The sequence below is a fragment of the Oreochromis niloticus genome, unplaced genomic scaffold (assembly GCF_001858045.2).
Source record: "Oreochromis niloticus isolate F11D_XX unplaced genomic scaffold, O_niloticus_UMD_NMBU tig00001668_pilon, whole genome shotgun sequence".
In the NCBI taxonomy this organism is placed as follows: domain Eukaryota; kingdom Metazoa; phylum Chordata; class Actinopteri; order Cichliformes; family Cichlidae; genus Oreochromis; species Oreochromis niloticus.
Window position 1 is genome coordinate 106770 of NW_020327444.1, and position 72089 is coordinate 178858.

General features: G+C 41.4%; 2 protein-coding genes and 1 long non-coding RNA gene across 3 annotated transcripts; 2 read left to right on the plus strand and 1 right to left on the minus strand.

The window, feature by feature from the left end:
- Positions 1–3426: 3426 nt before the first annotated feature.
- LOC109199771 (uncharacterized) lies at positions 3427–6183 on the plus strand. The gene is made up of 3 exons (XM_019355102.2): positions 3427–4319; positions 4571–4849; positions 5086–6183. Exons 2-3 carry the CDS (start codon positions 4769–4771, stop codon positions 5797–5799), a joined length of 795 nt encoding a protein of 264 aa, XP_019210647.1. The 5' UTR covers positions 3427–4319; positions 4571–4768; the 3' UTR covers positions 5800–6183.
- Positions 6184–14381: 8198 nt separating this feature from the next.
- LOC102077819 (uncharacterized) lies at positions 14382–28949 on the plus strand. Its single transcript, XM_019355099.2, has 9 exons — positions 14382–14603; positions 18688–19038; positions 20499–20831; positions 20923–21018; positions 21716–22042; positions 23364–23696; positions 26053–26379; positions 26634–26957; positions 27034–28949. The coding sequence occupies exons 1-9, from the start codon at positions 14573–14575 to the stop codon at positions 27123–27125; spliced, it is 2214 nt and encodes a 737-aa protein (XP_019210644.1). The 5' UTR covers positions 14382–14572; the 3' UTR covers positions 27126–28949.
- A 38436-nt stretch (positions 28950–67385) lies between these two features.
- On the minus strand, positions 67386–68061 carry LOC112844846 (uncharacterized). The gene is made up of 3 exons (XR_003217595.1): positions 67885–68061; positions 67667–67789; positions 67386–67576 (listed from the first exon to the last, which is right to left on the minus strand). It is a non-coding gene; the product is annotated as an uncharacterized LOC112844846 (long non-coding RNA).
- Between the last annotated feature and the right edge of the window lie 4028 nt (positions 68062–72089).

Below are 72089 nucleotides of genomic sequence, written 5' to 3' on the forward strand. Positions count from 1 at the left end.
CGCAGGTGAACCAGCAAATCGCTGCCTCCGTTCTCACAAACGTCTGATCTGTGGCCGCCCAGACTTCATTCCACAGATGTGCTTTAACAAAGTGTGAAGCTGAACTCTGTGACAGTGTGAGCAGTGTGAGAGTGTCAGTAGATGATCAGCAGAGGAAAGTGAGAGCTGCTGTGAGCTGATGTCCTGAAGGGCTTTTAAAGAGTCTCTGAGTTTGACAGGAACATGAAGATGTTTGTGGTGTTTGTGATCCTCCTGCACGGTAAGTACACCTTCCTCTCTCTGCTCTCATCATCATCTCTCTCTCTTTAATGTGTTGAAGTGCAGCAGGAGGAGATTTCCATCAAACACTGGATTCTGATTCAGATCAAACTAACAATCCAAAGCAGCAACTTTCAAATCACTGGATTCTTCTTGGTGGCTTTCAGATGAGCTCATGTTACAGTCAGCTGCTGTGTGTGTGTCTATGTGTGTGTTAGTTTTATTTGCTTTAGCTTGTATTTGTACTACGACTGGTGGAAGTTTCACAAACTACATACTTCAGCAACATTTTCATAGTTCATCATGTTTCTGTTTAGCTCTTTGTTCATTAATTTTAGTTCTTTCACATGTTTGGTTACAGTGTTGTACTGTGCAGTTCAACAGGATCTGTTCTCTTTAATAGGGCTGCTTCAGCTTTTTTGCTTCAATACCTCTGTATCTATTTCCACTTTAGCTTTAACCAGCTTTGTCAGTCATTTTTAATGCGCCTACATCAGTGTAGAAAACTTTGAACATATGCCAGACAAACTGTATGTATTATAAACAATAAGAATCAGAATCGGAATCAGAATAAGGCACTGATAAGAAGCATCACTCCATCTAAACACTGAAGTACATTTTACTCAGTGACATTTACAGAACTGTTTGAAGAAACTTAATGTGCAGAGTGAAAACCTTTTTTATCGTCCATGTGGATACGGGCAGCTGGAGACCTGATGGTCTGACAGTCTCTGCTGTTATACTATTTTATAATCCATGTGAAGTCCTCCTGGGTGAATGTGTAGTTGGTGTGTTGTAATGTAAATACATAAGGTGAAGCAGCTCATCAATAGAAGGAGAGATTTAACCTGAGAAGCCGGTACCAGAGGCAGGATTAGAGGCTTAGTGAGGTTCTGTCAGGTTTAACTTTGAGTCTTAAATGATATGAAGTGATCCACTTCTTTCCAGGGTCAGGACTAGAGATCAATGTTCTCTGGAAAACATGAAGCTCCATCAACCTGCAAACAGCCAGAGCCTCTATGGTTTTAGACACAATCTACAGTCAGGCCCCAGCATTCATGGGTGTTAAGTGACCACAACTGCTTGCGAGTAGCTGAAATCCACAACATGGCCCCAACAGTGCTCACTGGAACTGTCAGTAGTTTAGAAATTCGTCTGTAACCAAATCCATCAGTATGTTTTGCAGCAATAACGTTGTGAAGGTCTTGAGTGAGCTCATTGGTTTTACCCATCATGAGATATTTCTTGTGGGACACCTTGTTCTTCTTTTGTTTTTAACAGCAGCTTGCATCCAACACTGTTGCACTACTGCCATCTCTTGAGTCATACTGCTGCATTGCTTTCATTTCCTTAATTCCTCTTGATAAGTACAGTATTTCTCATCATGACTAACTTGACTAACCACGTTTGGTTTTTTTCTTGTTTGTTGCCTGTCCCATTTGGTACTTTAGCCATCAGAATTATTGTCTGAAGGCTAAGAAAGATGCCTACTTTACCAAGTGGTTCATCACAGCCTTGCCACATTGGTCCATTTGATTGACCTTTGGGGGGCTGAGATTTTCCCAGGGAGTCTAAGACTCGACCGGACATATAGAGACAGACAAACAGGCACACATAGACACAAGCGTGCATTCCCACCCTCATGCACACATATACAAATACTCTGCACTCACCCAACGTGGAGACAGACACAAATGGACACTGTACACACACTCACACTCCCCAAATGTCAACAGCACCATTAGAATATATTTACTTTACTAAACTGGTGACATTTTCAATACTTAAATTGCTCGTTGTTGCGAGTTTATACTGTCTTCCACCAATCACACTAACAGTAAAGCATTTTCCCTAACATATTTTTTTTTCCAATTTTTTACAAAATGAAGCTACAGCTTAAAATAAAATGACTTTTAGTTCACCTGAAAACACTTTTATACTTGACCCGCACAGTCTAATCACTATACCACATGGCTCACTCAGTCCTTCACTTTTTGTCCTATCTGACTCAGCATTAGTATCTTGCCCAATAATATTTGGCATGCACTCTGGAGCAGACAGGGAACAATCAACCAGTAGATGATCTGCTCTACCTCCTGATGTCTAAGGAGCTTGGAAAGAAAAGCGGTTCCTGGGTCAGTGACCCAGTGTTTTTAGTTTGTTCAGGTTCACCTTATTATGTCACTCGTTCTCATTTCCTGTTGTTCTGTTCCTGTCACTTCTATGTATAATTAGTTCTATTATGTTCAGCTGTTCACTCACCTGTTTCCAATCAGTTATTATTCAGCTGGTGTATTTAAGTCCTCAGTTTCATCCTGGTCATTGTCGTGTCAACTGTATTCAGTTCAGCCAGCCATCTTGTCTTCTGTCGTCCCCGTTTTCAATAAAACCTCCTCATTCTGCACCAAGAGTCCTGCGTGTGGGTCATCTCTTCCTCGCCTCCGCACAAGAGCCCTGACAGTCTGGACCTCCCTAAGCTGCTTGAAGACGTTTCACCTCTCATCCGAGAAGCTTCTTCAGTTCTAAGGTCAAATGGTGGACAGTCCCAGATTTAAACTCTGTGGGAGTAACCCACCGAGAGGGATAATGGACCCCCTGATGATCCTCTACCTAATCACACAAGCCAAGGTTTGAAAACGGGTGTAGGTCAAAATCAGCCAGGGTTTCGGGTGAGCTCATTGGGAAACCTGGCCCCACCCTATCATGTGATTTCCTGAGGTCAGATGGCCCAGGGTGTGAGTGGGCGTTAAGGCCTCAGCGGGGGAGCTGGCCCCAGGGAGGGGCATCTTGCTCCTCCCTTCTTTTCCTCCCCATCCCCAGCTACCTCCCTCTTCCCGCTCCAACACACCCACCCACACAAGTAGGGCCTTGGCGTGCGGGTGTGTCACCAGGGTGCAGGGGAGGCATCCCCCCCCCCTCTGTCCCCTTCTGGCCACCTGTGCCTCAATTTTATTCCACAACTTAGACATCCACATTACTCACACTCTCATAACACATATATATAGGGCCTTGAGGGTGGGCACGTTAACGGCGTCCAGTGGACGGTCTGTGTATTCAACCCCACCTCTGGCGCCGGTGCCCACCTCTCAATTTTAAATCCATGTAGACATTGAGGGTTCTCGGGAGGGGCCGTGCTAACACTTGCTGCTCTCTGACAGCAGCACCATGCCCTCCCCTGTTTTACAGTTTTTCTCGATTGGTTTGGCTCATTTCCTGAAACCGAGATGACATTCTCAAAATAACATGGACAAATCTCCAAACCACCTTGCAATTGTTCACAACAGAATGTCATTTTCATTGGTTTAATCAAATTGCAAATGCTTTAGTACATGTCTCAAGTGACTCTGTGCTTCTTTTCAAATGATTATGTACAAGTAGCTACAGTTAGCACAATGAGCCCACATTTAGCACATTTTCCAAATAAATAGATCTTGCCGATCTAAACTGATTAGTTGATTTTTCAGTGAAATGGTCACTCACTCCAAAACATATCAGCATGGTTTCATTGTGTAAGTCATCATATGCACAATTGTCTGTTCAACTGTCAAAATTAGTCAAAGATATAATACCATGAAAGAATATCTTGGAACATTTGATAAAGTTATGACAGTACTTGACAATCAATCAGGTGAAATTAGAACTAACGAAGGAGCAGTTTCCCACATCTCAGATGACCAATCAAACAGGTTGTTCAGATACCTGACAGGTGTTGTCTATGATTATGACTGCTGCCAAAAGTATATAGACAGAGCTTGGCCCGGGGCCAGTTTCATTTGCAGTGTGAACATGGAAGCACCTCGCCAAGTACAACAGCAACTTCCTGCTCGAGGAAGAGGAGGAAGAAGAAGAGGAAGAGGAGGAGTGAGAATGCGTGGAGGAATAGGGGGAAGAGGCCGAGGAGCACGGAGGCACCATGATGTCCCAGATGAAATCCGGGCCACCCTTATTGACCACGTTATAAACCATCGCCTCACAATGGCAGAGGCAGGTCGCCGAGTGCAGCCTAATGTGCCTCGGTCTACAGTCTCCTCCATCATCCAAACCTTTCGCAGGGAAAACAGGTACAGAACTATGCTATTGAACTATTCAGTGTTGGTGTGTGTGTAGGCCTAGAGTACTGTAATATCGTCATGTGATGTTATATGATACTATAAAAATGACAAAGACAAAAAAATGGAGAAAATACTGTGAATAGTATTCCAGTCACTGTGCAGTGCATCACACTTCTAGTACCATAAGACAGCAGTACAATTACATTGGTAACTCATTTTGTAACAAATTTACAGTGTTGACCTTTGACTTGTATGTCTAGGATTGGACGACAGCCTCAAGTGGGTGGCAGAAGAAAACTTCTAAATGAACAACAAGAACGAGAAATATGCAACATGGTCATTGCAAATAATGCCATCACACTGAGACAGATTTGTAATGCAATCCTGCTAGACAATGTAATGTTCTAAAATATAAACTCTATCTCTCCACAATAGACCGGGTATTGAAGAAACATCAGATGACCATGAAACAGATTTACAGGGTACCATTTGAGAGAAACTCTGACAGAGTGAAAGGGCTGCGGTACCAGTATGTGCATGTAAATTCAACTACTGGTTGTCTATCATTGTAACACTATTACAGTAAGACATGGTTACCACTGTTTTTTTGTTTTGCGTAATCCTTTTCACCTTCAGAATCCAGCTTTGTGTGACTAGAGCATTTTGCCTAGAAATTGTCTTCAGTTTTCCACTCCCTGTTTGTACAGTACTTTAGATCCTCCCTGCAGTATCTGTCTCTACTTGACTGATTAGATTTATTTCTATTCTATTGTAGAGAATAATGGCATTAGAAGGCAACGAAACCCCTCACATCCTAGTGTTCGTTGATGAAGCTGGCTTCAACCTGGTCAAAGGTCGAAGGCGTGGCCGTAACATCATTGGCCACCGAGCCACCGTGGATGTCCCAGGCCAGCGAGGAGCAAATATAACAATGCGTGCCGCTATATCAGAAAGAGGTGTGGCCACAAACATTCCCAGTTTAGGGCCCTACAATACACAAAAGCTCCTCAATTTTTTGGACCACCTTTATACTGATCTGATCCCAGAAAATGAGAGAGGTGTAGAAGGACCTCAGCTACCACATTATGTCATTGTGTGGGATAATGTGAACTTCCACCGCGGCCCACGCATCAGAACCTGGTTCACCACCCATCCCCGGATGCTAATGGAGTTTCTTCCACCTTACTCTCCTTTCCTAAATCCAATTGAGGAGTTTTTTTCAGCTTGGAGGTGGAGGGTGTATGAGCATCAGGCTCAAGACCAGAGAGCCCTGCTGCATGCAATGGATGCTGCATGTGAGGACATCACAGGGGATCAATGTAGGGGATGGTTGAGACATTCACGCCGTTTCTTCCCTCGCTGCATCGCACGAGAAAATATCCATTGCGATGTGGATGAGAATTTATGGCCTGACAGAGAGCAGCGCGTCGATGGCCAGGAGGATGAGAATGGTGGCCAGGAAAGAGAGGGTGACAATGGCGACCACTGAAAATATTACTGTACTATAGTTCTGAAACTTTATTTACAGTATGGTAGGCTAGAGTTTTTTTGGGGGTTTTTTTGTTTTTTGTTTGTGTTCATAACTGTTCACATTTACAGAATCCTGTATATGTTTTCTTTTCACAGTATGTTCTCTAATGTTAACATTTCTTTGTACGAATAAAAATGTTTACAGTTTCCTTGAGTATGAGTGGTTTATTGGAGGCTGATTTTACTGTAAAATCTTTTGGTTTTATTCATAGTGGTATTCTGTTGCTAGACCTGTGCCTCAGTGACAAAACGTCTAAGCATTTTGACTTGCAGTGCTTAAACAATGCCAAAGGTATAATGCATTTTGGGGGCATTGACTATTTATATGGGAAGGATATTTAGTTTTGACACATGGAAAAACTCTTTTGGGAGAGATATGAGCTTTTGCAGGGGATCCATGGTGTTGTGCTAAACCATCCAGGTTATTCTGACAAAAGCACTAAATGAATGCACATGTGCCAAGGCAATTGAGAAGGATCTGTGCTATTTTGACTGTACTGACCTTTTATATGGGAAAGGAATCTGCTTTTGAAGCATGGACGAAGAGTTTGGGGAAAGATATTTGATTTTGCTAGTGAGCTATAATGTTGGGCAGCACTGTAAGACTGTTTGGCCAAATGACCTTATGGTTTTGAGAATGTCATCTCGGTTTCAAGACATGAGCCAAACCAATCGAGAAAAACTGTAAATGCACCTTAGAACAACATGCAGCTACACTACACATGAGCGAGAGGAGGGAGGTTTGGGGTCTTCACACACCCCTGTTCTCTGTTGGCCATCGGGGTGGGGGGGCTGGGAGGAGGTGTTGGCTGTCCAATTGGGATCTGGGATGCGGGGCCTCGCTGCTGCTGCGGAGCCTGGGGCGGTCTGCTTGCCTCCACCCCGGGGGAAAGGGTAACATCTCTTGGGTCTGGGTGCCGTTTCCCCCTCGAGGGGCGAGGGTACCTGGACCTGGGGTATAGAGTTTGTTTGGGGAGTGTGATTGTGTGTACATGTCCATGTATGTCTGTCCCTACGTTGGGTGAGTGCTGAGTGTTTGTATATGTGTGCATGAGGGTGGGAAAGCATGTTTGTGTCTGTGTGTGCCTGTTTGTCTGTGTCTATATGTCAGGTCGGGTCTTAGACTCCACCTCCCTGGGAACTCCCAGGCCCTCCAAAGTGTGGAGGCCTATCTCCCCTCACCACACTCCCTGCCGGTAACTGATGCCCTCAGGGGTTTGTGCATTGGTGGTTCTTGGTGTCCGGGGCTGGGCGCTCAGGTATGCACCAGCTCACTCACTCCCGGTGACTACTTGGTGGGGCCTGGTGCCTGTTGCCCGGTTAGGCCTCTTCCGGGGCAAAGGGGGCCCTCGGGCCTCCGGCCTCGGGGCCTGCGGCTCGGTTCACTCTGGCACAGCTGGCTGCTGGCAGAGCCGGCGGGCACGCCAGTGCAGCCCCCTCTGGCTTCTGCTCCGTGGCTACTGGGTGACCCCTCATCTGGGGCTCTCCTCAGCTCTTCCCAGGAGGGTGGCACGGATGCCCCTCCGGTGGTCCTCCTTGGGCTCTCGCACTCTGGGGTCCCTGGATGTCTGGAGCCTGGATCTCCTCCATGCCTGCTTCATGCCCTGGGGGACGGGGCTATGGCCCTCTACACCCTCTAGCAGACCGTTACATGGGGAAACCTTTTGAATACAAGTGTGCTGATCCACACAGGTGTGCACACGGGTGTTCACTGCTCGTAGACATAAACTACACCTCTATTGGCTGCTATTTCCAAGCACATTGTGCGCTGTCTGTCCTGCGTGCTACACAACAACATTCAATATTTAGTATTTACTGCTGTTCACACTTAGCTAGATTAACGTGATGGTGTTGTGTTTAGTATGTTGCTCTGTTTTTTTTTGCTTGTTTTCTCTTCTTTTTCTCTCAACAGGTGATCCAGGAGATTTTTTTTTCTCTTCTTCCTCTTTTTAAGTGCCCTGTCTCACTGTCCCTTTTCCCTTCTGTTTTTCTTTTCCTTCATCTTTCTTTCTCCCTTTCCTATCCCTCAGTCATGTCTGTCCCGTCTGTAACAACTGAAAATAAAATAAAATAAATAATAACAACAAAGGTAGATCAAATGGACCAATACAGCAATGCCATGAGGATCCATTTGGCAAAGTAAATCCATTTGGTATCCTTGTTGGGCTTCAGACAACAATTCTGACGGCTAAAGAACCAAATGGGACAGACAAAAAAAAGAAAAAAAAGAAAAAAGAAACAGACACGAAAAACAACAACAAAAAAAACAAAAAAAACAAAAACCTGGATTATAGATGGCAGACAGTTGGTGTCGTAAACCACCCCCTCTGTTCAAAAATGGTCGCTCATAGTGGACATAAATGGCTTCTTTCACTCCTCTTTCAAACCATCTGTCCTCTCTGTAAACTTCAATGTTGAAGTTTCCATTCTCTTCAATGTGCACAGCACAGTCCAGGAATAGCAAAAGGTTATCCTTTGTGTCTTCCGTGGTAAACTTTGTGTTTTAGATATTAATGTGAGCAGTGAAGGATTCCACTTGTTGGGTTTTGATTTTGACCCAGGTGCCATCCACATATCTGTACTGGTGGCTAGGTACTCTAGCTTTAACCTCCTAAGACCCGAACTCTTCCATTGCATGCATTTTTAATTTCTCTTCGATATTTGGGCATATTAGGACCTGGTGAATGTAAAAACAAAGAATCACCAGATTTTTTTGTTTACCTGATTTTTATTTCTAAGAAAAATGAGAGCCACATGAGGATATTCATTTTAAATTTCAATAGAACAGAGGCAGTATAATGTCCTCGTAAGTGGATATCAGGCCCTTGTAGAGCAAAATGTAGTATTTTGGTCTAGACAACCCAAAATGTGATGTCCACATATGTGCACGCCTGGTCCTACCCACATAGCAGACAGGTCTGGTCCGGATCTGGTGTCAAGCCGGCACTGTTGACTGACTTCTGGCATGGCAGGATGTATGTCAACCAGATGTGGGCCAGGTCTGGCAAAGATGGCACTGTTTATGTGATGCCATTCCATATCTGGCCCAAACATACTTGTCTTCTTCACACTCTCTGTAAACTTTGTAGTCTCTTTGTAGCAGCATGACATGGTCTGTGAGGTTTGTTATTTGAATTGGAGAATCAATCAAATGGAAATCTGAAGCTGTTTTATGTTCTTGATACCTTGAGAGGTCTGTTGGAGTGCAGCTGTTTAACTCTTTAAAAGATTAAAAGGTTCTTTTTTTTTTTTACTTCAGTGTTAAACTGTGTTTAACTTGACTGTTTGTTGTTTGTAAAACTGGTTCCTGAAGGTACTGTTTGTTATTTAATAGTGCATCATTTCAACATCCATTTGATGTGTGTTCGTGTTTCTGTCCTTCCAGTTTCCCAGCATGCTCTGGCTGGGGTGGTGGAGGTGAATGAGGGGGAAAAGTCTGTCCTACTATCATGTCTGAACTCAGGTTCTATACCAGAGGACAATCCCACAGTTATGTGGACTCGCAGTGACCTCAATCCAAAATCTGTACATTGGCGAAGAAGAGGAGACGACCTCAAAGGACAAAACCAGCGTTACAGAGAACGTACATCAATGAGGCCTGATGCTCTGGACTCTTCAGACTTCAGCCTCACTCTGAAAAAACCAACAAAAACTGACAGCGGCAACTACAGCTGCTCCATCAGTGATGGACGAGAGGAACGGAGAGTCACAGACATCCAGCTGAAGGTCAAAGGTTAGCAGAAAAACTCCAACAAATGTTGTAATTACTGTTCATAAGTCAGATCTGTAGACAATTGTCAGAGGTCAAATTGAAGAAAAGCATTTCCTAAAGTATTCTTAAAGTCTTCATGAAACCATCAGCAACTTTTGTAGACTTGACTTTGCTGAAAAAAACAAAACGTGAGAAACAAAGCAAAAGGAAATAGGATCTTGCGGCTACAACTGCTGGAGTTTATAAGGTTTATTTACTTCAGCTTCTGGGCAGAGGTGAGTTCATGTCAGGGAGGCCCAGCAGACACATGTCTGTGTTTATAACTGGCAACTGTCTTTTCACACATCACTCAAAAAGAAACAAAAAGACCCAGAGAATATTATTATTCATGTTTGCTGGATAAAATCAGAGATCAGGAATGTGGATAATGAGCTGTGCTCCAGTTACCAATAGTATTAGTAGTAGTAGTGCTATATATAATATTGTGTCTTTTTGTCCTCTCAGACCAGCAGGTGGAGGTGAAGGTGGAGGAAGGCTCAGAGTCTGTCATCCTGCCCTGCAAAACAACACCCAACCTGCCTGAGGACACCACAGTGGAGTGGACTCGCTCTGACCTCGGACTCATGATGGTCCATGAGTATTCTAACAGAAATGATAACTCTATGACTCAGGATGAAGTTTACAGAGAGCGAACGAAGATGAATGACGACCTGCTGAGAACTGGAGACCTCAGTCTGACCCTGAAATACCCCACAGAGAGAGACAGTGGAGGATACATCTGCACCATCTACAGGGACAAAGATATCCTGAGACAGAAAGTTGTAATGCAGGTCAAAGGTCAGTGCTGTAAAAACAAGTCAGAGGTCAATATTGTGCATAGAGGTCAGAGGTCTTTTTTTATTTTATTTTTTCTCCACAGAACCATTTCCATCCTGGGCCAAAGCTGTCCTGGTTCTCCTGGTTCTTCTTGTGGTTTCTGGAGGTCTTTTATTTCATTTCCGGCACTATTTCATGTCAGGTGAGTGTCTCCTACTACACTACCCATAATGCCGATGGTTAGCAGGTGTCCTCTGGTGGCTCCTTGACTGCGGCTCACACAAACTTGTTCCAGAAGCTGAAAGAGTTGAGAGTTACAAACAGCTGATACAGAGAGCTGAAGAGAAACTTCCAGGTTTGTTCCTGTCAGTCAGAAAACCTCCTTCAGACTCAGTCATTGATCAGTGAAACAGCTCCACAACATGACTTTACTAAACAGTGTGTGTGCTTCACTGCATTGATCTGACACAGAGGCTGCATGTGTACAAGCTGTTCTTCTTCTGTGGTGGTAAACAGCAGGCTGACATGGAAACATGTGCTGACAGTAAATGTTGCAGCAGCTTCAGTAAATGTTCCTCCTTGAGTTGTGCTCAGTCATGTGGTGGAGAGCTTCAGATGTTCAGAGCAGACACATGAGATCGTCATGGTTTCTGTGCTGATGTGTGTGAGACATGGCCGACTGTGGAGGCTCAGTCTGTCTGTTCTTCTGCTCTTCATCCAACATGTCTGCAGCACTTTACAGGACGCTGCAGACTAGTTACCAAAGAACGAGTCAGGAACACATCAGGAACAAACTGAGACACAATCTGACTGAGACTAGAAGACAAGGAGGGGACAGGGAGGTCATGTGACCATCACAGCTGCTGCTGATGTCATCATGTTGACCTTTGTTTTCCTCTCAGGTTACAAGGTGAAGGTGGATGCAGGGAAGGAGTCTGTAAAGCTGCCCTGCAAAGCTATAGTCAGATTCCTCAAAGACACTCAAGTGGAGTGGACGGACAAAAACAACAGGAAGGTCCATGTGTATGAGAACGACTCCGACCAGCCTGAAAAACAGCACAAGTTCTACAAACAGCGAACGAAGATGGAGAGAAACTTACTGAAATCTGGAGACTTCAGTCTGACTCTGACATATCCCATAGATGACGACAACTCCACCTACACCTGCACCATCAGCAGGAAGGGAAAAATCCTGAAGATGAAACAAGTGGAGCTCCATGTCAGAGGTCTGACTATAGTTTCATACAATAAACAGATTTTACATTTGACACTATTTTCTCTCCATACTTCAGACTCTTGGCCAGTTCAGGTTCTCAGTGGTTTAGAAAGGTAGAGCTTATTAATCAGCAGTAGACTGGATCAGATAAATCATCATAAAACTGAAGGATCGTTTCTAAGCTCAGTTATTAAATGGCTCATAGAGGGACTAGACCTGAAATGAAGTCATTAGAAATGATGATACGAAAACAAATACTGTGCTGATTCCTACAGTAATCTTTATACGTCTAAGTGCTGCCATCAAACTGCCTCTCTTTGCTTTGACTCTTAAATAAAACAGCAGAGTACTTTAAGAGAGAGCTCTGCTGCTGATTGGACAGACACCAAATAAAACACTGTTTGTGTCCAGTGGAGCAATGAGACATGTTTCAGACTGGAACCAGTCAAACATTTTGACAAGATTTCATTGCAAAGATATAATTTTATCTAATCAAAACAAGCTTAGTGCTTCTGTCTGCACAGCTCATGTTGTGTTTTTTTTCCTCTCAGTCCCCCAGGTGGATGTGGATTCAGGGGAGGCGTCTATCCTCCTGCCCTGCAAAACTACACAAAACCTGCTTAAAAATGCTAAAATGGAGTGGTGGGACAGATTCAACAGGAAGGTCCACATGTATGAGAACGGATCTGACCAGGTTGAAGATCAGGACAACCGCTACAGAGGCCGAACACAGATGAATAAAGACCTGCTGGAAACTAGAGACCTCAGTCTGACCCTGAAATACCCCACAGACTGGGACACAGACTTTTACACCTGCACCGTCTACAACAGGGAGGGAAAGAAAATCCTGATGAAACAAGTGGAGCTGAAAGTCAGAGGTCAGTGCTGCTGTGTGTGTCAGCTGAAGGGAAAAGCTGTGAAGCAGTAGAAAAGCTGCTTTTACTTTCTGCTCTGATCTGCTTCTGTCATTCAGCTTTCTCTTTCATTTCTGAAACCTACTCCTGTCTGTACAACTCATGTTGTGTTTGCTGTTCTTTCAGTCTGCGAGGTGGAGGAGCAGGCAGGGGCAGAGTCTGTCCAGCTGCCTTGCAAAACTACAGAAAACCTGCCTGCAGATGCTAAAGTGGTGTGGTGGGACATTGATGACAGGAAGGTCCACGTGTTTAACAACGGCTCTGAGAATCCTGGAGAGCAGGACGAGGTTTACAGAGGCCGAACAGCAATGAAGCAAAACCCACTGAAAACCGGAGACCTCAGTCTGACCCTGAAACACCCCACAGAGAGAGACAGTGGAGGATACAGGTGTAAAGTCTACGGGGAGATCAAGAGATACAAAATAGTGCTGCTCAGAGTCAAAGGTTTGTGTGTGTGTGTGTTGCACGTGTGTGTGTGTGTGTGTGTGTGTGTGTGTGTGTGTGTGTGTGTGTGTGTGTGTGTGTGTGTGTGTGTCTGACTGTCTTGTGTCTCCTCTGCAGGGAGAGTTCAGGTCCAGGATCAAACAGGGGACATCAGGAACAGAAGCAGCTCCATTGATCCGACTCCTCTGATGGCTGATCAATCAGTTTGATCTGTGTGTTCTTTGATTATTGATCAGTGATGTCAGAGTGGAGTCAGTGTGATGTTGTTGTTGTGTGTTTGAGACTTTTAGTGTCCATGAAGGTCTCTGCTGCCGTAGATCCTCTGAACTGTGACAGAGGTCTCACTCTGGAGGAAACTCTCAGCACTTTCCAGCAGCTCCTCCATCATGGAGGACGTTCCCTCACTGTAACAGGTGGAGGAGAGAGGAGAGGAAGCACAGGTGGATCCTCTGAGGAAGAGGAGCGTTCCTACAAACCACATGATCACATGACCACAGTCGTTAATGATAAAGTCACATTGATGTGTTTTCAGAATCAGAAAGTTGCTGACTGAAAACATCCATTTCTTTTGCTTATTATTATTTATATTTTTCTTTATTTTCAAACATGTAAATAATTATGATCCAGAGAAGTCTGAAGTGAACTAAACACAATCATGTGTGTTGCCACAGAAAAACAAAGAGAAACGTTTGTCTCTTATTTATTATTTATTTTGGTCAAACTTGCTTTGAAGCAGCAGCTACTTTTCTCTCGTAGTCGTGGCTTTTGTGCTGGTGCTGTTGTTTATTTCATGCAGTTTGGTCCATCCAAATCATGGGATGGTTGCTAAATAAACATGGTTGTGGATAAAAGAATGAATGTCTTTCATCAGTTTCATGGTGTTATAGTGTGATGATATCTGTGCTTCTTTATGTGCTATGGAGATTTTTTCTCCTCATACTGACTCCCTTTTGGGGGATCATTATGAGCGGAAATTCAAGATTTGTCAGGATCATGAAAGTCTCTGTCTCCAGGTCCTACAAATGCATACACGCATCAATATTATCTTCAGACACAATGAAATTATTTTCATTGAAACTCCTGTTTTGTGGATTTATTTGCAGTGTTTTGTTTTTGTGTAAATTAAAATTAAAAGTTATATTAAAATGTTAAACAGAAATAAGAATGCCTGCATTTGTAACAGAACAAATACACATTAGGCAATTATAAGGCTTCTCATAAAGACACTAAATGCAAAAGCGTTTATCAACACACAAAGCACTCATATTTGCCAAGTAAGACTAAATATGAGGCCACGGATGATAATAAATAAAGAGCCGGTGTTCCAGATTGGGTCTTCTTTGGGAGCCGTGCGACAGCTCTCAGAAAACAGGCGAACTTCTCATCACTAATACATCTGCCTGTAAACGTAATAACCAGTTGATCTGGGGAACAGGACACCGGGAGTTTCCGTGAAACCGAAAGTAAACAGTTGGTATGTTAATAACGGGCGTTACGCCCTCCATTGTCTTTTATCGACGGTTCCCAATATTTGTATGAGACACAAATCACAAATATTAAGAGTAACAGTGAGAAGTGTTTGGATTTAACTAACTTTGTGCAGGTTGCTGTTTCTTGCAGGAGGTTGAAGATGCTGCTGTTTCTCCTGCTCCTTATTAGCGGTAAGAAACTCTGTAAACAATGTTTATCTTGCACTCAGACCGAAGTTTGATCATTATCGCACAGGTAGATACACGCAGTGCGTGAGATCACCGATTTAATGATGTGTGGCTTTATTTGTAAGGGAGTAAGGGATGGTGTGAGAAAGTCTGGACCGACAGACTCAGTGCTTTGTGTTGAAAGTTTGAGTCTGGGGGAGGCTAACTAAGCTAGCCCGGCGACACGGGTCATGGCTGCAGGTCTGAAATAAAAGGCTTTGATCAGATAATCCTCTACATAACAAAACCACCATCATTCTTAGACAGGTGAAAGGAACAGGCACTGGAGTGGTCACCTATATCTGTTATTGTTCACAAAGTGTCACTCAGTGGGATATCACCAGTTAAACTTGAAAGCTTTTTGTTGTTGTTGTTGTTTTGTGCGGATGGCGGATTGTTTATTTCCTGGTTAATCTCGCATACTACCTCTGATCCGGTCACCGGAACTTTTCCCTTCTAAAAGCTGGTTTTGATTTCACCCTCTCGTTTCAAGAAAAATAGCACCAAGTCTATTTATTTCTTATCTTTTTTTAATTCCTGTGTTACATACCAGTACTTTACAGTAAATGTTACTTTCTATTCCAAATGACACAAAGTAAAAGTAATGCTTATCATAAAGACTGCTACATAAGAACAGACATAAATAATGAAATCGGGATAAACTTTAAAATCCCTTTTAAAGCAGCAGTGTGACGTTCAGGGTTCAGCTGCAGGTTTAACAACTGTTCAAACATATCAGGTTTTGGCAGGAACTGGAAAACACACAGTTTATGATGGCAATGAGTTGTATCACTCTGAGTCAGGTTTGTTCTCATGAATGGGAATTGTAGTACAACATTGTCTTCTATTTTATCGTCTCCTTTTACAAAGGATGCACCAGTGTCTGCTCTACTAAATTAGGTAATAAAAGAAACAGTTTAGTATTTAAAGGACTTTGATCATGACTGCACATACCTCAGGGCAGGGGTCTCAAACCTAAATGAGCTGTGGGCCATTGCTGGCACTTTATTTTCATGTGAGTGCCACTTTAGTGTTCAAGTAGTACAAAACAAACAAACAAATAAGAAAAAAAAACACTAAAATTTTCAAAAATTGTAGTGTTTGTTTTTTAAAATGTAAAATACTGTATAACAAGACAAAACTGCAAATGTAAATGCATTTTTTTCCCACTCTTAACGCACTGAAGCATTTTAATTGAACTACCAAATAAACAAATATGTACTCTCTTTCTGGCCAGACATGTGGCAGAAAGAAATTTATTTATTATAAAATACATTTATTCATAGATTTTTTAAAATAAAATAAAGATATATTCATAACTATTTCTTTATTTATAAATATATCTATGCATAAATGTATTTATAAAATACATTTATTTATATATTCATATATATAATTGTCAGGGACCAAGCAGTAAAGCATAAAGGACACAGGTGTTTAATTTAAAAAAGGGGTTTTATTGACCCAAAAGTATGAAAAGATTTTTAACAAAGCCAAAACGTAAACAGGCAGACCAATAAAAGAGGTCAACTCAATACACTAAACTCAAGATAACAATTAACAAAACTTCAAACCAAACATAAGACAAACTGACCTCCTGAAATGACACACGGGGAAAAACAAAATGGCTGCCATATAACCAACTAATACAAAACAATTAAACAAACATGAAACACCCCCCAGGCAATGAAGCATGTGGTTCTATCCAATTAGGCTGTCAGTGGTACTTCAGCTCTCCCAGCCCTTTGCTACACCTTTTGCCAGACAGGAGGAGAAGCCAAACCCCAGGTAACTCAAAGAAAGATGTATTAATATAACAAAACAGAACTTTGACCTTGCAGTGTTAATATGTGTGCACGCCATATAAACATTGGAAGGTGTGACGGAAAAATAAATACATTTAATAAAGAAACAATATTGAACAATAAGTAGAATATATTAAAGTAGTGACTGTAAATTAAACTAAAGTGAATCAACTGGTGGTGAGGTGTGGAGCTTACCATGTGTGGCATTCATCACAATAATGCAGATTTATTTTTTTAATATATCCTAATTCTAGAAAGCACTTTAAAACAACCACAGCTTACGCAAAGTGTTTAACATTGGAAGTAAATAATAAAATTACATAATATATAAATAATAGCCAAATGAAAGTAAAATAATTAATTAGTTAATTAGTGTCTCTTGTTATTAAATTAGCTATTATGTCTCACTGAGGTCAAAAGCAAAAGAATAAAGTTGGGTTTTCAGACGTGTTTTAAAAGTGGACAGTGAAGGGGCTGCTCTAACGTGCAAGGGCAAGTTATTCTATCATTTAGGAGCAACGATAGAAAAGGCCCTGTCCCCTCTGAGCTTCCAAGAGCAGGTGGTCAGCTGACCTAAGAGACTGATTCACAGATCAAATTTCCTTTGAAAATGTCATTTCTTGGTGAAGATATCACAACAGGATATCTGAAAACACAATGACATAGGAAGTTTTAAATGAATTATGAAAACTATGTAGTGGTGTGGAGTGAGCTCAGGTTAACAATCCATTAAAATTGGCTCTACAATTGGTTCTTTAAGGTCAACTTAATCATTCATTGCTCCAAAATTGATTCTACTTAAAAACTATGATTTCTACAATAACATGTCAAAGTTTACCTTTGACTTCTCTTCTAAAGGTCAATATATTGATCTGAAGGCAAAAGTGATAATAATGTTGTATAGAGCTCTTTACAATTGCAGTGTTTGGTTATATGCACATGGGAAATTATATATTGGAATTCTAAATATCACATTACTTTGAACTTCAGACCTCTTCTTCAAGGTCAGATTTTCATCCATCCATTCGCTTCCACTTATCCTGGAGCCTATCCCAGCTGTCATAGGGCGAGAGGCGGGGTACACCCTGGACAGGTCGCCAGTCTGTCGCAGGGCCAACACACAAGGACAGACAACCATTCACTCGCACATTCACACCTAGTGACAATTTGGATTATCCAATTAACCTATCCCCACAAGCTGCATGTCTTTGGACTGTGGGAGGAAGCCGGAGTACCCGGAGGGAACCCACGCAAACACGGGAAGAACATGCAAACTCCACACACAAAGACCCCGGCCTCATGGTGGAATTGAACTCAGGACCTTCTTGCTGTGTGGCAACAGTGCTAACCACTGTGCTGTCAGATTTTCATAAAATGTATTTTTTTTCGTTAAATCTCTGCTTAAAATTCTGCTGCCTTTGTTTTTTTATTGGCAACATTAAGGAAATGAGACTGGCATATGGGGATTAGAAATATTAGAGATGGACCGATCCGATATTACGTATCGGTCTGATACTGACCTAAATTACTGCATCGGATATCAGAGAGAAATAAAAAATGTAATCCGATCCGAAGTATCACAAAATCACCTCACAAAACGCGCTACTTTGCATAACCCAGCACGGCGATCAGCTGATTGCTTTTCTGCCACAAGTCCCGTCTCTCTTGTTTGTTTATCGCCCACTTTGCACTAGAAAGAGGAGACCAGTGGATAAACTACAGCAGCACGGTCCACGTTAGCTGCTCATGATTCAAGGCGTGGTATATTTCTGATTTTAAAGTGTCTGGCAGAACTGTAAAAAAAAAAAGTAAAACATAGGCGTGCATTCAAATGTACAGATTAAATTAATAACCACTGTCTTTTGCCTCACTAAACTTACTTTTAAGATGTTTGAGTTCAAATAACAAAATCATCTTAGCAATTTCAGTTTATACAAACAAATCACACAAAAGTCAGTGTAACCGACCATTTACCTTTTACTAGATCTTACAATAAATAAATATGTTCAGCCATTATTTATTCACTGATTACATTACATTACCTTTACCAAGCACAGGTACCCATTTCACTCTGTTAAACAAGCTTATTAAAGATTTTTTCAGTCTTACTGAGTAAATTTAGGTTTCATAGACAGATTAACTGTAAATAGTTCTCTCTCTGGTCCCTGAAATTTACCATTTGGACACAGACACAAACCCAAAGCATGCAGTTAACCTTGGTTTCTGTTTGTGTGTCCTCACAGGTTCCCAGCATTCCCTGGCTGAGGTGGTGGAAGTGTATAAGGAGGCTACGTCCGTCTTGGTGCCCTGCCAGTACTCGGGTATTATTCCTGAGAACAATCCCACAGTGATGTGGGCTCGTAACGATCTTGATCCCAAATGTGTTCACCTGCGACTAGAAGAAGGAGATGATCTCAAAATGCAAAACCAGCGTTACAGGGGGCGCACATCAATGACGTCTGACGCTCTGGAAACTGCAGACTTCAGCCTCACCCTCAGAAAACCAGAACTGAGCGACAGCGGCATCTACACCTGCTCCATCAGTGATGGAAGAGAAAAACTGGGACAGAGAAACATAGAGCTAAAGGTCAAAGGTCAGAAAGTAACTGCAACTGATTAGTAAAAAGCCCTATACTGGGTAAATTATACAATCTGATTTAGTTCATTTTTATTTATTTCTATTTTCTTAAAAAGGGTATCAAGTGTTCTTGGCTGGTCTGGCCTGACACTCAGAATGCCGTGTTCTCTGTGTTGTGTTATGTGTAGGATGAGATGAGTCAACTCTTGCTTTCCCAGCTGTTCACATAAAAACAAATTCAGCAGAGCAACTTCATATGACTGGGCATCTGCATGCACACCTTTAAGAAAGGGAGAAGAATAGCGGACAACATGAAAAACCACCTGCATGCTCCTATGACCAAACCTTAATTTGGCAAATTAGCATGTTACAATAAAGTGCTGTACTCAACAGGGAAACAAAAACACACACTAAGAACATCCAACAACACTGTGAGACAAAATGCATAAGCAGAACAATGTCTAAGGAGCTTGGAAAGAAAAGCGTCTGGACTTCTTTAAGTTGCTCGAAGATGTTTCACCTCTCATCCGAGAAGCTTCTTCAGTTCCATATATGTCCCAATATGTATATATATATATATATACATAACTTCTCTTAGTATATCTCAGCCCCTGGTTTGGGGGCCTATCTCCCGGCATCACACTCCCTGCCAGTGCCCTCAGCTGTTGGTGCACTGGTGGTTCTCGGCGTACATGCTGGGCTCTCAGGTATGTACTAGCTCACTGGCTTGGCGGGGCCTGGTTGGTGCCCTTGGCTCAGTCAGGCCTCTTCCGGGGGATGGGGAGCCCTTGGACCTCAGGCCTATGGGCCCGAAGCTCGATCCGGTCTGGCACAGCTGGCTGCTGGCAGAGCCTATGGGCTTCTGCACTGTGACTGCTCGGTGACGCCCCATCTGGAGCTCTCCTCATCTCCTTCCAGTAGGGTGACATAGCTGCCCCTCTGATGGTCCTCCTTGGGCTCTTGCGCTCTGGGGGACCACTACATGTCTGGGACCTTGATCTCCTCCATGCCTGCTTCATGCCCTGGGGGCCAGGGCTATGGCTCCTGACACCTACCATTAGACACTGACATGGAGTGAAATGATCTCTAAGGCCAAGAACATCAACTGAGCAGTGATGTTCACACCATCTTGGTTGGCTGCTGCCTCTAAACAAATGCTTTGTCATTCTTGTGTGCTGCTCAATAAGATTCAGTATTTATTATTTACTGTTATCTATGCTTAAGATGGCTTTTGTTGTAGTTTCCCTATACTGTACTTTTTCTTTTTCTTTCTTTTTTTTCTCTCTCAGCGGGTGGTAAAGCAGATTTTTATTGTCATTTTCTCTGTTCATCTTCTCCTCTAATGTTTTCGTCTCCTTTTGTTAACTCTCTTCTCAACTTCTCTTTTCTTCTTATTACTATTTCGTGGCCCAGAGTCATGTCCAGTCTAATTGTAATAACTTCTACAGCTACTATTTTGCTGTATTGTCCTCTCAGACCATCAGGTGAAGATAAAAGTGGAGAAAGGGTCACACTCCGTCATCCTGCCCTGCAAAACAACACCTGAACTGCCTGATGACACGAGAGTGGAGTGGACTCATTTGGATGTAGAAATCATGATGGTCCATGTGTATTCAAACAAAAGTGAGAACCTTAAGAAACAGGACGACCTTTACTGTGGTCGCACAAAGATGAATAAAGACCTGCTGAGAACTGGAGACCTCAGTCTGACCCTGAAATACCCCACAGAGAGAGACAGTGGAGGATACATCTGCACCATCTACAGGGACAAAGACATCCTGAGACAGAAAGTAGTGCTGCAGGTCAAAGGTCAGTGCTGTCAGTGATACAAAAACATGCCAAAGGTCAGAGTATAGATGCAGATGAGAAAGTAGAGGTGATTTTCTTTTCCTCTCTACAGAACCATTTCCATCCTGGGCCATAGCTCTCATAATTCTTCTGGTTCTTCTTGTTTCTGGAGGTCTTCTATTTTATTTCCGGCACTATTTCATGTCAGGTGAGTGTCTCCTACTACACTACCCATAATGCCGATGGTTAGCAGGTGTCCTCTGGTGGCTCCTTGACTGCGGCTCACACAAACTTGTTCCAGAAGCTGAAAGAGTTGAGAGTTACAAACAGCTGATACAGAGAGCTGAAGAGAAACTTCCAGGTTTGTTCCTGTCAGTCAGAAAACCTCCTTCAGACTCAGTCATTGATCAGTGAAACAGCTCCACAACATGACTTTACTAAACAGTGTGTGTGCTTCACTGCATTGATCTGACACAGAGGCTGCATGTGGACAAGCTGTTCTTCTTCTGTGGTGGTAAACAGCAGGCTGACATGGAAACATGTGCTGACAGTAAATGTTGCAGCAGCTTCAGTAAATGTTCCTCCTTGAGTTGTGCTCAGTCATGTGGTGGAGAGCTTCAGATGTTCAGAGCAGACACTTGAGATCTTCATGGTTTCTGTGCTGATGTGTGTGAGACATGGCCGACTGTGGAGGCTCAGTCTGTCTGTTCTTCTGCTCTTCATCCAACATGTCTGCAGCACTTTACAGGACGCTGCAGACTAGTTACCAAAGAACGAGTCAGGAACACATCAGGAACAAACTGAGACACAATCTGACTGAGACTAGAAGACAAGGAGGGGACAGGGAGGTCATGTGACCATCACAGCTGCTGCTCATGTCATCATGTTGTCCTTTGTCCTCTCAGGTTACAAGGTGGTGGTGGATTCAGGGGTGGAGTCTGTCCAGCTGCCCTGCAAAATCATTCTTCCCCCAGCTAACAATGCTAAAGTGGAGTGGCAGAACAGAAACAACAGGATCGTCCACGTGTATGAGAACGGCTCTGATCAGCCTGGAGAACAGGACGAGGTTTATAGAGACCGAACAAAAATGAAGAGAAACTTACTGGAACCTGGAGACTTCAGTCTGACCCTGAAATACCCCACAGACAAAGACACAAACACCTACACCTGCACCGTCTACAACAGGGCACTGAAAAGCCCATTGAGGAAAAACGTCGAGCTGATAGTCAGAGGTCAGTGATGTAGATACAGATCAAAGGTCAGAGCACTACTTTGTTTTTATTTGCATTTCATTTGATACCCAGTTGTGAACTTTTTCAGACAAATTTCTATCCGTAATTCATGGCGACTGCTGGGGAACTTCCCATGATGCACTGAGCATATCTTTCTCTCTCTCTTCACTCCATGTTTTCCAACACCACCTGTATTAATGATTAATAATTACTCAACTCTATCTTACTTTCACACAGTGGGTCTTCAGTGCTGTCTTCCTCCACTGAACCCCAACCTGTCATAACTGCACCTCTGTGAGACTGTGGAACTTCCTGTTAAAAGAAAGGTTTTCCTGGCCACTGTCACCAAATAGTTGCTCATAGGGAACCTGATTTGGTGGTCCCTCTCCAGGGCATCTGGACTCTATTGATGATCAATGAAAATTAATACTAAGTTAAGTCAGTTATTGAACTGACATCAGTTTTAGTTATTACTGGAACTCTGTTATATATCTTGGAGTCCAAATAACTAAAGAGACTTTCTTTACATGCTGATAATTAATTTGCAATCATGGGATGCTGAATCATTTCTGATGGAAATAGAAGATATTTAAGCATATGTGGTTCTAAATGGCTATGACAGTGATGGGTTGATTTTCATAGATTTCAGCTCTCCTAACTACACCTATTTGTAATTTCATCCCGTCACATTTCTTTTCCACATATTTGGCCTGAAGGGAGAAGAAAAAGGCCTGACAGAGCAAAATGGTTAAATAACAAAGTTTAATTTAAAAGGTCTCCACACAAGGAGCGGGCAACACACAGCCCTGCACTACTGATTACTAGCAGCAAACTCCAAACTGCTCCCAGTATGAGAAACTGTCAAAACACAACACTGAGGTGCTCCATTCTTCGGGCTGGGTCTCCAACAACCCTTGAAAGTAGATCTCAGCTAGCTTTTAAAATGTCTGAAGACTAATTGTTGAGAGAGCCCACTTACAGTGAAAGGAGTGTCAGATGGGGGAAAAAATGCAAGAGAGAAAGTGGGAGCACCACACAGATACACCCACCCAGCCCCATAGCATGTAACAGAGCCAATCAGGAACTTTCAGACTAATCAGGAGATAAAGATTTGGATCTTAAACATGGCTATCGTTACAGCTGAATATATTTATTAGTGAGACTGGTGCATTGTTGTGTTTGATTACTTTGAAGTGTTTCAAGAAGATTCAGTGAGTTAAAATGGAAATGCTAATCAGCGTTACCATATTAGCCATCTAGCTGTTATGCCATGTTGTTACTGCTTCTGACGTCATCATGTTGTGCTTTGCTGTCCTCTCAGTCCCCGAGGTTGTCAAAGTGGATTCAGGGAAGGCTGTTGTCGAGCTGCCCTGCAAAGCCACTGTTCCCCTGCCTGAAGATGCAAAAGTGGAGTGGATAGACGGTGATAATGACAAGGTTCACGTGTATCAGAACGGCTCTGACCAGCCTGATGAGCAGGATCAGATTTATAGAGACCGAACTAAGATGAATAAAGACCTGCTGAAAACGTCTGGGGACGTCAGCCTGACCCTGAAGTACCCCACAGACAATGACATCACAACCTACACCTGCACCGTCTATAACAGTAAAGGAAATGTCCTAATGAAGAAACAAGTGATGCTCAAGGTCAAAGGTCAGTGCACACTTAATAACAGAGGCATGGTAAAAGTACATTTATTGGACCTACAGCTAGAAGCTACATTTACCTTGAAGGGTGTTGATCACGTACTTTGATTTGAAACAAACTAACAGAAAATAAACAGGAGATCTTATTAGCGTTGGAGGCCTAGAATTTACCACCCACACCCATTGCAGCAGCTCCACTCTTGTTCAGTGGTTTTGGAATTATGACTGGGTTTGTTTTAGAGGCCTGGAGAGTAGTTTGTTAGTTTTAAAAGGCTAAAATAATCTGTAACAGCTGTTTATTACAGAAGAGGATTAGGGACAGTGAAAAAAACAAATTGGCGCATTTTTGTTCCCTTTTCCAGAGTTCTGGAAAAGGGAACAAAAAAAAAGACGTGCCCACTTTTTTTCTCCCAGTAGCCCTAATCTCTTTCGAAATTTATATTAATGTGGACTGATACTCAAGTTTTTACCTTTACTGTTTCACAAAGTGTTAAAAAGGGAATGTCCATGTTTTAGACTCTTTGAATGAAGGATTTCATTAAAGAAGTTTAGCAGGAGCAAATCAAAAGCAGAATCAAATAACAATAATTCCAAAACCAAGTCACTTAATCACACTTATCTATTTAACCTTCTCTGAGCTAATGTTGATTTGGTTATAATCTTTATTCTGTGCTAATTTCTGTGTGGGGATAATCTAGTAGGAAAGGAGCCAAGTTCTTTAAAGTTATATTCCAGTAGGAAACAATCAAAATGCAAATCCTCTTGAATTTATAATCCAACACGGTAAAAATGAGTAGAGAAAAAGTAAAACATGGCTGTGGTTAATCCCTTTTGCTGTACTTGGTACATTTTATCACTGTGAACTCCTAGAGTCCAATTACATGATTTCTTCTGCTCATTGCAAGAACTAGAGGAAGAAACAGCTCTAAATTTTCCTCATGTGCTCATTTGCATCACTCCTCTCTCTCTCATCCTGTTTTTCTCTGAAAATCTAATCATTGTTGACATATCATCACCTGATGTCCAGCCATACCTTATCATTCATAATAACTTATAAACCAAAAACTAGGCATTTTGTGCAGTGTGACCTTTAAACAGTTGGGGAAACAGGACATATGGAAGTTAAGGGACATGGCAGGTCTACAAAAATGAACACTATCTGGAAGTAAAATCCTGAAGAACAGAAAATCCAGCAGGAATCTGGCACAACACCTGAGAGATCCATGTGGACTTTCAGTTGTTCCATCTACTGTTTGCCTGTAATTCTGAAATGGCCCCACTGAACAGTTGGTGGAGGCTCTGTTAAGGTTTTGGGCTGAACTAGGCTGTATTACCTAACAATACACAAAGAGGCAACTACTTAAAGAGGTCTTGAAGCGCCTGTTATTGTAGGCAATATAAATGAAACTGAAGTGAATTTAATATTTGGTATGACCACTTTTAAAATTGAAAATAAGCTCAATTCACTTCATTGTAGTTTCAATTGACATTATAACTGTGTCAGAATTTGTAAAACTCAGACAAAATCCTGGCAATCCTCCTGGCACTTAACAGCCTACACTATGTTACTCTGTTTGTGTCGGGGGACCCGATCCTTGGGGTGGACCAATTTTGGGCGCAGCCTGTTTTGGGGTTTAAAAGCCACAGAGATGCAGTGTTTAGAAAAAATGTGTCTCAACTGCTCCGATACTCCTGACACGGGATCACGATAGGTTTTCGCTTGAGCAGCCGTTCTGCCGGAGGTTTCTTCCTGTTAAAAGGGAGTTTTTCCTTCCCACTGTTGCCAAAGTGTTTGCTCATAAGGGGTCATATGATTGTTGGGTTTTTCTCTGTATGTATTCTCATAGGGTCTACCTTATAATATAAAGCATCTTGAGGCGACGGTTGTTGTTAAAATTCAATTGAATTCTTGAGCGCAGAGTTAAGGAGGCTATTTATGTGAAAAGGGAAAGATCATCTCTGAATCGAGGAGGGAGCCTAACGGTACATCTGTCACCATCTTACAATGCTGTGATTGTAGCCATTCCCCAGCTCTCTGTGAATGATAGTCATAGTCTTTGTCAATCGTCATGATTATGTATACCAGTGATCATAAACTGACCTCCAGCCCATTGTTCCTTCAGTGGGCTGGTTTCAGTCGTTATGCAAATGCACTGTTTATAAGATTGGGGAAACCTGCAGTCAGCTGATACTGAAGAAGTCACTTGGATTTGTTACAAAACATTTCTCCCACTGAAAATTCTACATCCAGATGAACAGAATCAACTTTTTGGGATATCCATAATATTTCCCTTCATCCAGGAAAAACTGTTCAGTGCTGCTGCTGTCTAACCAGCTCATGTTTTTCTTTGATATCCCCTCAGTTCACCAGCAGGAGGAGACTTCAGGAAAGGAGTTTGTCAAGCTTCCCTTTAATATCAAACCTGATCTGCTTGAAGGAGCTAAAGTGGAGTGGACAGACAAGGACAACAGGAAGGTCCAGGTGTATCACAACACCTCTGACCTTAATGAATTACAGCATCGTTTTTACAGACACCGAACAGAGATGAATGAAGGTCTCATCAAAGCTGGAGATCTTAATTTAACACTAAAACACCCCACAGACTGGGACAGTGGCATCTACACCTGTACTGTCTACAACAGGTATAGAAAGATCCGGATGAAGAAACAAGTGGAGCTGAAAGTCAGAGGTCAGTGTCGTACATACAAATCAAAAAAGTCAAACATTACTTATGTCCTGTCCTCCTCCACTCACCCAAACTGGTCACGGCAGATGCACCTCGCCCCCACCCAATCACTCAATCACCTCTAAAGCTGCTTTATCTTTTACATTTCTGACCTCTGTTATGTCCTGCTGTGCTTCTGTACTCCAGCTTTCTCTACAGCTGTGAAATCCCGCTGCTGCTGTGTCTGTCAGCTCATAATGTGTTTGTTGTCTTTTCAGTCTGTCAGGTAGAGGTGGAGGAGGGGGCAGAGTCTGTCCAGCTGCCATTCAAAACCACAGAAAACCTGCCTGAAGATGCTAAAGTGGAGTGGAGACACTATGACCCATTTAGGACCATTTATGTGTATCAAAACGGCTCTGACCAGCCTGACAAACAGGACCAAGCTTATGTGGACCGAATACAGATGAATGAAGACCTGCTGAAAACTGGAGACCTCAGTCTGACCCTGAAGCAGCCCACAGTGACAGACAGTGGAGAATACAGATGTGAAGTGGACAGCACACAGATCTACAGATACAAAACTGTGCTGCTCAAAGTCAAAGGTTTGTGTCTGTGTGCCTGTGTGTGCACGCAGCTGTGTGTGTGTGTGTGTCTGACTGTGTTGTGTCTCCTCTGCAGGGAGAGTTCAGGTCCAGGATCAAACAGGGGACATCAGGAACAGAAGCAGCTCCATTGATCCGACTCCTCTGATGGCTGATCAATCAGTTTGATCTGTGTGTTCTTTGATTATTGATCAGTGTCGTATGTGATACTGAATATATCTGAAAGCGACTGCTGTTTGAATGGTCATGTGGCATTAAATCCTTCTTTTACGTCACTGACACAAGACAGACGCCAATTATTACCGCTAAGGAAGCGCCTGAGAACGCTTCCTGGCCATCCAGTGAAGCTGTTGGGAAGACAACGCTGGAGAAACGTGAACATTTTATTTGTGAGGAATGGGACAAAATAATTTCTAGGTTCATATGGCAGGGGAAAAAACCACGGATTAAGTACCAAACTATCCAGTTAGCTAAAGATAAAGGGGGGTTGGGGTTCCCATGTTTGAAAGATTATTATATTTCAGTTCAATTTAGGATATTAGTGTGTTGGTGTAATGCAGACTACCAAGCGAGATGGAAAGAAATAGAAACAGAAACAGAGGCCTTAAAAGATTTTCCAATTCAGGCAAGTTTAGGAGATGTGAGACTTATTAAAAAACAAATTAATCAAGGAAACCAATGGATTAACTTGCCTTTAAAACTTTGGTCACAATTTCTTAATAGGAACGATTGGAATGAAGAGGCCAGGATTTTAAGATGGTGCGCTTATGATTTTGACTTTTTACCCAATAAGTTAGATGTAAGATATAAAAAATGGGCAGGACAAGGCTTAATGGCATATTGTATGTTTTATGATATGGGAATTCTTAGGGACTTCCAATCACTAAAAGATCAATACCAGTTAAGCAAAATGGATTTTTTTAGATTTCTCCAAATTAGGCATCACATACATAACTTTATACCTAAAAGAACAGATCTTTTCTCTCTTCCTGTTTTGAATATATTTGTCAAGGCTTACCAGGCAGATCCTGGCCTCAAGGTGATTTCTAGATTGTATAAGGGTATACAAGAGGTTAAGAAGTGGAATACTGCCTACATTAAAAAAATGGGAAAGGGAAACAAATACAGCAATTTTAAATGATATTTGGTATCAGCAGTGTGTTTTTCAGTGGAGAATTTCTAGTTCTAATATATGGAGATGTTTTGGTTGGAAGAGTCTCTGTAGGTTTTTTATTACCCCTGCACAAAGTAAACATTATTCTATTCACTCCAGCTGTTGGAGAAAATGTGGGGCCCAAGGAATAAAACATTTCCACTTGTTTTGGTCATGCCCATTGATCAACACTTTTTGGGTATCGATTCATTCTGAGTTACAGATCATTTTTAGTATGCAACTTCCCTTTAATTGGGATGAACTTTTGTTTGGATATTTATACTCTGTGAATGTAGATAAAACGTCCAAGCTGTTGTATGGTATTCTGAGTCTGGCTGCCCGTAAGACTATTACCAAGAAATGGCTTAGTGTGAAAATTCCATCACTTAATGACTGGTATGAGATTGTTTATGGGATGTTTAAAATGGAAAGAATTACTTTCATTAATAGACTCCAATATGACATATTTAATGATATTTGGGATAAATGGAAACATTACATTTTGTCAAGGAGATCCGATTTTGTTTGAATCTCTGTAATTATTTATGCCATATTTCTGAATGGTTATGTGTATAAATGTATTTGTCATTATGTATGAGTGTATAGGCGAATACATATGTATGTAGGTATGTGTATGTATGACTAAGTATAGTGTGTGTATACACACTAGATGGTACACCCGTTTGTTTATTTTTGATTATTTGATTATTTTGGGTTATCTGTGCTCTTATAGGTTGTTTATCAAAAAATACAATATAAAAAAAGAACATTTTATTTGTACTGTATCATCTGCAGATTCTGACAGAAATCTGCAACTATCCTTTGAAGCACCGCTCCTCTAAAACAGCAATAAGGATAATTATTAGGTTATCTACATTATTATGTAACAAAATAAGTTAAGGCAAAAATTGGGAAACATAAAGTCCGAACTCTTTATATTAAGGGCCATCAGTCAAACAATACTGTTTGCTCTGGGTCTAAACAGAGCGCGTTGTGTGTGAAGTCTTGTTTTGCGCATGCGGGCCGCTTTGAGCGTTCACACTAGAGCACGTTTGCTGTCGCATTTTATTTGTAGTGTGAACAAGCAGACAAAAAAATTGGATTTGATCAAAAAATCGGAATTCTGCATTAAGACCTGCAGTGTGAACGTAGCCTAATTGATCAGCAGCAGTTGCTGATGTGTTTCAGGGATCCTGCAGCTTCAGAAAAATTGGACTTTTTAATGTGACTCAAAATAAAATTTATGACCAATTTAACAAACTCACAGGAACCTGTAAATAAATAAAACCTCTTTCTTTGTTTTGTTTTTGGTATTACGTATTACGTCTATTTATGTAATAATATATTTTCAGACAATTGCTGTGTAAGTTTATTTATCATGTGTGGTATTCAATATATGCAGTACAAATGCATTTAACATTTGAGTTTTTATTCATTGAAATCATAAAGAATGAAATCTACAATAAACTGTTCACTGTGTGATTAAAAAAAATATGATTTCTAAAAAGGTTCTGAAGTAAAAATCTTACAAGTTGTTTACAGTCGATGATTAAAAACTTTAATCTCTGTACTAATGCTCATAATGTAATGCTCACTGCCATCTGCTGCTGCACCATTTTAATTTTCAGTTTTATTGTCATTTATTATTCAGGGTCAGTGAGCTGAAGACAAACACGTGTCACTGCAGAAAAACTATTATTATTACTTATTTTCGTCAAACAGCAACTTTTTCTCTGTTGTAGTGGCTTTTGTGGTGGTGCAGTGTTTATTTCATGCAGTGGGGTAAACCCAAATCATGAGATGTTAGCTCAGTAAAATGGTTATAAGTAAAAGAACGCATGCATTGCTAATTAATATCAAACGTAATATAATGACTTACAGATTTTATTATTTTGTGTGAATTTCAGCGCCCCCTGCAGCCCAGGTAAAGCACTAGTGAGCCTTAAAAGTTTGTACCTGGGTTAGAGAGATCCCACACAGCTCTTTTTCCTGAACAACCAGGACAAAGTGACAGTCAAGCTTTAAATAAAGTGACAAAACACTTCAATTAAACTGACAGGACCTTAATTGACTTCATTGACTCATAAGATAAAAAAGTGGAACGAATGAATCAAATTCAGATTAAAAACGATGCGTTTCAGAGTTACTGTTTAAGTTCATGTAAATGTGTATGGGTGCAATAAGCAAAACAAAAACAGAAACTCATTACAGCAAGTGACAAAAGTGTCTGGAGAAGCCTCCATCACAGCCAGTGTTACTGTGTCATACAGTAACAAATGGCTCTGTGCCTAATAAAGTGGCTTCTCACAAAGGTAGTGACAAAACCTCTGTGGCTGAGACTTTGTTATCGAACTTAAACTTTACGTGAGGCCCTTTAATATCATGCATGAACGTGATCACATGTCAGTATTCATCCTGACATGGGAGAGCTTCAGACTCTTTATAGCAGCTCATGATGACAGCAGTGAGATGCATTTATGTTCACACTCTGGGCTCTCATGCTGGGCTTTCTCATGAAAAAGCCATCAGAGTCAGTATTAACCGTGACTACAGGCCAATCTGCGTTCTGCTGCTCTTTATTCCAACTGTTTTCTTTCCACTTTCCACATCTGTCTGCACACTAATGGGACTTCCTCTTTAGTTAATTTATGCTTTGTCTTTCGTTTTGCATTATTTTATTTTTAGAGCACGTTACCTGACTGTTTTTGTCCCTGCACTGTTCTGTGTAGTATCTTCAAATGTCCACTAGATGTCAGAAAGACACATTGAACGTGAAACATGCATGAATCTGTCATGTGGATTATGGCATGCTCTGAATCCACAGACAGGATAACCAACTTGACCTTTAATAACTATTCTCGAGCTACAACGTCCTGTAAAAATTTGAACCTGAAACTTCCCCATAAACTCATATTTCCAAGTCCTAAAGTCCTAAAGTAGTGATTCTACGTGCTGATAAGCAAAACAAATCCTGTTTTTCGTGTTTTTCCTGGAACATCCGAAATCCGATTTTGAACACAGCAGCTGTCAGTAACTACAGGAACAACAGTGAGGCGTGTGTGGGAGCTCTGCTTCATCCAGGGTTACCGGACTTTGTGGCTGCTGTGGTTTCAAGGAGGATGGAGATGTTGCTGTTTCTCCTCCTGAGCGGTAAGAAACTCTCTGAGCTCCGTTTACCTGTTTAACCGGCGCTCAGTCAGCACAGCGCCATAAATTCACTCATTCCCTGAAAACAGCGACCTAATGACGTTTGAATTACCTGTGAGAGTGTGAATGATGTCTGAGAGGCTCAGGACCAACAGAGTGCGGGCTTTCAGGTGAAAGTTTCTAGCAAGAGACACGAACGATACCAGCTATGTGCTACAGTAGCTCAGTGTGCGTGGGCGACGCTGATATGAGACATGCGCGCAGGGCTGATAAGCGTTAAGTCACATGTGATTATTAACAATGTTTGGAGACAACGACATGAGGTCAGTGTGTTGCTGTCGGTCATCAGAAAGCAAACATCTCTTCTCTTCCCTGCTCTGCTGTGTGGGTTTCCTGCGATCTAAAGCTATTTTACAAACCTAAAGAAATACTGATTACGCAATATATTAAAAACCTGAATGCATGTGAGGACGCTATGAGCTACCTGGATGTCCTAAAAACTCACTGAAAAGTGTTCAGCTAATCCAAAATGCTGCAGCAAGAGTACTGACAGGGACTAGAAAGAGAGAGCATATTTCTCCTGTTTTGGCTTCCCTTCATTGGCTTCCTGTTAAATCCAGAATTGAATTCAAAATCCTGCTCCTCACATACAAGGTCTTAAATAATCAGGCCCCATCTTATCTTAATGACCTTGTAGTGCCATATCACCCTATTAGAGCACTTCACTCTCGCTCTGCAGGCCTACTTGTTGTTCCTAGAGTATTTAAAAGTAGAATGGGAGGGAGAGCCTTCAGTTTTCAGGCCCCTCTTCTGTGGAACCAGCTTCCAGTTTGGATTCGGGAGACAGACACTATCTCTACTTTCAAGATTAGGCTTAAAACTTTCCTTTTTGCTAAAGCATATAGTTAGGGTTGGACCAGGTGACCCTGAATCCTCCCTTAGTTATGCTGCAATAGACGTAGGCTGCCGGGGATTCCCATGATGCATTGAGTTTTTCCTTTCCAGTCACCTTTCTCACTCACTATGTGTTAATAGACCTCTCTGCATCGAATCATATCTGTAATATGATTGTTGGGTTTTTCTCTGTATCTACTGTACAATATGAGACGCCATGAGGCGACTTTTGTGATTTGGTGCTATATAAATACAATTGAATTGAATGTGCACCAATGGCCTGATACTCACAGATCACATCAATTTCTAATTAAGTTTGAATCAACAGATTTCTAGTTATTTACAAATTGAAACAATAAAGGGCCGTTAAGTTCTAGATTTCATTTTTGTTTGGTCATTTGTGTGTTTGTACATCTGGTTTCTGCCTATAATGTCACTTTTCATTCATCATTTAAACTCTGGGTCAAACCCACAACATGTATTTGATTCTTTGTGTATCCTCAGTTTCCCAGCATGCTCTGGCTGTGGTGGTGGAGGTGAATGAGGGGGAAAGGTCTGTCCTGCTGCCCTGTCTGTTCTCAGGTATTACACCTGAGGACACCACAGTGATGTGGACTCGCAGTGACCTTGATCCCAAATTTGTGCACCTACAAGGAGAAAAAGGAGGAGACGATGTTAGAGGACAAAACCAGCGTTACAGCAGGCGCACATCAATGAATCGTTACGCTTTCATCATTAAAGATTTCAGCCTCACTCTGAGGAAACCCACAAAGACTGACAGCGGCAACTACACCTGCTCCATCAGTGCTGGAGGAAAAGAACGGAGACTCAGAGACATCCAGCTGCAGGTCAAAGGTCAGCAACAAGCCCAACACCTGCTGTAATTACAGGTCAATACTCTAGTCGAAGGTCAGAGGTCAAACTGACACAAATTAATTCCCAAAGTCTTGTAAAAATACAGATGAAACCAGCAGCATCATTTAGCACAGATGTAACCTCAGTGTAAACAACAAAGCAGGAGATGACTGCAGAGAACTGCTGCAGCCTCTGGAAAATGTGACGTTAGACTCATGTAGGTCCTTCAGCTTGTGTGCAGAGTGCTGTGTGTTCACCACACAAATTTCTGTACATATGTAAATAAATGACATTTTATGCATCACCCAGCACAAAACACTTAGAGCAATTTTGCTGCTGCTTCTACAGTTGATGTTGTGGTTTCTTGTCCTCTCAGACCAGCAGGTGGAGGTGAATGTGAGGGAAGGCTCAGAGTCTGTCACCCTGCCCTGCAAAACAACACCTGACCTGCCCGAGGACACCACAGTGGAGTGGACTCGCTCTGACCTCGGACTCATCACAGTCCATGAGTGTTCTAACAGAAATGATGACCTCATGACTCAGGATGAAGTTTACACAAATAGAACAAAGATGAACAAAGACCTACTGAGAACTGGAGACCTCAGTCTGACCCTGAAATACCCCACAGTGAGAGACAGTGGGAGATACATCTGCACGATCTACAGGGACAAAGACATCCTGACACAGAAAGTAGTGCTGCAGGTCAAAGGTCAGTGCTGTAAGTTGAGGTCAGAGGTCAATTTTTTAGATACAGGTCACAGGTCAGAAATCTTTTTTTATGCTTCTCCACAGAACCTTTTCCTTCCTGGTCCAAAGTTTTAGTGGTTCTCCTGGTTGTTCTAGGTGTTTCTGGAGGTCTTTATTTTCATTTGCGGCAGTATTTCATGTCAGGTGAGTGTCTCCTACTACACTACCCATAATGCCGATGGTTAGCAGGTGTCTGCTCATGTTTCAAACCTCTTTTCCCCACTCTGCGACACACCCGCCGGGGATAAAACCCTGGTTTGTGGCTCTATAAAAGGAACTCCGTAAACCTTTGACATCTTAGTATTCATCATTGACTGTAGAAAATTAAAAAATACTCTAAGTTTCTCTTCAGAACTGTAGCCAGGCTGACAAAAAGTCAGAGCACTCTTGAGACAACCATTCATTTAGTGTTAATGGTGATAACTTCATCAATTTATTCACAAATACAATAGAGAAAGAATTACCCACAAGATCAAGGTAGCACAGAGGTTAGCCAAGTAATGAAGGTGCAGAAAGGTGCTACAAGAAGGTGCCTAAGAAGTCCAGCAAGCTGTCGATGTGTGAGGCCTTGCAAACTGTCAACCAAATACTCACAGACTTGGCCAACTGCCAAAAAATATAGTCACATGGTAACAAAGAGAGGGAAGGTAGTCAGAACTGAGGGAACTGAACAACCAGAAGGCAACATTGCAGACATAGAGGACAGGTACAAGTACTTGGGGATCCCACAGGCAAATGGGAACCATGAAGAGGCTGCTAGGAAAGCTGCAACCACCAAGTACCTGCAGAGAGTCAGGCAAGTCCTGAGGAGTCAGCTAAACGGTAAGAACAAGATCGTCTATGAACACCTACGCCCTGCATAGGTACCCTGCTGGGATAATAAGCTAGCCAAAGGAGGAGATAGAAAGCTGGACTGAAAGACAGCACAGAGGCACTAATCATGGCAGCACAAGAACAAGCTGTGAGTACAAGATCCATAGAGGCTGGGGTCTATCACACCAGGCAAGACCCCAGGTGCAGGCTGTGTAAAGATGCCCCAGAGACAATCCAGCACATAACAGCAGGGTGCAAGATGCTAGCAGGCAAGGCATACATGGAACACCATAACCAAGTGGCCGGCATAGTGTACAGAAACATCTGTGTGAGTATAACCTGGAAGTCCCGAGGTCAGAAACAGAAGAAGACGGCTGTAGTGATAGATTAGCGGTACCGAGCAAGCTCAGGGTATGCAGTGTTATTGCATATGCATGTTTCTGCTTTAATCTGCTGATACTGCTTTGGGCTTGGTGGAATTTAAACACAACAACATTGCTGGCAGAGGTAAAGTGTAAATTGCATAAACCAGCTCATCAAACAGGAAGTCTAGATTGATTCTCTCTTTAACAAAACCTAAACTGTGATCCAATTCAAAGCTTAGAAAGAGCTGATAGTTGAGTGGATTCGACATGTTCTCATTGCCTTGAAGCCTTCTAAATGTCTTCCTTTCTTCTTCTGATGAAAACCCAGACGTCCTGAGTAGTCTTTCAGGCATGGCATTCATCAGCCCCAGGCTGAGGCTCAGTCTGTCTGTGCTTCTGCTCTTCATCCAACATGTCTGCAGCACTTTACAGGACGCTGCAGACTAGTTACCAAAGAACGAGTCAGGAACACATCAGGAACAAACTGAGACACGATCTGAAGGAGACTAGAAGACAAGGAGGGGACAGGAAGGTCATGTGACCATCACAGCTGATGCTGATGTCATCATGTTGTGCTTTGTTGTCCCCTCAGGTTACAAGGTGGTGGTGGAATCAGGGGAGGAGTCTGTCCGGCTGCCCTGCAAAGCTATAGTCCAATTACCCAACGCTGCTAAAGTGGAGTGGACAGACAATTCCATTTCCAACAGGAAGGTCCATGTGTCTGACCAGGTTGGAGAACAGGACGAGGTTTACAAAAACCGAACAGAGATGAAGAAGAACCTGCTGAAACCTGGAGACTTCAGTCTGAACCTGAAATACCCCACAGACAAAGACTCAAACACCTACACCTGCTCCGTCTACAGCCACGAAAGAAATCGACTAATCATGAGCAAGAAAGTGGAGCTCATTGTCAAAGGTCAGTTGTATGTGTATATTCAGATCTCACATGTATTTCATATAATCCACATTTGTGACCTTTTACACACTAATTTCACTCCATGCCTTATCCCCCAAACCAATGAAGGTTCTCGGTGAAGAGAAAAAGGTAGAACTTATTGATCAGTAGCTGGTTGGATGAAATACGCTAGCTTAAAGCCGAAGGTTGTTGGTTTGGTCTTTTCCAGTCTGCATGGGGCAAGATACTGAGGTTGTTTTATTCATGTGTGAATCCAGGTTAGTAGAGCAAACCAATAAATGACAGGACCCAGAACCATCCACAAGACTATAATACCCACTGAAATCTGGGTTTCATTGTTAATATGTTGGTGAGATCTGACTCTGAAGCAAGAGTTAAAGATAGATAGATTTATTTTATAAACTTTTCTTCTGACGATGCTGTCTGTGTTGAGAGCTCAGTGGATCTGCGTTTGACTACTCACCTAGGCTACACTTTCGAGCGCAGATCCACTGAGCGCAGCGCAAGCTAGCGAGACAGAAGCTAAGCTCGTTGCAACATGGTAACTGCCTCAACCCTAGCCGAAACTGAACTTCCCCCACCCTCATTCAGATCCGGCGTTTGGAACTATCTTTGTTTTCATGTGAAGTATGACCCTGACGGTAAGCGCGTCATGGACAAAAATAAAACAGCCCCACGCAGTAGGGCTGGGCCATATTGTACCGTTCACAGTAATACCGGTACAATGCTAAAACAATGATAAGAAAATGAAATATCACAATAGAATATAGGTAAAACGCGCATGCGCAGTGCCGAAAAAGCACTGCGGTAACGGAAAATGAGTAGGGGGAAAGCAGATTGGTTGAACTTTGGTTAAACTTTCAGCAAGGAATTTGCATTTTCACTGTTACATGTTTCTATAGCTTTAATGCACATAAAAAACAGCTGCTTGTTTAAGTAAAATAATTGGATTGGGGGGGGGTGGGGGTTGCGCTAGTAAAGTTGTGGAGTTGTATTTTGTCTTGCAGAAATGATATCGTCAGTTATATCGTCATCGCAAATTTTCAAATACATATCGTGATATATATTTTTTGCCATATCGCCCTGCCCTACCACACAGTGGGCGATCCGCGGTAGCTTGTTCAGGGAGATTTGCCGCGTCATGGCGTTAACGTCATTTCAATGAGATTAACGCTGACAGCACTAGTGGGAACACAACGATTATGACTGCACATTTACGCCGACATCATCCTAGTGCAAAGACAAGTGGAAGCAGACAAAAACAACAAGCACGGATGCTACAAACTTTACTCGAGTCATTTAGACAGCCGTTAGCACATGATTCTCCTTATGGGGTCCTGATATGTTTAATATGCTGCTGAGAGTATAGCCCAGAAGAGGTATATAGTATAGCTTTTATTTTGGAAAGAGCCATTTCTGTGTAATACACTCTCTTTTCCAAAGATGAGTCAGTCAGTGAGGGAGATCACCATGGTAACTGATGCTGAACACATCAGCTCGTCTGCAGCAGGTTATGTTCTGAGTTTGATGGTGAAATTGGCTCAAAGTGTCCGTTTCTGACTAACAGCACCAAATGAAGCCCTGCAGTTATAAAGAAACTGTCGCACTGTTGCTGCAATTTACTTGCAACTGCTGATGAAGAAAAACAGGTTTAAGATTTTGTTGATCCAGCTAACACAAAGAAAGTCTGGATATGTTGATTTTGTTTCATAGTAAGTGCAGTAGCATTCTCTTTCAAAGACTGCAAATAAAGCTTTTATTCTTAAATAACACTGATTTCTTTAGGAACCAGCTCTGCTGCTGATTGGACATCAAAGGCAATGCTGTCAGAGAGGAATCAGTCAAACATCTTTTTAACTCCAAATATTTAACTTATTCTTTGCAATGCTTTTTGTGCTCAGTGCTCTGTTGTCTTTTCAGTCCCCCAGGTGGAGGTGGTGGATTCAGGTGTAGAGTCTGTCCAGCTGCCCTGCAAAGCCACAGTAAATCTGCCCAAAGACGCTAAAGTGGAGTGGACGGACAGTTCACACAGGAAGGTTCACATATGGCAGAATAGACCTGACAACCTTGAAGAACAGTTTGTGTTTTACAAAGATCGAACACAGATGAAAAACAACCCGCTGACAACTGGAGACCTCAGTCTGACCCTGACATACCCCACTGACTGGGATGGAAAGACCTACACCTGCACCGTCTACAACGGACAGGGAAACACCCTGATGAAGAAACAGGTGGAGCTTAAAGTTAGAGGTCAGAGAATACTTTGTTTTTCACAAATTTGCTGTAAATAATATGGACATTTCACCTTTTTAACACTAATTTATCACCATACTTTATCCTCCTAACTGCTAGATTTCCTCAGTGAGTTAGGAAAGGTAGAGCTCACTGATCAGCAACAGTTTGGAAATCAATCAGCATGAAGCTGAAGGAGAAACTGTCAGAGCACAATCTTAAAGTGAACTCTGAAGCTGATCTGCAGACATCCCAGGGAGGTTGTACAACAATAATCGAGACAAGGTCGTACAACACAAAGAAACTCTACTTGGAAACTTTTCTTAAGTGATAAAAGCAAGAGCGAACCAGATTTACCCAAACTAAAAGCATCAAAAGTCAACAAAAGGTTCCTGATTGAAAACTTATTAAATTTGGAAAAGGGAGTTACGATATGATTTCCATTACCTTAGTTTGAACTCCGTTTGTGCTTTGTCTTTATTAAATTGGAGAAGATTCTCAGCAATCCTGCTTTGATAGTCTAAGCATCAATTCCACATCTTTAAGTTAGAAACATTTTGGGGCTTCTAAAAAAGAGACGTACAACTGATTGTCATCTGCATTGTGGTAACAAGTAATGTCAAAGTGCCTGAACTCTGGTGAAGAGGAAACCGATATAACAGAAATAGTAAGGGTCTCCAAAACTGCTTGTTTAGCCTATGGTGTGTCACAAGGTTCAGAAGAGGACCTGTGCATCCACGTAACCATCAGCTGTGAACAACAGAACAAAACACTGAGACATGGACAGGCAGTAAAGTCCAAGCTTCATTAATCTCATATGAGAGGGAAGAAAAAAACTGTTTCAATTCCAAGAGAAATTTTGCCTCACACCTCATGTTTGTTTGTTGTCCTCTCAGTCTGTCAGGTGCAGGTGGAGGAGGGGGCGGAGTCTGTCCAGCTGCCCTTTCAAACCACAGAAGAACTGCCTGCAGATGCTAAGGTGGTGTGGTGGGACATTCATGACAGGAAGGTCCACGTGTTTTCAGACCAGGCTGGAGAGCAGGACGAGGTTTACAGGGACCGAACAGAGATGAATAACAACCCGCTGACAACTGGAGACCTCAGTCTGACCCTGAAACGTCCCACAGAGAGAGACAGTGGGACTTACAGATGTAAAGTCTACGGGAAAACCAGCAGATACAAAAAAGTGCAGCTCAGAGTCAAAGGTTTGTTTATTTGTTTCTTAGTTCCTGTCTGACTGTGTTGTCAGTTGTCACAGATGATATTTGTGTGTTTGTGTGTGTCTGACTGTGTTGTGTCTCCTCTGCAGGGAGAGTTCAGGTCCAGGATCAAACAGGGGACATCAGGAACAGAAGCAGCTCCATTGATCCGACTCCTCTGATGGCTGATCAATCAGTTTGATCTGTGTGTTCTTTGATTATTGATCTCTGATGTCAGAGTGGAGTCAGTGTGATGTTGTTGTTGTGTGTTTGAGACTTTTAGTGTCCATGAAGGTCTCTGCTGCCGTAGATCCTCTGAACTGTGACAGAGGTCTCACTCTGGAGGAAACTCTCAGCACTTTCCAGCAGCTCCAGTCTGCATCCTGTTATTGTTTGTGGGCTTTTGATTGACCAACCCTTCCTCACGGTTATGGTTACGTTGCTACCTGGTGCTTCTGCATGCTCCTGGCAGCAGTTGAGTTTATTTATTATTGAGATTTAAAAAAAATACTGCGCAGCACGGTGGCACGGAGTATAGCACTGTTGCTGCACAGCAAGAAGGTCCTGAGTTCAATTCCACCATCAGGCCGTGGTCTTTCTGTATGGCGTTTGCATGTTCTCCCCGTGTTTGCGTGGGTTCCCTCCGGGTACTCCGACTTCCTCTCACCGTCCAAAGACATGCAGTTTGTGGGGATAGATTACTTGGAAATCCAAATTGCCACTAGGTGTGAATGTGCGAGTGAACGTGAGTGTGAATGGTTGTCTGTCCCTGTGTGTTAGCTCTGCGACAGACCTCCAGCCTGTCCAGGGTGTACCCCGCCTCTCGCCCTATGACAGCTGGGATAGGCTCCAGCACCACCCGCGACCCTGAAAAAGGATAAGCAGAAGCAAATGGATGGATGGAAAAAAATTATTGGAAAAATGTGTTTGAAAAGGTATCATGTAATATATTAATTTTACTACATGAAAGAAAAACACAAGCGTGTCCTCACTTCAGTCATAAACCCGATCATAGTGTAAAAGTATTAAAGTTGTTTGTCTCAAACTGACCTGTGACCAGCTCCACTCAGTATGAGCTGTTCACTGTTTCTCTTTGTTTATTGGTTGGATCTGCACAGGGACTACAGATGAGGTCAAATCTGATATTTTTACATTTTATGTTTTTCTAATGATAAACTGTGAAATAAAAACTTTGTCAGGTTTCATCTGATCAGTGTTGTTCTTCTTCTGTGGTGTTTCTGATGCTCCTGATGTGTTTGAGGCTGAATGTGGGCTTCAGGAAAGTTCAATTTAAGACTTTTTTAAAACTTCATAACATCACAGAGAATTAAAATTTGGGCATTTTTAAAACGTTAGATGGAAACTTTGGTATCTATGTCATCGTGTTGATTCTGTCCTGAGGGCATTAAACACCTCAGTGCCTGCAGAAACAAACTGTCTCACACATTAGAATGTGAAGTTATTTGCAAACAGACAAAAACATCTTTCTCCTCTAGACTGATTTAACAGGAGAAATTGGATCAGATTAAAACAGTTTGTGCTGCCTATAAAAATAAATAACTCTCATTACATTTATCAGTTACTCTTATAATAAAGAGAAACTAACTGCTTATTCTTAATAATTCAGAGTTATTTTTGCCTTTAATCAAGGGTGAAATGTACTGTACTGCTCCTTTTCACACTCCACAGGTTATCAGGTATGTTGGAGTTTCTCAGTATCAGACTCAGAGCTGCTGAATCCCAAACTCTGCTCCTGTCATAAAGGCCACCAGGTGAAAAATTCCTAATATCCTGTGTTACGGGTTCGAAATTGAGGATGAGAGTAAAACAATGATAGTCCAGAGGAGGTCGTTCAAACAATTGATTTTAATGCACGCAGCGTGGAGAGGTGCAAACTGCAAAACAGTTGTACATCTCTACCCAAAATACACTCTAGATTGCTTTTATAACATCAGGGTATTGTAACCCCCCTTCTTGCGTTTACAAGCACATAATTTGCATGTACAGAACATTCATGTATTTTAAGAATTAAATGCAAACACAGAAGTTCCTCCTTGTGGCATACTCTTAAGAATATGGTGATGATCTAAGGCCTTTGAGGTCACCATGGACTGGACATCCTTCCGTCACCTGTAACTAAGCAAACTCAAATACCACAAGAAGCTGAATACATTCAGGCCTTTGTTCAGCTACTATTTTACTGTAACAATATACTCAGCATATGAGTTATGATACATATATATTTAACTCAATCATTTTAAAGTAGTTATAACTGCACCTGTAATAAAAATGTTAATATTTGATTATGATAACCCCTATAATATAAATTATAACATAATGCCAGCAGCTTCAATAAACACTTTGATGAAATGATAATTAATGCAATGATAAGATGATGGTTATGTAAAATAATCCCTGTAATTCCACAATTCCCTCTTTTGACATTCCAATCAGGAATGTCACCACACTTCGTGTTGCATCACTCCCTGCTCGGCTCTATGGGTTCTAAGTTCATCCTATAGATGCCCTCAACCCAGCCAGGGTTCACAACCCATTACCTTTACCAACAGTCCTCTTACACAAGGAATGATACAACAACCAGCGATGACCAACATTCCCAAAAATACAGCCAATGAACATATCACTGACATAGCCACACCTTTCCATTATCCAAACACAGATGTCATCCAGGACGCCAGCGGATTTTCGATACCTGAGTGCTCATGCATTGTTTTAGACAAAATCTTCAGACCCACCAGAGCTCAGGTTACTGAGCCATCTGGGGCAGTATTAATAGGGATAAAAGTGCAGCACATGTCTCCGAACATGGCGCATACGCCTCCCCTCTCACGTCAAGGGTCATTTGATTTTACACTCCCATCAGCAAACTCGGACCCAATTGTTCTTCCAACCCCATCATGGCGTCCCTGGTGAGGTTAGAGAGTCTCAGCAGGTTTTAGTGAACCTAATGCGGTCAAAATTTTGGTTAGGCGTTACCCAAAGAAATATACTCTCAAATCCTGCAGCTATCAGATTTACCAGCTTGTACTCGTCTGGAACTCCCCTAGGCACTCCTATGGAGTCTACCCAGGTCGGTGAGTTTAGGCGAGGATCATAAACATGTGTACCCTAGGTCCCTCTTTTGGCCAAAATCTGTCTCTTATGTCTGGCAGCTAAAGTTCGCGAGTTGTGTTATGGAATAGTCTTTACCTGGTTTCTAATCAGCATGAGTGGAGCTCCCAGTCGCTCTGTAGACAAACGTGGCCTGGCTAAAGCACAGGCAACATAATCAGATACATGTTGTTCTCTAGCATTTTGAGCCACCCAATCAAGCCAGAGGTTACTGTCCTTGAAACCAGTGACACGCTCGATTAAATCCTTAAGCTCCAGTCTAGAGTAATCTGTGGTCAGAAGTACTCTCCCTTTTAGTTCCTGTTGCTTTTGAGCTACTGCTCTCAAAGTTAGCATCTGATCAGTCAGAATGGTGATAGAACTTTCTGCGAGCGGCTTAGACTTTGGATCAACTAAATTTACCTAAGCATATCATGGGGTGATTGCAGACCTGTACATCATACGCTCTCCAACTACTATTAGCTCCTGTACACTTAATGACGTTACACAAATCAAACGTGAATGAGCTGGTAGACCCTTTAACATAATTCAACTCTATGCCATTATTGCTGCTGAGACACTCATCACCTTTACCTGACACCTCGTGCTTTTGTCTTTTTACCGATCCCGTTTTAGCAACTACAGTCTCAGGAAGTGCTGGACTGGACTGGCCTCCGTGTTCAGACAAGGGGTCTGGAGTACCCTGCAAAATATAAACAGTGAACAACACAGCCATGGTTAATATCATTGCATACAATAAACATGTAGTTGTAAGGAACATTTTAATAAGTTTCTTCTCATTACGTGTCTCTGATTCACGTGTTTGCATCATGTTATATAAACTTTGTATCCTGGAAAGAAACTCCCGTGCTTTTGTGGAGTCCTCAATTTGTCACCTCTCCTTTCTGTTGGCGACCTTCTCAACTGCTGCTCTTCTCTCTTCGGCCCCCTGACTCAGCAAATCAGACAATAACCTCCTGTCCTCTAGGTGGTCTAGTAATAAACACCAGCCCCCACTTGAAAACACTTCATGCTTAAATGATCTCCGCTCCTCTTCTGGGTCCCTCTCTAGTGGAAATCTTCTCCTGTAAGGGATAAAAACAAACAGCCTCTCTCTGCTACACCTTACTAACCTACTGTGTTCGTCTAAGGTTCCTGTCATTATTCAAAGTTGGTTCACAATATCATATCAGGCAAAATGATAAACCCTACTGCCACGTCTGCTTTGTTAAGCTCTTCAGTTAGACTCTGTACCGGTTTGCCAATCTGTGTGTACATGCCTCTACACTTTTAATGTCTAAATGCACATCTGGATGTATGTGCACTTGTATGTCTATCTGCATCTATGAGTCAGTGGTTTTTCAGAAAAAAGGCGTTAAAGTGAAAAATGTTTCCTGACTATTAACTCCTGATACTGGAGGGACTTTCCTGTTTGCCCAACCTCTTAGGTTTGGCCTTTTACACTTTTACTAAAGAAATTTTAACAGAGCCCAAAGAGATTTTTATTTTGCTCCTGTGCTTGACAGGATAAGGGAAGTTGTTTTTTTTTTTTGTTTTGTTTTGAAATTTTTCCCTTCTGTGTGTGTGTGTGTACATAAGTAAGGATATGATAATCAACATAAGATCCCTGGTTTGCAAATTATTTTCTGCCCCCGCTACAGGGCAACATCCTGCATCATGTGGTGGTGAGTCTATGTTGGCTAGTTTAATGCAGATATGTAACAGTTGCTTGACTGCATGGCCCACGGAGAGTTGCGCAGTTTCAATGTATGTGGAGAGTTCAATACACATTTCTTGGCTAATTATTAAACTATTGAGGTGCCATTTAGAATAACTATGAAAACCCCCATATATACATATATATATCAATATCAAGCGCATATCTACACTTAAACACACACTCAACCATTTCTCCTTCACTTGTTTAAAATACTCGTCCAGTCTCAGCACACCCCAACAGCAGATCTCTTCATGAGACCATCTTCAGGTGCATTTTCTAAGTTGGTCCTCCTGACATGAGTTCTTGTTTTTTCTACAGTTTTTCTATGGAAATGAACCCAGGTGTTTTCACAGTTTAAACATAGGTTACTCACATTTCTAGCCTGATTGTTTCCCAATAAAAGTGAAATCAAACGTTACATTTGATTTTACTTATGTATTATCATATTCTGGGCTCTATCCAGTATATTAACTTTCTTCAATCTCAATACTCTTTATGTGTGTGAGCAACGCTTGTAGTTTTATTAAACACAGAGTAAAATACGCACCCTCCCCCTATCAGCCTAAATCTCCGCTAAAAAGCACACTTCAAAGTTTTCTATCAGGATTTACGCCTCTTTTGGCTTCAAGCATATACATAACATGCAAAAGTTACTGTTAATGCCAGTTAGACAAGTTTCCATTATCTACAGCATTTTGTTTCACCCGGCTCACCTTCACACATTTCCTGTTCACTTATTGCATATTTATCTTTAAGACCTTTTACCTCAGTAGTTGCTAAGCAGAAACAAAGCAACCTGTGGTCCACCTTTACCCTGTAAAATAAACCCCTGTCATGTTTGTGTCTGTAAGCATGTTTTGCATTCATTCGTTACACTCCACGCCATTCCTGCAAATTAGGAGCTGTAAAGTTGAAAGCTGCATCAAGTCCAGGCCTCTGGCCTGGCCTATATTTAAATCATGTGTGTTTGTAAGCGTGCATGCAATTAACCTGCTATGTTCTCATCTTCCCTCAACATGTATCACCTGGACACTCTCACCAGTGAAGCTTAAAACCCTTTTGGACGGAACATCAACTCTAAACAAGCACAGTTATGCATTGTGTATAAAATGAACTCAACCTGTAAATAGAGACATCACTGTTATGACCAACATCGACCTCTGCACAGCTCAGACGCCAGTTGCAAGAGCTCTCTAACATTAGAATCATCAACTGTGACTTATATAGTGTTATTTCGGTACTTTATACTTCACACATTTTGAACGTTGTTTATATGGGGAGTTCCTCTTTTTGTGTCTATATTTACTAATATGCCTTGTGCACTAAAGCTTCCTGTTTTTCAGTCTGGCTGAGCACTTGTTTGTGAGTAGAAACTGGCCTCTACAAGCCTTCCTTATTAAAATACATAAACAAGATACTGAACAGATACACATTACAAATGCTTAGCTGACATAGTCTCTATAAATGAACTTCTTTTGGTGGAGTAGCATCAGGAGAGAAGCTCCAGAGAGGCATCTTCCATGTTAAACACTAAAATATAACAAAAGAGATCTTCTCAACGTGTTGTATATTTTAATATTTCCTTATTATTTTGTCATAAAATAAATCAACCAAATAACTTAAGCTGTGTGACAGCACCTTGCGTTTACGCCAGGCTGTGAGCTGCCCTGAAGCTACACCCCCTTTTACCCCATTTAATTTCTCAATCTTAGTTTAAACTATTCCTGACCTTCTCCTTCTCTCGTCTGATCATCTCAAGTACGTCCTGTACCAAATTTGCTTCCTCTTTTCAAGCCCCACATTTAATTACAAGCTCAAACACATTTGCCCTATATGGCTGTCTCGACATGTTTCCTGTCAACTTAACAGAGTTATTCTCAAAACTCAGAGCTGAGGTTCCCCTTTTCTAAGTCTGTATGTTCTACAAGAGAGCAAGTCGGTAAACAAGTTTATCATCACAAAGGTTATTAGGTAAAGGTCACGTAGACATTTGCTTAGTAACCCTAAAACAGCACATTTCATGTAGCTAATCGCATATATTAACACCCCCCTTTTTGTGACACATCTCATGTGTTACAAACTCAAAATCCTTCACTCAGGTTAGGCAATTAAAAGAAAAGTTTAGTCCTATCACATTATGTATAAATGCTCCAGAACTTCAAACCTGTGTTTAAGGAATGAAATCAACTTAATCATCATGTCAAAATCTTTTCTTGGCTCCATCCACAGCCTGCATCCTTGAAACGTCCGACAAACAAAAGCCTGTGTGTTAACCAGAACATCACCTTTTATACTCAGTTTCTCCACTTATGATCCAACCTGTGTTATAAAACAAAAGTTAAAACAGAACAATTATCAGTCATGTGTCCAGTCGGTCCAACCTATGGTCTGCCTGGTCCGTCCATTCAGCTGTCCATTCCCACACATTCACTCACACGCATTAACATCTGGTAGTGGTAAACGTCCGCACAAATAATCAGATTTCCACTTTCAGTAAACTCAGTTAATTTATATAATCATTTATTTTCTTTTTAGTTGTTTCTAGGAAAATATGTCTTTATACTTTTGGACTGGATTGGCTCGCTGCAATCCTTTTAGACAGGGACCCACAATCTGTCCCATTGTCATTCGGACAAGGTCACCTTACTTTTTGTTCTCCTGAGACTATTGTCAGCGCCGTTATCCATTGTTTTCTTTTGCAGGCCTGCTTACAACAAAAATGAGAAAAAAAAGAGAGCTGAGTATTAGCTCATCAAAGTACAAAACAAAATCACCTGACAGGTTTTTCTTTATAAGTGCACTGTTACAAAACCCCTTAAACATGTCCATGTTTATTAAAACTCCCTCTTTAAAAATAAAACAACAACCTCAAAAATCTTCAACAATCTTAAATTTCACCCATACAACACACCCAAAACGTAAAAAGCTTCACCGTTTTGTACACGACATCCCCCTTTAAGCACTTTACCAAACTCACATTCAACCTAACATATAAGCACGTTCTCACAATATGTCAACACTAATTTATAAACCTCTTAACCAAATTTGCACCTCTGAACAATCTACCCCTTTAAGGCCTCAATCACACACACAACAAGCTCCTCTGTCCTCACTCACATAACCTTCCCGAACTAATTCTCATACTGAATCACATCTCAACAATTTAACTTGGCAAAAGAAATACATGATTACCCTTCATCACATTATTTAATTATTGTCAATTTCTTCCTATACTAATCCCTTGTTTTGATCAATCAGTGCAAGAACACTCCTAAGTCACCTTTTTAAACTAGTTTAATCAGTTTATCCAACATTCACACCATTCTATCACTCATACAAGTAGCAAGCCGATCTTCATTGCGTATGTTTGTGTGTGCTATTTTGCATATATGGCTTCACAGTCTCACAGACACTTTCCCATTCTCCAGTTAAAGAGTCAGTTTTCTCCGTCCCCCAATCACTAACCCAAACTTTACTTCCCCACCTTAAATCACAGCCCTGCTGGTCTTCCACCACCAGTTAGGGCTTGCTGTCAGGTTCCTGGACACTGTAAACAATTCAACCAGAAACTTGCCTTAACATATCCATTCATGTTAACCTGTACTTTCGTCCGACTCCTGCATCTGGAGAATTGGTCTGGGTCTGCTTTACTCCTGAAAATAACAAACTAAAACATTTTCATTATTATCACGGACGCCTAAACGACCCATTTCTCTTTTTCTAGTCAAAAATACCAATTATGTCATGTATGTAAGCGTGTTCTTCCTTGCGTTATGTGGTCATGTAAATGCAGTGTAAGCTGTTTTCTTCATTGCATGCCAGGTGATCATCTTAATTAAGTGTAAGCAGTTTCTTCATTGCATCCTTATGTATTCATATTTAATTAATGCATCTTTTCACTGAGCTCTACATTCAAACTATCTCACTTCTGATTCGTTTCAAAAATAATCTCACATGTAACAATTTGTATATGTGTGTTTTCTATTCATTAATATAATTGTCAGTTATTTTGATTATCTTTACCTTTTGTATTGTTTACCTCTTTGTTGTGATGTGGTGGACATCCCTAAACTATCACAAGTTCAGGGTTCAATTTCAATCCAATCATCTCCTATCTTCTCGCAGTCAAACTCGTCCAACTTCATCTCTCACTGGTCCTTTTCCATTCACAGTGTCCTGTTCGGGCTTGAGAGCCCCAGCAAACACAGTCTGTTTCTCCTCTGTTTTGATCTTTCAGTATTTCCTCTTCCTTCAGTCTTATTTTCATTTGCTCTGTTTTCTTCTCCATTCATCTTTTCTGTCTTTTCTTCCAAGATTGCTCCAAGCTTGGCAAATATGACAGTCAGTGCCTTCAAGCAGACATATCACGCTGTTCTTCACCAGCATGCATGTTGCATCACGTGCTTTCTTCCATGCTGCTGGACTCATCAGTCGTTGTCAGTGTTGCTGCTTTCGCCTGCACTGTCTTTTAGCTTCCGTTACTTCTTCACGTCCACGATGTTCTATCGGTCTTCATCAGGAAATTGACTGTCCTTTGCGTTTCTTCTCGGGGTCAAGGACAAAGTGAGAGCTCAAGCTGCACAATTTCAAGCCAAAGACTGGCTTATTTTCTCCCAATCCTTTTAATCTACTTTTCTGCTGCTGAACTCAAGGTTCCAAAGTTGAGAGAGTCCACCTGTATTGGCACACTAAAGCATATAATTAGTATCATATTCATTTTATCTTAAAACCTCCCTTTTGCTTCATCTGCCCAGAGTTAAATCTCTCTCTCTACTCTGGGTGCACACTTGTCACCGTGAGCTTCCCTTTTATGGGCCTGCATTTCCTGTCCCAGACACACACACGGTTTCCTGTTTCTACAGCTTCTGCAGAGACTTCCTTTTAATTTCACAGTCTACAAATAATCAGTAATTCTACTAAATCTTTATCTAAAAACAATATGCCTTCATTTCACTCACACACATTTTAATAGCGCTCTTTCACACATCAGGACAACTAACACTTCTCCACACACATCACCATTCTTTAGGTCAGTTTTGTAGCATCAGTCACACAATCATTTCTTGAGTGGGTGTACTAAGTGCATATACTTATGTGTTTTTAAACAGAAAAATAAACTCAACCTCTCATAACATCACTCAAAGTCAAATATCTTCATAGACCCTAAAGTAAGCATATTATTTCCCTAGTCAAAAGTCAAACCGTTACTCACAGTAATTTTAATCTCACAGGCTTTGTGTTTTTAAAACTAAAAAGAGGAAGGAACAGCGCCCAATTTAAACTGCGCATGTTGTCACTCAACAACACACACACAGAAAATGTAACTGTATATATTATCTCAAACTGAAACAAAACCCATCTAAAAATCCTAAAACATCTTACTTCGACACCCCAAAACACACATCGCTTACAGACATCTTTATTAATTAAATTATCTCACATTCAATTTCAGTTCTCAGAACCCAGGTAACGGTCTTAAGTATCAACAGTTTATGTATCCTATCTCAAAACCCCGCAAAAGTCATACAGTCATGGCAAGAAATAAAACTTTACTTACAATATTGTAATAAACAAATCCAGCGTCTTAAATACAGCCCTCAGCAATGTCTAGCAGTCTCTATAAACTTCCTCATACTCTATTGACCCCTCAGCTGCCTTATTTGCATTTTCACACACACACCCAATCTAAAAATAATACCAGCCTGACTCACAGACTCAGACAAGTCTCTTAATATATTTACACAGACGTCCTATGATTACAACTGCACAGATTTTAGGCCTCTCATTTCAAAACCTACACAATTTAGACAATTTTAAGTTAACCCTCCAAGGGACAAACTCCCTGAGTTTTTTGTCATCAATTTAACCAGTCTCGGCCCCGGGCCGTGGTCAAATATCTAAGACCCTACACAATTTAAAAGCGTCAACCAACTCAACCCCTGCCGAAAAGCTCTGTTTTGGGGACATTTCACATCCCAGGCTTCCCCGAAGTTTTAAGTTAAAAGTTACACGCCCGAAACCCGGTTTCTACTGACCCAGTCAGTAGCTATTTTGGAGCGTCGTTGTTCTCCACACTTGCCAAGTGAACTATCCCTCCCAGAGGAAGATGTCGATCGTCACCGACAAATTGGAAGCGTCACCTTCCGACAAATGCACTTCTTAGAACTTTCCACAGTTACGTTCTATATAATTTAATTACTTTTTGAAGACACCTCGAAAATCACAAACCCACCATGTCGGTGTCCAAGCCCGGCTTTATATTCAATTGAGACTTTAATGTCACAAACTTCACCAATTACCTATTATTCTAAATCCTCTTTATTCTAAATCCTCTTTATTCTTATTCCTTTGGGACTTTAACCCGATACCTTTAGTGAGACTCTAACTCACTTTTACTCTTTTTCTTATTCCTTTGGGACTTTAACCCGGTACCTTTAGTGAGACTCTAACTCACTTTTACTCTTTTTCTTATCATTACTTCAACTTCAGCTTCTCATGAGATTTTCACCAAAATCAAAACAGACCTTTACCAGTAATTTTCAGTGAGTAGACTTTCAATTTTGTCAGAACCAATTCAGCACTGTTTGGAAATAATTCAACAGGTAGTGCCTTACCTTTGAATAAGCCGGCTTATGTCCACTCACTTCGACCACTGACTCGTGTCTGCCTGTTTGAGCACCTTGGACCCTCTCAGTCTCATTCTCCAACCTCTCTCCCTCAACCTCGGCCAATGCACCAAATGTTACGGGTTCGAAATTGAGGATGAGAGTAAAACAATGATAGTCCAGAGGAGGTCGTTCAAACAATTGATTTTAATGCACGCAGCGTGGAGAGGTGCAAACTGCAAAACAGTTGTACATCTCTACCCAAAATACACTCTAGATTGCTTTTATAACATCAGGGTATTGTAACGCCCCTTCTTGCGTTTACAAGCACATAATTTGCATGTACAGAACATTCATGTATTTTAAGAATTAAATGCAAACACAGAAGTTCCTCCTTGTGGCATACTCTTAAGAATATGGTGATGATCTAAGGCCTTTGAGGTCACCATGGACTGGACATCCTTCCGTCACCTGTAACTAAGCAAACTCAAATACCACAAGAAGCTGAATACATTCAGGCCTTTGCTCAGCTACTATTTTACTATACCAATATACTCAGCATATGAGTTATGATACATATATATTTAACTCAATCATTTTAAAGTAGTTATAACTGCACCTGTAATAAAAATGTTAATATTTGATTATGATAACCCCTATAATATAAATTATAACATAATGCCAGCAGCTTCAATAAACACTTTGATGAAATGATAATTAATGCAATGATAAGATGATGGTTATGTAAAATAATCCCTGTAATTCCACACCTGTATCTGATGGGTCTGTGGGAATGTGTTGATTTTAAAGTTTAAAGATCAGCAAATATCTGACCTCACTGTTTCCTCCCTTTCTTTTCAGACATGCAGTGTTTCAGATATTTATAAATACATTCTTCTGAATATTAGCTTCTGCTAATTAGGCTAAAGATAAAGTGTGACGAAACTAAGTCTCTTTCATTTTAGTAGAAGAACATCAACAAACTTATCTGATAAGAGGAGGAGTTCAGTTTCCTCATAGTTTCAAACCTGTTGATCCACTTTTCTGTTAGCCACGCCCCCAAAGGTAAACCAGCAAATCACAGCCTCCGTTTTCACAAACGTCTGATCGGACTTCATTCCACAGATGTGCTTTAACAAAGCGTGGAGCTGAACTGTGAGCTGTGACAGTGTGAGCAGTGTGAGAGTGTCAGGAGATGATCAGCAGAGGAAAGTGAGAGCTGCTGTGAGCTGATGTCCTGAAGGGCTTTTAAAGAGTCTCTGAGTTTGACAGGAACATGAAGATGTTTGTGGTGTTTGTGATCCTCCTGCACGGTAAGTACACCTTCCTCTCTCTGCTCTCATCATCAGCTTATCTTTCTCTTTAATGTGTTGTGTATGTGTGTTTTGCATTCATCTGTGAATGAATCTTGGAAACGTGCCAGTTGTTAGTTTCCTTTGCTTAAGTATGTATTTGTACTACGACTGGTGGGTATTTAATTAACTGTCAAGTATTTCAAACTGAAGTTCATCTTTTTTGTTTAGTCCTTTGTTCATTATTTCGGTTCTTTCAGATTTTTAATTACTGACTTGAACTTCAAGAGGACATTAGTTATTTGAGTGGGACTGATTCAGCTGTTTATATTTCAGTATCTCTTTAACTCTTCATAAATTAGTATTAACAAGCTTTGTGAGTCACTTGCAATCTTTCTGCTTCCTTGTAGAAGTTTAAACATATACAGTGCATTTTTCATTGGAGAATCTAAACCTTCATTATATCCATTGTGGACACCAACAGTGGGAGATCTAATGGTCTGACAGTCATTTTCATTATATTTCTGTAATGGGTGGGGTACAAACAGGTAGAGTATCCAAATGAAGAAGCTCTGAGACTGGAAGTTTAAGAAAAAGTGAGAACTTTTTTTGGCCAATAGTGGCATGAAAAGAAACTGAAAATTTAAAGTACAAAACTAGGCCAAACTATGACATGCCAGGAGGAAAGCAAGCTGACATTTTGACAAGGGACAAAGGCTGACTGGGACAATGGCCGTTTATCAATGCCCAAGTACGCGAGTACGTACTCGCGTGCTCGGTGAGTACGTACCCGCCGAGAACGCACGGGAGTACGTACCTGCCGAGAACGCGAGCACGGACTCGTCGGCCGTTTCTCAATTCTCAAGTACGCGAGCACGGACTCGTGATTTGTACCAGCGTACGTGATGATGTCACAGGTCCGGAGTTTTTACTGCCGTCCCCTCTTAATTTAACTGTGAGTAACATGTTATGAAGCTTAACTTTAATCACAGCCAAACCGGTTTAGTCAGGAACAAATAAAACACTGAAATAAACCAAACATTAACATTTAGAAGTGATCTAAGTGACTTATATATCATTGTTAACCTCAGTAGTGAAACCTCTATTAATAAAAATAGTGTACATGTACATACGTGTACATACCTTAATAAAAACAAGCAGGTGAGATGTTAGAACACTTTTATTTCTATTCTAGTGGACACTCAATACTATAGACAACTGCTGGGGTTTCTTTAACCTGAGTAGTGAGAGGACCGCGAGCGGGCGGGGAGGGGAGGGGGGGGGGCGATGTGACGGGAGTCCGCTGTTGAGTTTTGGACGAAATGCATTCTGGGATATATAGCTGTCCCAAGTCTACACCGATGCATGCTCGATAAAATGGGCGGATCGAGAACACATCCGGGACTTTTTCGCGTTCTCGGTGTGATGCGTACTTCGAATTGGAACAGTACTTGGTCTCCGACTGATGACGTATCACGAGTACACGAGAACGCAAGTACGCACAAGTACGCATATTGATAAACGCCCAATATGTAGACACAGGTGTTTAAGGAAGTGGAGACAGGTGGGAAGATGGCAGGAACAAATCAGGAGTAATAGGTCAGGGAAGCAAAACTGAACTTCACCCACAAGAGACACAGGTGACCAAAATAAAACAGCAAGCATAACCACTGCGACAGAATCACATGAATTTAACTAGCAGTGGTGCTTTAATGTGGGTTGTATTCAGTGGTTGAGAGGACATGGCAGAAACACACAGCAGGGCAGTCAAAAAAATTACGACCGTATGGGTATTGGGAATTCCATAGTGCTTGTCTTTTAATAAACACAACAACCTTCAGCAGTGTCCAAAAAGGTAAACTAACAGAGACAGAACTGATTTCACAAGGAAACACAAAAGGATGAATAATTTAAGGAATCAGGACGGGATAACATGCGAAATGAATCAAATAAATACAAGGTACACAAAACAAGGCACTGGCAACATAAGACAGGAATTGCAGAATACAGACAGAAAGGGAAACAAACATGGAGACAAGACTGACTAAACAAGAAGTCATGGGGAACACAGAGAAATGAGCGAACACAAGTAATCTAAAACTAGATAATGAAACATAAATACTAAGCATAGAAGAATTATAATAAGAAACAAAATGTGGAATATGGTTAATTTATTTCAATTTATTTCTATTGCAGCATAACTAAGGGAGGATTCAGGGTCACCTGGTCCAGCCCTAACTATATGCTTTAGCAAAAAGGAAAGTTTAAAGCCTAATCTTGAAAGTAGAGATAGTGTCTGTCTCCCAAATCCAAACTGGAAGCTGGTTCCACAGAAGAGGGGCCTGAAAACCTCCCATTCTATTTTTAAATACTCTAGGAACAACAAGTATGGTTATAAACTAATATTAAATAAACCAGAATCAAAGGTTCAAATGCATAAACGTCCCATCTCCCTTGTTTGCGTCAGAAAAGCCGATCAGCTGATCATTGATCAATTTCATGATTGAAGTAGCAACAGGAGAGAGAGGGGAGAGAATGAGAGAAGAAGAAACAGCTAACAGCGTAAAGAGACAGAATAAATCCAGCCTTGTGTCTTTTTTCCATTCTAGCTGAAGTCCGGGACAAACTGTGTTCCTTCTCAGCTCAATACGAAACACGTAATATTTTCTCTAAATGCGGGACGATTCCGTTTTTTTGCAGGACAGTTGGCAACTCTACTAACTAACCTTATTAATAAAATAAAGTTCACTATCAGTAACATCATAGCACAGCTAGTACGCAGTACGAGATATTGTAACTGACTGTAAAAAAGTCAGCACAACGAAAATAAACTACAGCTAAACTTGGTTTATATCTGACCCAGATAGACTGCAGGTCATAACTTCTTACCTGAAGTTCAGTTCACCTAATACTCGGACCAGCGACCGCCTCGGGTCTCTCCTCCTCCTCCTCCCCTTTCCCTCATCCACCTGCTGGCCTCTGTGGAAGCTCCGCCATAGCCACCACCAAACAACGGAGCTATTTTTACGCGTCCAGTCCAGCTGTGTTTGTGCCATCAGTCAACCCCAGTGTTCCCGACCCCTGTTGTAGATGGTTTATACCAGTGGTTTATACCAAAAATGCCTCTCTGTGCAAAATGGGTTTAAAAATATAAAGAACTGTGGGACACTGTTTGTCTGTGATTTGGAGAGACCAGCGCGTGCGCCGACAGGTGAAGCCAAAGGAAAGATATGCTTTGCCATATTTTCTAGTCCTTGGCGTGGAAGGAGGTTCGTTTGGAAACATACTTGGCGATGCTTCATCTCCTGCTTTGCGTTTGTATGGGAGCCCCGACAAAAACCTGTCCATTATGCTAGCAGTGGCCAAGCTGCCACCCAGGCAAAAGAAAAATAGAAGTATATCACGTTATAACGTGAAAAGTTTATTGTTCTAACAAGATACTTTTCATGTTTGTACAATATACTATCATGTTTGTACAATATACTTACATAATAATACAACATAATATCACGTTATTACAATATACATAATTATCACGTTCGTACAATATAAATATTATATTGTACGAATGTGATAATTATATTGTTTGAACAATAAAGTTTTCACGTTATTACATATATTTTATTGTTCGAGCATGATATATTGCCGTAAAACATCATGAAGAGTGCGAGAAAATGGCTCGTTTATTGGAATTAATTAAGTTCTATTTTATGCTTGGATTGAGGCATGGGGAGATTTTGCTGTTATTGAGCAGTTTGGACAGTATTGTGATGAGCATGCGGACACTTAGAAGAAACCTAAAACGCATGGGACTGTACAGGAGAAAGAATGAGTCCGATCCGATTGAGGTGGCAGGATTTCTTATTGATCAACTGGAGGGACACGGGAGGCTCCATGGATACAAACTACACCACCTGAACTGCATTCAGGCAGGTTATGTTGTCACGCAGAGTACTGAGAGACATTTACTGAAATATCTTGACCCTTACGGTGTTGAGCAACGACGCAGAAATCGCCTAATGCGACGCACGTATGTAAATCCTGGACCAAATTTCATGTGGCATGTTGACTCCTATGACAAACTCAAGCCTTTTAGAATCTGTATAAATGGAGCCATTGATGGCTTTTCGAGAGTTATGATTTGGCTTCATGCCTATTCAACAAACAATGATCCCAAAGTCATTGCTGGATATTTCATAGCAGAAGTTGAAAAGAGGATGGGAACACCTGCTAGGATTCGCTCTGATTTGGGAACAGAAAATGTCATAATGGCGGAGATGCAACGATTCTTGCGATGGACTATGGATCCGAACGTCAGAAACTGTTTTATTACTGGATCCAGCAATCACAATCAGCGTATTGAAGGCTGGTGGGCCTTTCTGAGACGACATCATGCTCAGCACTGGATAAATCGTCTCCAGGAACTAAAAGACCATGACTGCTTTTCTGGATGTTTTTTGGACAAGCAGCTCATATTGTTTACTTGCCTGAACGTCATCGAGGTATGTAACCATGTTTATATTCTTTTAATGAGTCAGTGTGTGTGTGTGTGCGTGTGTGTGTGTGTGTGTGTGTGTGTGTGTGTGTGTGTGTGTGTGTGTGTGTGTTAGAGAGAAAGAGAGACACGGAGAGAGAATAAAAAGTTTGCTTTAACACCCATCATGCACCATCCCTATTATCACTGTGTTCAGGATATGAAAAAATGCATATATTCACTTACCAGAAACATAAAATCACACTGTCTAAAACAATTCACGTTTAATAATTACTTAAAATTTTTCCACAGTATCACGTGTCTACCACTGTTACTCTTGTTGTTGAGTATTTTTGATAAACTCTGTTTTTCTGACTGTCACTGTGTGGTGCTTTTTGGTAACATGTTGAGCCAAGAGAAATGTGTTCTTTTACTCATATGAGATTTTTTCATTTTTAATATTTAACAGGAAGAGCTGCAGCAAGTTGCACATATGTGGAACACCCACATAATACGCAGAAGCAGAAACGCAGTTGCTCCAAGTGGACGTCCTATTCTCATGTACACCATCCCTCATCTCTTTGGAGGACAGGATCATCTGAAAGAGGTTTCTCGGGAGGCGGTGGATGCTTGTAAGCAAGAATGCCAACAGAGAGGACCTTATACCTGTGATGAAACCGTTTTCAGCTTGTGTTGCCTTATAATGTCAGAGAACTTCTTACTTCCACCAAGCACAGCAGATGAATCCATTGAACTGTATCTCTTCCTGAGAGCCTATATACTGAAGGACTTATAAACCTAAATATAATTGGGCTTTGGGAATATTTAGGCACATATTTTTTGGTACAATGTTTTATTTGTGCAAGAAACAATAGAAAAGACAATCATTATTATTTTGTTTGGATTTTCGGTTCAAGATAGTAGCAAGCAAGCATGTCTAAATATATTTAACCAAATCTGTGTACTCCAGTGAAGAATCAAAATTAAAGCAGGTCCTTGTATTAGTATTGCATTTCTTTTTTTAAATATTTTGACTGAGACATTTATGCAAAAAACAGGTGTTTGCTTCCCATATAAAGAAAACATTTGACACCTGTTTATTAATTGAAATGAGAACACTGAAGTAAATGCTTGAATTCACAAAATGTTTTAAAGATACATCAGTAGAAAGATGTGCATTGAATAATCTCAACCTTTTGGCATTTCCAATTATTTTTTTAACTGAATTTCTATTATATCTGAATTCTGTTTTAAGACTGTCGAAAAAACATTTTTTAAACTGCTGATCCTATACATTCTCATTCATGAAATATTGTTTTCAATTTTACTGAACACATTGTGCAACTGTTATTCACCCACGAACAGTTTCTTGTAAACTGGCAAATATAAAAATTCTGCATTATTTAATAATTAACAAACACTGTTAGATGTGAGCCTCCCTTTTGTGTTCAAGGAGAAGAAAACACGGACTCTTGATAAACACTACAGAACTTAACTTATGTGCCAATTTTCTGTGCCTTTCATGCCAGTCAACTATTGCATCAAACACACTGCCTTCCAAAATTATTTCCTAATAATATGTTCTAAACAAATGACTGGTGGAAAGGTAAAAAAAAAAAAAAGATACTTGAAAATAATTAATATTAAATCTTTTGAATTATTACTAAACAAAACATCCCCTCTAGCAGACATCTTGTATCCTACAAAACTGTACCACAGACCTGTGGAAAAGGACCTTGACACATGATAGGAACTAATAATAAGCATAGTTCACCTCTTGCTGCTAACCATATGAACTTATTAAACATAATTAGTTAACATTTAAACTAGTAAAACTTTTAAGTATGAAAACTTAAACTGAAACTTACATTTTTCATGGTGGAAACAAATTGATGTTATCCACAACTTTTGAAAATAAATTCAAATATGAAAAAAAAGTTTTGGGGAGTTACTAATAAAACACTTCGATGAAATGTAAGCTCTTTCTTTTTTTTATACAATGATGTGTTCCCTGTTTGTGGGTTTAACAAACTTTATAGCTTCATAGCCCCTCATTGTTAGTGCAAACCTTTCATTCTTTGGTTTAAACATGATGGACTTTAATCAAGCTATGCTGAATTCATAAGAGCTTTTAGCAGCCAAAACATTGACTTTGACTTTGACAAAGTCAACTTTATTTGTCAATTCTGCCATATGTACAGGACATACAGAGAATAGAAATTTCGTTACTCTCAAACCCTAGATGAAGTAGCAGCAATAAAAATAATTAAAATAATTTTAAAAAAAAAGTAAAATTTGAATAAATACAGTACAATTTTACATATAACAAAAAAAAAAAAAAAAAGCTATACAATATACAATATTCAGGTAACGGTAAATGACATTGGGTGTAGACCAGGCAAGGTAGTGCAAATAGGCAAATAGTGCAAATGGAGATTTGGTAATGTACGGTAGGAGATAGTGTAACAAAGTCTTATGAGGTAATGGCAGTCCAATGCTCCACAAGGTGACTAATAACTGGTGCAGGCCAGTGAGTGAGTCAGAGAGTGTGTGTGTGTGTGAGACAGAGTTCAGTGAGACCGTGGAGGAGAGGGGGGAGAGGGGGCAGAATCGGGAGGGAGTTAAGCTTTCTGACAGCCTGATGGATGAAGCTGTCCTTCAGTCTGCTGGTTCTGGCCTGGAGACTCCGCAGTCTCCTCCCTGACGGCAGCAGCTTGAAGAAGCTTTGCATTGGGTGCGTGGGATCAGCCGCTATGCAAAGGGCTTTTTAGTGAGACGGGTGCTGTAAATGTCCTGGAGGGAGGGGAGAGAGACACCAATGATCCTCTCTGCAGCTCTCACTATGCGTTGGAGGGTTCTATGACAGGACGCATTGCAGGCTCCAAACCACACAGTGATGCAGCTCGACAGGATGCTCTCGATGGTGCCTCTGTAGAAAGTGTACATGATGGGGGCTGGTGCTCCTGCTCTTCTTAGTTTGCGGAGAAAGAAGAGACGCTGCTGTGATTTCTTGGCCAGTGCTGTGGTGTTGTACGTCCATGTGAGATCCTCTGTAATGTGCACACCCAAGAACTTGGTGCTGCTCACTCTCTCCACAGACACTCCGTCAATGGTCAGAGGAGCATGTTGGGTGTGCATTCTCCTGAAGTCCACAACAATCTCCTTCGTCTTCTCCACATTCAAAGAGAGATTGTTGTCAACACACCACGTGGCCAGGCGACTCACCTCACTTCTGTAGTTGGTCTCATCCCTGTTGCTAATGAGACCCACCACCGTTGTGTCGTCCGCAAACTTGATGAAGAGGTTGGAGCTGTATGATGGAGTGCAGTCATGGGTCAGCAGCGTGAAGAGGAGGGGGCTCAGCACACATCCCTGCGGGGCCCCCGTGTTTAAGATGATGGTGCTGGATGTATTACTGCCGACCCGTACTGCTTGAGGTCTTCCGGTGAGGAAATCCAACAGCCAGTTGCACAGAGAGGTGTTAAGCCCCAACTGGACCAGTTTTTGAGTGAGCTGTTGGGGGATTATAGTGTTGAATGCTGAACTGAAATCTATGAACAGCATTCGAACATATAAGTCCATTTTGTCCAGGTGGGTGAGTGCTGAGTGGAGTGCAGTGGAGATAGCATCATCGGTTGAGCGGTTGGGCCGATACGCAAACTGAAAGGGATCCAGGGAGGGGAGCAGGACAGTCTTGATGTGTTGCATGACTAGTCGTTCGAAGCACTTCATCAGGATGGGAGTAAGTGCAACAGGACGGTAGTCATTAAAGCAGGAGGGAGATGACTTTTTTGGAACCGGAATGATTGTGGTGGCTTTAAAACATGTGGGGACGACAGCCTGGATAAGTGATATATTGAAGATGTCTGTGAAGACATCAGTGAGTTCCACTGCACAGTCTCTCAGTACACGACCAGGAATGTTGTCAGGACCCGGAGCTTTACGTGCATTGATCCTGCTGAGGGATCTCCTCACGCTGTCCGGGGACAGAGTCATCACCTGGTCACCAGGAGGGGGTGGGGTCTTCTGTGCTGTGGTGCCGTTTTGGACTTCAAAGCGAGCAAAGAAAGTGTTCAGCTCGTTCAGCAGGGGGATAGTGCTATCACAGGTCTGTGGTGGGGGCTTGTAATCTGTGATGGTCTGAATGCCCCGCCACAGGCTCCGTGAGTCTCTGCTGTCTTTGAAGTGATGAGATATTTTCCTGGAGTACTGTCTCTTAGCCTCTCTGATACCACGGGAAAGGTTGGCCCTAGCTGTCCTCAGGCTCGCCTCGTCTCCATCTCTGAAGGCAACATTCCGAGCTTTCAGCAGCCTGTAGACCTCTCCTGTCATCCATGGTTTTTGATTGGCCCGGACAGTTATGGTTTTCGTGACTGTTACATCCTCAATACACTTGTTGATGTAGGCAGTAACAGTCTCTGCGTACTCCTTGAGGTCAGTGGTGTTGTTATAGGTGGCAGCCTGCTTAAACATGTTCCAGTCTGTGGTGTTAAAGCAGTCCTGTAAGGCCTCTGAAGACCCTTCTGGCCACACCTGTATCCGCTTACGAACCGGTTTGGAGACTTTAACAAGCGGTCTGTAAGCAGGCATTAGCATGACAGTGATATGGTCTGAGGCGCCGAGGTGGGGGAGGGGAAAAGCTTTGTAGGCTCCTCTCTGGGTGGTGTAAACAAAGTCCAGTGTGTTATTTCCCCTTGTTGGAAAGTCTATGTGTTGTTGTATTTTTGGAAACACGCACTTTAAGTCTGCATGATTGAAATCCCCAGCCAAGATGAGAAAAGCATCAGGATGGGCTGTCTGCTGCTCACTGATGTGCTGGTACAGTTCATTCAGTGCCTCACTCCTGTTGTTGACATTGGAGGAGGGAGGGATGTACACAGCGCACAGTAGAATGGCTGTATATTCCCTCGGTAGATAGAATGGCCGGCACTTAATAATCATAAACTCCAGCACTGGTGAGCAGTGTTTGCAGACCACAACAGCATCGCGACACCAGGCATCATTGATGTAAACACAAAGTCCTCCCCCGCGGGTCTTACCTCCCGCGATGATGACTCTGTCAGCACGGTAGCATGTTAGCTGGTCGAGCTGAATGGCGCGGTCCGGGACACTGTCGCTGAGCCATGTTTCCGTGAACACAAAAACACAGCAGTCCTTTACATTCCTTTGAGATGAATGTAGCAGTCGGATGTCGTCCAGTTTATTTTCTAGCGAGCGTACGTTGGCCAGAACGATAGAGGGGATGGCGGGTTTGTGTGGGCTAGCCGCTAGCCTAGCTCGGATGCCACCGCGCTTACCCCTCTTCTGCTCCCTCTCACACCGCTTGAGGCGCTTCCATTGTGGGCGAAGTGCAGGAGTGGGGGTCGGTGATTGAGTAGGCCTTCGGAGCAGACCCAGATCTTTCAGCTCCTCAGTGTCCACAGTTTAACTTAAAAAGTTTGTTTCTGCCGATGTCGAGAAGAAATGTTCGGGCATATCTTCGCTTGCACACAGATAGACGCGACGAAGACTTACAAAAACACTGCAACTTACAGGACGAAAAACACAAAAAAGTAGTTTGTTTGGGAGAGAGAGAAGCCGCTGCGTGTGCACGCGCCGCCATCTTAGCTAATCATGTCCAGTTCATTTCGTAGTTCTGGGTAGGACGTGTATGTCCATGGTAGTTCCAGAAGAGGGCCACATGTGTGTGCCACAGGTTGTCGTGCCAGTCCATCCACAGGCGTGAACAGTACCTCAACCTTGTCAACACAGATGACATCTGACCCAGTAAGAAACCTGAACATCCTTCTCAGTCCTGTATCGTCAAGTCCTCTGATGTACTGGTGCAGAAATCTGAAGCTCTGCTTCTCTGCTTGAGTGGTGGGAGATGAAGTAAGCAACTTCAAAAGCTTTCTCGTTGTTGGCTTTTTATCTTCATACATTAGTAGGACATCTTGTGGGCCTTGAAAAGCTTCTTTTAGGAAGTGGCTTGCAACTAAGGACATTTTCTCTGCGGCATATGCTGGTTTTTGGATTAATTGTTTGTGTGCGACTTTCAGAAGAAGGCCTTTAAAATTCTCTTTGGTTGGAAGCACTGATACATCCAGGCGATCCATGAGACCCAGCACTTCATCCCTGTCTTCATCTGAAAGATCTTCTTTTAGAGCCCTTGTTATCAGATCCCTATCTGATTGACTTAGGTAAAAGAGAAGACTTTCAAACAGCAGATCATCTGATACTTGATTCTCACCGAAGATGAGTGCCACTGTGAAAACAGGAGCAAGGCGACAAGGGAAATATCCATGGTCTTGAAATCCCTTCAGTAAAATTCTACCCATGGATTTCCACTCTTCTTCCTGCCATTTAGGAGACAGTGATGGCACTCTGAACTCCTCTCCTTCAGCTGTATTGTCCACAAACTCTGACCAAAGTGCAGCATACACGTCTCTTGATACAGCGTCTGCATCAGCTCCTTTTTCATCAATGTAGGTGTATTTTAGAGGGTGTATGAGGAGTGCTGGATCTTTGAACTGGCTGATCATCTCCTCCATAATAGTAACCCTGTGAAGTTTGATGGTAACGCAGACAACATCATATGATCCTGCAGAGCTTATTGCTTCATTGCTTATAGATGTATCTGGACTACTGACTGCTGTGTTTGTTGGAGGAAGTGTAATGGATGTGATGACCAGATCATCTTCCTCAAACTGCAGGAATGGTTCATCTATTACAGTGTCATCAAGTTGAAAAGGCAAAGGCTCTCCAAGGTAGGGTCCAATCATTACCTCAGATGTGCCTAATAATACATCTTCATCAGCATTCCTAGATTCTGATGATGAGATCACAACAGTGTGAGAAGCTTCTTCATCCTCTTGATGTGAGTCAGTCAGTTGTGTAACATTGTTTACATGTGTTTTCCCTCTATCATAAACTTCTTCATCATCTTCATCATTGGAAAATCTTCTTGTGCACAAGTAAAATCTCAACATTCCCATTTTAAGTGCTGAGTAGAGTTCTCCAACTGTGACATCTTCATCAAATACAGCCTCTTCCTGATAGTCTAATATGTCATGACTGAACACCTCCCATCTTCCAAATTTGCTTTTTCCACTTGGAAAGAAAAGATCTTTAGCATACTGTAATATGTCAGCTTTTTGGAGTCTTTGGGCACATCAAAGGTCCTTGTTCCTCCTCCTCTGCGCTTTCTCACTTGCTTACCTTCATGGATCCACCCTAACTCAATTTTTCGAGTCTTTTTCTCAGCCCATTTGTTGTTTTTTGCATATGTTCTTTTTCTCTTAGAAACAAATGCCTCCTCATGATCAGGTTTCTTCTCATTTTCATTGATTCCCATCTTTTCCTTCAATTTTTCGAGCAATGAGTTTTTTCTTGATTCCTTAGTACTTGCACCACTGTTTTCCAAGCAGAACCGTCTGGCAGCTATTCGATCACCATATGTTGGGATGTAACCAGACAGAGTCTTGTCATCCATGAAATCAATCACTGTGGCATCAATCTGTAAAAACAGAGATATTTATTACTATACAGAAGTACAAGGTATACTTGCTGCCACACCACATGAGGTACATCACTAAAAATGTATATACATTTCACATGTGTTTTGATAATTGTCTGTTATTATTTTAGTGGCAGCCATCAATATTTAGCATTTATTCCTTTCCTCTCTCTATGCCAGCAACATTAATCAGATTTTCTAACATGTCATTAATAGAAATATTACAGTATATACAACGCCCACTTTTGAAAAAGTAATTAGTATTCACGTATCTTTCAGTTGCACAGTGCACAAAGGGTTGAACTCATTGTTTTTTAAATTGATTGATTGATTGATTGATCATACTTTATTCATCCCGAGGGAAATTGGGTTAAGGCTGCCAGCCGTGCCAGCGCCGTCTTACCCTTACCTAAATTGAAGCCAAATATCAATATAAACACAGTTTAATTCATTTGTTTTAGATAAACAAGGAAACATTGTGCAACACATAATATAGTGATATATTTAAGAAACCTGGAATCTGCATACGGGTTAATTAGTAACATTTAATAACTGTGGTCATAACAACGACCCAGTTTTATACAGCGGGTTAATTTGTTTTACATTCTCGATTCCATATAGATCCACACCAATGCAGCCTACCGTTACGTCCTTACGCAGTCAAAGCGAGAGAAGCGAAAACCGCTGTGGTTGCTAACTTAGCAATATGTCACATTTTTAGACGCTGTAACTTCGTAAAAAGCGAGTTTTACAAATTTCCCCCTCAAGAGAGCACTTACGCGTTCATGTAGCATTCGTAAGAGACAGTCCTCAGGTACACCACGATTCCGAAGAAATCTCAGAAGTGGGCTATCAGTGTTTGTGTCCATGTTGAAAGCAGGGCATTGAAAGTTAAGTGCCAGTTCTGAAGAGCGTGAGCTCTCCACACCTACCATGGATCTGGGTTTCCAAACGCAACACGTTCTTACAATAAAAAATGTTATTCTAATGGTATCTTTTTTTTTACGTTCGTACAAGATAATTATCACGTATAAATATTATATTGTACGGACGTGATAATTATATTGTACGAACGTGATAATTATGTATATTTTAATAACGTGATATTATGTTGTTCAAACGTGAAAAGTATATTGTACAAACATGATAGTATATTGTACAAACATGAAAAGCATCTTGTTAGAACAATAAACTTTTCACGTTATAACGTGATATACTTCTATTTTTCTTTTGCGTGGGTGGCAGCTCTACGCTTCCGTAGGAGAGTGCTTTCGAAAACTTTCCTTAGAAAAATGCTGTTTTCATTGTTTCTTCCCACAGTAAAGATAAACAACAATAGTATTCAGAAAAAACAGCACATATATATATATATATATTTTTTGGCTTTGGTTTTATGTGGCCTATAAACAAAGTAGTAGTTTGAAGTCCCCGTTTTTAATTTGTGTTTCTGTTTGTGTCTCCTCACAGTTTTGGTCCAAGCCCTGGCTGTGGTGGTGGAGATATATGAGAATACAGAGTTTGTTCTTTTGCCGTGCCTTTATTCTGGTTTTATTCCTGAGGACCCCACAGTGATGTGGACTCGTAACAATCTTGTTCCCAAATCTGTCCACTTGCACAATAAAGAAAAAGATCATGTTAATGGGCAAAATCAGCACTATAGCGGGCGTACATCAATGAGGCCTAATGCTTTGGAAACTGGCGACTTCAGTGTCACTTTGAGGAACCCACAATTGACTGACAGTGGTACCTACACCTGCACCATCAGTGATGGAAGGGGAGAAGAGAGACTAAGAGACATACAACTCAAGGTCAAAGGTAAACAACTAAGATCAATTAATCAGTTACCTCGAAAGTGTAGTTATGTAACAAGAATTATATCTAACTATAACTATTTACAGTAGATTCAGGAAGTACTTAGACTCCCTTCACTATTTTCAATTTTCTATTAATCACTATTATATTTTCATGTTGCAGCATGATGCTAATTTTTTTTTAATCATTAATCAATAATCAGAACTCCAAAAAACCAAACTGAAAACAAAACCTTAGGGTATTTTATAATTTTGTAAATGTATCCAAAATAAACAAGTGAAAAATCACATTTACATAACTATTCCTTTGCAAAAACACAAGCAGTTTGGACAGTGTGATGGCCCATTACTAAACATATCAAGGGTATGTTTTTTTCAATGAACTTGTCCCTACTGATGCCAACTAGTTAGATCAGGGGTCTCGAACTCCAGGCCTCGAGAGCCAGTGTCCTGCAGGTTTCACATGTGTCCTTGAACCATCACAGCTGATTTAAATGGCTAAATTACCTCCTCAACATTTCTTGAAGTTCTCCAGAGGCCTGGTAATGAACTAACCATTTGATTCAGGTGTGTTGACCCAGAGTGAGATCTAAAACTTCCAGGACACCGGCTATCAAGAGAGAGAGAAGGCAGAAATCAAAACAAAACATGTTGCCTAACACAAGGTGCAGCTGGAGAAGCAAGGGGACCATGACACTAAAATTGTAATTTGACACCATAACACAGGCAAAATCTATCCTCCATGCTCAACAGCAGGTCTGCAGGTAATAGAATAGAATAAAATTACTTTACTGTCACTCTAGCCAATCCCGTAAAAACAATGTAAAAAAAAAACAAAAAAAAACCCAAATGCCAATAAATAATAAGTTTAAGAGAAGTCATCAGTGTAGATGACAGTGAAGAGCCCTTGAAAACAAGTAACCCCGGAACATCAGGGGCCTGTTCTTCGTACCTCGCTTACTACATCCAAGATCAAATGACACATCCAAGATCAAATCATCGCGCTAACTTTGAGCTCGCTAATCCGGTTCTCCGAACGCACCTGTTGTTGACGATTAGTACAGCTGGATTAAGTAATCTGAGATCACTGGGTGGCTTAAAAGGGGCTACGCATCGATAGTAGAAACATTGATCGGCAACCCTGTGATTGGTCGGCGAAGATGTGGAAGGAGCGCACTCAGTGTATTACGGCAGCAGAGCAAGAACTCTTGATTGAGGGATATCAGGAGTTTCAGAGTTTAATTAAAACGCAGGGGAACACTGCAAAGGCTGCAAAAGCAAGGAGAGAGGGCTGGCAGAAAGTTGCTGACAAATCAAACTCGTAAGTGATCCATGATATTACATTATATCATGTGATATTATATTATACCACATTATATTATATTACATTATATCCTCTGTCACATTAGAGCCACAACAGGACCCACTAGAACATGGGAACAAGTAAAAGTGAAATATAAGAATATTCCACAGAATGGTAATATTTATCACTTATATTGCTTTTAGTCTATGACAAGAGACCCTGAAATAATCTGTTTGTTTGTTCATAACAGCAACCAAGAAAAGGGCAGAGCACATAAAGATGTTAGGGTCATTTAAACGAGTGGATTCAGTGGCAGAAACACACAGGCACCGAATAGCAGTGAAGCAGATTTATTAATAGTGATCAGGGAATATTTACAAGGGAACGGGGCTATATACAATGACCAGGTAAATGTGCAAATAACAGAGCCGAGGAGGATGAACGAAGCCGAGATATGCAAGCAGATAGATGGACAAACCAGAGCTACCTGAGAACGAGGGACAAAACAGAATTAGCGGATAACCGGCAAAAATCGAGAATGAAACTGAAAACGAACGGAGAGAGTTGGAGAGCTTACTTGAAACACCAGGATACAGACAAGACAACGATCGCAGGCCAGCGCCAGGTAAGTCTCTGTCATAGATCCAACAAATAGGCCAGCGCACAGAGAAACAGGCAGGCGAGCAGGCGGCGAGACAGGCTGGTGCAGAGAAAAAAGCAGGCAGGAGATGAGTCTTAAAACATGTAGCTCAGATGCACGGAACCAACAGACTAAACTTGCAGCAGCACTGTTACCACTTGTGGGAACGACAATAATCCGACATCAGACGTCCATCACTCAGCTCCCTAAATGCTCCCACTGATGACGTCCGATGCGCCGCAGGTGTGCCGGAATGCCGTCAAACACCGCCCCCCGCCTACCTGTGCAGAAAAAGGAAAACAAACCCCAGAAACACCAACACACATACCACCAACTCCTAATAAAAGACAGGTGGTGGTCCTGCACCCCCTCGTCACACCCCTTTACGTACTGTGCCATTTATTGACATTGTGGGTTTTTTGTGTGTAGTTTGACATAACACTCCATCACTTTTACCTGTTCCCATGCAAGGGGTGACTGAAGCATGCACAGTAAGTTGGGAGATTTTATATATATCGAGAGAGAGAGAGAGAGAGAGAGTGAGAGAGAAAAGTAAATAATACCCTCACGGGAGAATCGATATCTCTCTATGAGCACACCGTCGCGCTGAGCTAAAGGATCCTGTCTATCCCGCAATATACGCTGAATTCTGTAAACTCTCCTTATCAATCTTGCACCTTCCTTGCTCGCGTACAAACGGACAGGACATGGCTGCAACAGACTTCCCAAATCCACCTTCGCTTTTGTAGCGTGGTCTCTGATCTTGATTGCACGTAGTAATTTACTATTACTACTCTAAAATATGAATTACATCTGGAATGATCAAATACATGTAATAGAATGATTAATAATACATTTCCCTTTTTTTCGGAAATGACCTGTATGTATCTGTATGAAATCAATAAAAGAATCAAATGCTGCATTATCTTTAGTTACATTGATAATATTTATTTATGGTAAAACAGTGGCGAAATATCGCTGTTGCTTTCATATAACTGCAGCGGACATACCTGAGTGGCCACGATCTAATCCTGTTTACATAAAGTAAACCTGCTCCCGAGCAGGCTTACTCTTACGGATCTGTTGCTATGACAGCAAGTCCCAGATGAGCTTCGGAGAACCGAACGATCCAAGATCACGCCAAATCGTCAACATTCAAATCCGGCTAACTTACTTAGCGAGGTACGAAGAACAGGCCCCAGGTTCTGGTGGCATGGTCACAGGCTCAGGCTCTGGTCCACATGATTGGGGAGACTCAGGAGACTCAGGAAATCTTGGAAAAATGCTGTGCAAATGCTAGGGCTACTCAAGGTACTCAGCTCCTCTGGCAACTGGGGCTGAATCAGAGCCTTGGCCACCCTCAGGGTGCAGGGAATGGCTGAGTCCTAGCTGCCCTGGTAATAGGCACAGGGGACTGAAAGAGGGACAGGCGTGTGTGACGTCTTCTTTTGCACATGCGGGCCGCTTTGAGGGTTCACACTAGAGCGCGTTTGCTAAACAGACAAAAAAAATCAGATTTGATCAAAAAATCAAAATTGGAATTGAGCATTAACACCTGCAGTGTGAACGTAGCCTTAGTCACATGATAGTGTGAGGCAAGATAGCACAATGGGTTTCACTGAAAAGCTTCACACCTTGGCTCATGTGATTAGGCAAATGTTCAATACTGTGTCAACAACCCTCTTGAGGGACGAGTCCAGTCACTTTTCTTTTCAAGCTCCTTAGATTTGTATTTTATTTTATGAAAAAAGTTGTTTATAGCGGAAGGTAGATACACCCCAAGGTACACCCAGTGACTTACTGCTAGCTGACAACTAACAGCCAACCAACAGGCTGAAAGTGGCAATTCTGAGTGGCTTTATTTATATATGTTCCTAGGGACTAAGAACTGCCATTCATCACCTACTTGACATCTTGTGCCTGAAGAAGCATGGTCTTCAAATCTAAATTGTTTGGCTAAACTCATGGCAGATGATCTGGAAGTCAGATTTAGTGTGGCAGTAAATGCTTAACAACGTTTAAAAGATGTGGATGCAACCACATGTCTAAATCATCACTTTTCCCTCTAGACTCAGTTAAGAGAGGCAGGGAATACTGAGATTTAAGAACTTGCTCTTACATCTTAGTCAGAAAAGGAAGTTGTTTACTGCAGTCTCTACTGAATCTGAGTTAGCTAAACCACAGAGTTTACAAAGATCAGGTTTTTGAGAATTTCCTGCTATCAATTTCTAAATAACCTAATCTTAGTCATGAAACAGTTAAATGCATAATCTAAACATTAACCTCCTAAGACCCGAACTTTTCCACCAGATTTTTTTTTGCCTTAATTTTGTTTTTAAGAAAAATAAGAGCAACATATGAGGATATTCGCTTAAAATTTTGATAGAACAGTAGCAGTATAGTGTCCTCGTCAGTGGATATCAGGCCCTTGGAGAGCAAAATTGAGTATTTTGGTCTAAATAACCCAAAATGTGATGTCCACATATGTGGACGCCAGGTCCTAGGAGGTTAAATATGTTTTCTGTGTTCTATTGTGAATAAGATATGGGTTTACTAGATTTGTAAATCACTGCAGTCAGTATTATCCACATTTTACATATTGATACAAACTAAAATACATTTTTGTAATTTTGTTTGTAACATAGAGTAGGTCACTGCTGTGATTATCATTTCTATTACTATTTCTGCTTCGATAGTTGATAGTTTGGTTTCTTGTCCTCTCAGACCAGCAGGTGGAGGTGAAGGTGGAGGAAGGCTCAGAGTCTGTCATCCTGCCCTGCAAAACAAAACCTGACCTGCCTGAGGACACTACAGTGGAGTGGACTCACTCTGACCTCGGACTCATCACAGTCCATGTGTATTCAAACAGAAGTGACCACCTTAAGAAACAGGACGACCTTTACTGTAGTCGCACAAAAATGAATGAAGACCTGCTGAGAACTGGAGACCTCAGTCTGACCCTGAAATACCCCACAGAGAGAGACACAGGAGGATACATCTGCACCATCTACAGGGACAAAGACATCCTGAGACAGAAAGTAGTGCTGCAGGTCAAAGGTCAGTGTTGTAGCTAAATGTTAGAGAAAAAAGCTCAGTGTTGTAGATGGAGTTCAGAAATCAGGTGTTTTTCTTTATGTCTCTCCCCAGAACCATTTCCATCTTGGATGATAGCTGCTCTGGTTTTCCTTGTCCTCGTTCTTGTTTCTGGGGTTCTTTTATTTCAATTTCGTCATTATTTTAAGTCAGTTGAGTCTCTGCTACACTGCCCATAATTGTAATGTTAGCATTTATCCTTAGGTGGCTCTTTTAATTTCATTATATACTGAGGCTATGCAAATATAGTGGAATTCAACAATACAAAGTGTATAAATGACTTCACAAAATTCAAAACTAATCCCAACAACCCTGAACAATCTCTACTTATAGTTATCGTCCTCTATAGTCATTGGTGTATATTATTGATATTTATTTATTGATGAAAATATCAAAACCTACTCATATAAAAAATCTAAAACAAATAACATAACCAACAAAAGAAAAAAGCTACAACAACTGAAATTTAAACTGCAAGTAAAGCATTTCAACAAAAGTCAAACAAAATCTTGCAGCTCTTAATAGTTACAGCTACAAAACAACCTTGGACAAAAGAAAGGTCAGCAAATGCCACAAAAAGAATATAGGAATATAACTGAGCTACCTCTCCACCTGAAACAAGTTTATGACAAGAAAGAAAACACAGCAGCCTGTGCTGGCTACAACATTCATTCAGAACAGTGTAAAAGCTGCTCTGTCATACACAGCAGGCTGACACAGCCTGAGATATGTGAGACATGGCCGACTGTGGAAGCTCAATGTGTCTGTTCTTCTGTTTTTCCTCCAAGATGTGTGGGATACTTTACAATATGCTTTGACTAGTTACCAAACAACAAGTCACGTACACATTAGTCATAAACTAAGACACAATCTGACTGAGAAAATAAGGTACCAAGATGGTACCAACAGTTTGCTGCTGACTGTAGTGCTCATATTGTGGAAGTGACGGTTTGTTATTCTTTGTCTCCTCAGTTTACAAGGTGGAAGTAGATTTAGGAGTGAAGTCTGTCCAACTGCCTTGCAAAACCACTGTTCACCTACATGAAGATGCAAAAATTGAGTGGAAGAATAAAGACGATCTCAATTTCTACAGAAATGTACATGTGTATCAGAATGGCTCTGATCAGCCTGAAGAACAGGATGAATTTTACAGAGAACGAACGAAGATGAAGAAAAACGCACTGAAAACTGGAGACCTCAGTCTGACCCTGTCTGACCCCACAGATTGGGACACAAGCACCTACACCTGCACCGTCTATGGCATGGA

Excerpts from the sequence above, each read along its gene's own strand:
- LOC109199771 (XM_019355102.2), top strand. The coding sequence starts at position 4,769 with ATGACCATGAAACAGATTTACAGGGTACCATTTGAGAGAAACTCTGAC. Across the intron at positions 4,850-5,085 it reads TGCGGTACCAGTATGTGCAT|AGAATAATGGCATTAGAAGG; the intron begins GTAAATTCAACT and ends ATTCTATTGTAG.
- LOC102077819 (XM_019355099.2), top strand. The coding sequence starts at position 14,573 with ATGCTGCTGTTTCTCCTGCTCCTTATTAGCG. Across the intron at positions 14,604-18,687 it reads TCTCCTGCTCCTTATTAGCG|GTTCCCAGCATTCCCTGGCT; the intron begins GTAAGAAACTCT and ends GTGTCCTCACAG. Across the intron at positions 20,832-20,922 it reads AGTAGTGCTGCAGGTCAAAG|AACCATTTCCATCCTGGGCC; the intron begins GTCAGTGCTGTC and ends TCCTCTCTACAG.